Genomic DNA, 72,089 nt, shown 5'->3' with positions numbered 1-72,089 from the left:
ATGTGAATGTTGGAGTTAGCTATACAGGGTTGAGGTTGATTCCAAAATATATATAGTTTGGGTTGTGATCAATACTGAGATACGTATACACTGGGTCGTGGATTGATTCAAGATAATATTTATCGATTTATTTCTGTACATCTAACTGTGGACAACTAGTTGTAGGTTACTAACGAGGACAGCTGACTTAATAAACTTAAAACATCAAAATATATTAAAAGTGTTGTAAATATATTTTGAACATACTTTGATATATATGTATATATTGTTATAGGTTCGTGAATCAACCAGTGGCCAAGTCTTACTTCCCAACGAAGTAAAAATCTGTGAAAGTGAGTTATAGTCCCACTTTTAAAATCTAATATTTTTGGGATGAGAATACATGCAGGTTTTATAAATGATTTACAAAATAGACACAAGTACGTGAAACTACATTCTATGGTTGAATTATCGAAATTGAATATGCCCCTTTTTATTAAGTCTGGTAATCTAAGAATTAGGGAACAGACACCCTAATTGACGCGAATCCTAAAGATAGATCTATCGGGCCCAACAAGCCCCATCCAAAGTACCGGATGCTTTAGTACTTCGAAATTTATATCATATCCGAAGGGTGTCCCGGAATGATGGGGATATTCTTATATATGCATCTTGTTAATGTCGGTTACCAGGTGTTCACCATATGAATGATTTTTATCTCTATGTATGGGATGTGTATTGAAATATGAAATCTTGTGGTCTATTATTATGATTTGATATATATAGGTTAAACCTATAACTCACCAACATTTTTGTTGACGTTTTAAGCATGTTTATTCTCAGGTGATTATTAAGAGCTTCCGCTGTCGCATACTTAAATAAGGACGAGATTTGGAGTCCATGCTTGTATGATATTGTGTAAAAACTGCATTCAAGGAACTTATTTTGTTGTAACATATTTGTATTGTAAACCATTATGTAATGGTCGTGTGTAAACGGGATATTTTAGATTATCATTATTTGATAATCTACGTAAAGCTTTTTAAACCTTTATTGATGAAATAAAGGTTATGGTTTGTTTTAAAATGAATGCAGTCTTTGAAAAACGTCTCATATAGAGGTCAAAACCTCGCAACGAAATCAATTAATATGGAACGTTTTTAATCAATAAGAACGGGACATTTCAGTTGGTATCCGAGCGTTGGTCTTAGAGAACTAGAATTTTGCATTAGTGTATCTTATCGAGTTTGTTAGGATGCATTAGTGAGTCTGGACTTCGACCTTGTTTACTTGAAAAATGATTGCTTAACAAATTTTGTTGGAAACTATATATTTTTAACATGTGAATATTATGTGATATATTAATCTCTTAACGCGTTTGATATTATGTGATAGATGTCTACCTCTAGAACAAGTCTCATTGACTCACCTAATAATAATGAAGAGTCAAATGTAAATTGGAATGATTCGTGGACTGATTCACAAGTTCCCGAAGAGGAACCGGAAGAAGAGTCGGAACCGGAAGAAGAATCGGAACCGGAAGAAGAATCGGAACCGGATGAAGAAATAGAACCGGTGGGGGAAATAATAAAACGGTTAAGTAAAAGAAAATCCTCACCCAACCGACCAAGGTTAATTATGATCAATGGTGTTTCCGCCAAGGAAGCAAAATATTGGGAGGATTACCAATTCTCCGATGAATCGGATTCCGACGAGAATTCCGATGATGTTATAGAAATTACCCCAACTGAATTTAAAAAGGCAAAAGAAAATAATAAGGGAAAGGGCATAAAAATAGAGAAATCTAATTCCAACCCCGATGAACTTTATATGTATCGTCAACCCCCGAAGTCCTTAAGTTGTAACAATGACCCGGGAACCTCTAAACCACCAGGTTTTTCTAAACCAATGTGGATTACGACGGCTCGTATTAGGGGAACATCATATATCCCTAGAAACTTGGCAAAACGAACCAAAACCGAAGAAGAAGAAACAAGCGAGTCGGAATAAGATACTTGTATTCGTGTGGTGTAATATATGTAATATAGTGTGCTTATGCTTTATGATATATGTAAAAATTGCTTGTATTAATAAGTATTTTTTTTTATGAATCTAACTCTTGTCTATTTTACAGTATAAAAACACAAAATGGATAGACAACCCAATATTTTAAGAGACCTACCCGGAGACATGATTGATGAAATCTTGTCTAGAGTCGGTCAGAATTCTTCGGCACAACTATTTAAGGCGAGATCAGTTTGTAAGACATTCGAAGAACGTTCCAAGAATGCCTTGGTTTATAAAAGACTTTCGTTCGAAAGATGGGGGATATCACATTGGGAAATCCATAAGTTACGATGTGTTTACTTTGACGCATATATTGCGGGGAACCAAAATGCTATTTTACGCAATGGGTTAAGAAATTATTTTGACTCAATATATCCGAATATTGGACTTCGTGATTTAGAAAAAGCAGCTAACATGCAACATAAAGAAGCATGTTATGCTTACGGATTAGTAATGTTCGCTTCTCACCAAAGTGAGAACAAGAACATCGGGCTACAACTATTAAACAAAACGTTCCCATAAGTGACGGAGTCGGTAATTGGGGTAAGAAATGAGGTTTTTAGATTGTTACGGGACTGTTGGACATTACGTAACCCTCGCCCCTTTGACGACGTTACAACACGCTGTCTTATCAACGGCCATAACGGTTATGTTCCACAAGACCAAGGATGGGAAGTAATCCTAGTAAAACCAGAATGCATGACTTGTTTCTGGACGTATGAATTACGTGTCTTTATTGCCTTTGCTGAACGACTTGTGTACTAGCTAGAATTATCTTCACAACCATCTTGTATCAAATTTATTGTGTGCTATATTTCATGCTATATGTAAAATAAGCGGTATTGTAAGTTTGTAAAATATTGTGTAAAAGTTTGAACGCGAAATATTATTATAATCAGTTTTTCATATAGAATTGTAGTAGTTGAATTGTATATTAGCTACTAAGTATGAACTTAACGGGTAGGTACTACCCGAATTTAAACTTATAAAACGCTAATATGAAGAAAAAGCTTTTATAAATGAGTTCATATTATGCTACGAAATACTATTAACTACTCTTAATATTCTGTATGATTAACTTGTTCCATTTGACTATTTTGAAGGAAATGGCACCGACTACTCGACACACCGTGAATATGAATGAAGAGGAATTCCGTACTTTTCTAGCTTCAAACATAGCCGCAGTACAGGCTGCGCTACATACCAACAATAACCTTGGATCTAGCAGTACAGGAAATCGTGTAGGATGCACCTACAAAGAATTTACTGCCTGCAGACCTTTGGAATTTGATGGAACCGAAGGACCGATCGGATTGAAACGGTGGACCGAGAAGGTCGAATCGGTGTTTGCCATAAGTAAGTGTACTGAAGAGGACAAAGTGAAGTACGCTACGCATACCTTCACAGGTTCTGCGTTAACATGGTGGAATACCTATCTAGAGCAAGTGGGACAAGACGATGCGTACGCACTACCGTGGTCAGCATTCAAGCACATGATGAACGAGAAGTACCGTCCCAGAACCGAGGTCAATAAGCTCAAGACAGAACTTAGAGGGTTACGAACCCAAGGATTTGATATTACCACGTACGAAAGACGATTCACAAAATTGTGCCTATTGTGTCCGGGGGCATTCGAAGATGAGGAAGAGAAGATCGACGCGTTTGTGAAAGGATTACCGGAAAGAATCCAAGAAGATATAAGTTCACACGAGCCCGCCTCCATACAACAGGCATGTAGAATGGCTCACAAACTAGTGAACCAGATTGAAGAAAGAATTAAAGAACAGACTGCTGAAGAGGCCAATGTGAAGCAAGTCAAAAGAAAGTGGGAGGAAAACGGTGATAAGAATCACCAATACAACAACAACAGCAATTACAACAATAATCGCAACAATTATCCCAACAATCGCAACATCAATCGCAACTACAACAAACGGCCCAACAACAACAACAACAACAACAGCAACTACAACAATCATCCCAACAACAATAATAACCGCAATAACAACAACAATCAGAAGCAGCTATGCCAAAGGTGTGAAAAGTATCACTCGGGGTTCTGCACCAAATTTTGCAACAAGTGTAAAAGAAATGGTCATAGCGCGGCGAAGTGTGAGGTCTACGGACCAGGGGTTAATAGAACGAAAGGAACAAATGGTGTCAGAACGAGTAATGGTGGAGCAAGTAGTGTCGGAGCAAGTTATGCCAATGTAGTATGTTATAAATGTGGAAAACCGGGCCACATTATTAGAAATTGCCCAAACCAGGAGAACACGAATGGACAAGGCCGCGGAAGAGTTTTCAATATTAATGCGATAGAGGCACAAGAAGACCCGGAGCTTGATACGGGTACGTTTCTTATTGACAATAAATCTGCTTACGTTTTATTTGATTCGGGTGCGGATAGAAGCTATATGAGTAGAGATTTTTGTGCTAAATTAAGTTGTCCATTGACGCCTTTGAATAGTAAATTTTTACTCGAATTAGCAAATGGTAAATTAATTTCAGCAGATAATATATGTCGGAATCGAGAAATTAAACTGGTTAGCGAAACATTTAAGATTGATTTGATACCAGTAGAGTTAGGGAGTTTTGATGTGATAATCGGTATGGACTGGTTGAAAGAAGTGAAAGCAGAGATCGTTTGTTACAAAAATGCAATTCGCATTATACGAGAAAAAGGAAAACCCTTAATGGTGTACGGAGAAAAGGGCAACACGAAGCTACATCTTATTAGTAATTTGAAGGCACAAAAACTAATAAGAAAAGGTTGCTATGATGTTCTAGCACACGTCGAGAAAGTACAAACTGAAGAAAAGAGCATCAATGATGTTCCCATTGCAAAAGAATTTCCCGATGTATTTCCGAAAGAATTACCGGGATTACCCCCACATCGATCCGTTGAATTTCAAATAGATCTTGTACCAGGAGCTGCACCAATAGCTCGTGCTCCTTACAGACTCGCACCCAGCGAGATGAAAGAACTGCAAAGCCAATTACAAGAACTTTTAGAGCGTGGTTTCATTCGACCAAGCACATCACCGTGGGGAGCTCCTGTTTTGTTTGTCAAGAAGAAAGATGGTACATTCAGGTTGTGTATCGACTACCGAGAGTTGAACAAACTTACCATCAAGAACCGCTACCCACTACCGAGAATCGACGACTTATTTGATCAACTACAAGGCTCGTCTGTTTATTCAAAGATTGACTTACGTTCCGGGTATCATCAAATACGGGTGAAAGAAGATGATATTCCAAAGACTGCTTTCAGAACACGTTACGGTCATTACGAGTTTATGGTCATGCCATTTGGTTTAACTAATGCACCAGCTGTGTTCATGGACCTTATGAACCGAGTGTGTGGACCATACCTTGACAAGTTTGTCATTGTTTTCATTGATGACATACTTATTTACTCAAAGAATGACCAAGAACACGGTGAACATTTGAGAAAGGTGTTAGAAGTATTGAGGAAGGAAGAATTGTACGCTAAGTTTTCAAAGTGTGCATTTTGGTTGGAAGAAGTTCAATTCCTCGGTCACATAGTGAACAAAGAAGGTATTAAGGTGGATCTGGCAAAGATAGAAACTGTTGAAAAGTGGGAAACCCCGAAAACTCCGAAACACATACGCCAGTTTTTAGGACTAGCTGGTTACTACAGAAGGTTCATCCAAGACTTTTCCAGAATAGCAAAACCCTTGACTGCATTAACGCATAAAGGGAAGAAATTTGAATGGAATGATGAACAAGAGAAAGCGTTTCAGTTATTGAAGAAAAAGCTAACTACGGCACCTATATTGTCATTGCCTGAAGGGAATGATGATTTTGTGATTTATTGTGACGCATCAAAGCAAGGTCTCGGTTGTGTATTAATGCAATGAACGAAGGTGATTGCTTATGCGTCTAGACAATTGAAGATTCACGAACAAAATTATACGACGCATGATTTGGAATTAGGCACGGTTGTTTTTGCATTAAAGACTTGGAGGCACTACTTATATGGGGTCAAAAGTATTATATATACCGACCACAAAAGTCTTCAACACATATTTAATCAGAAACAACTGAATATGAGGCAGCGTAGGTGGATTGAATTATTGAATGATTACGACTTTGAGATTCGTTACCACCCGGGGAAGGCAAATGTGGTAGCCGATGCCTTGAGCAGGAAGGACAGAGAACCCATTCGAGTAAAATCTATGAATATAATGATTCATAATAACCTTACTACTCAAATAAAGGAGGCGCAACAAGGAGTTTTAAAAGAGGGAAATTTAAAGGATGAAATACCCAAAGGATCGGAGAAGCATCTTAATATTCGGGAAGACGGAACCCGGTATAGGGCTGAAAGGATTTGGGTACCAAAATTTGGAGATATGAGAGAAATGGTACTTAGAGAAGCTCATAAAACCAGATACTCAATACATCCTGGAACGGGGAAGATGTACAAGGATCTCAAGAAACATTTTTGGTGGCCGGGTATGAAAGCCGATGTTGCTAAATAAGTAGGAGAATGTTTGACGTGTTCTAAGGTCAAAGATGAGCATCAGAAACCATCAGGTCTACTTCAACAACCCTAAATCCCGGAATGGAAATGGGAAAACATTACCATGGATTTCATCACTAAATTGCCAAGGACTGCAAGTGGTTTTGATACTATTTGGGTAATAGTTGATCGTCTCACCAAATCAGCACACTTCCTGCCAATAAGAGAAGATGACAAGATGGAGAAGTTAGCACGACTGTATTTGAAGGAAGTCGTCTCCAGACATGGAATACCAATCTCTATTATCTCTGATAGGGATGGTAGATTTATTTCAAGATTCTGGCAGACATTACAGCAAGCATTAGGAACTCGTCTAGACATGAGTACTGCCTATCATCCACAAACTGATGGGCAGAGTGAAAGGACAATACAAACGCTTGAAGACATGCTACGAGCATGTGTTATTGATTTCGGAAACAGTTGGGATCGACATCTACCGTTAGCAGAATTTTCCTACAACAACAGCTACCATTCAAGCATTGAGATGGCGCCGTTTGAAGCACTTTATGGTAGAAAGTGCAGGTCTCCAATTTTTTGGAGTGAAGTGGGGGATAGATAGATAACGGGTCCGGAGATTATACAAGAAACTACCGAGAAGATCATCCAAATTCAACAACGGTTGAAAACCGCCCAAAGTCGACAAAAGAGCTACGCTGACATTAAAAGAAAAGATATAGAATTTGAAATTGGAGAGATGGTCATACTTAAAGTTGCACCTTGGAAAGGCGTTGTTCGATTTGGTAAACGAGGGAAATTAAATCCAAGGTATATTGGACCATTCAAGATTATTGATCGTGTCGGACCAGTAGCTTACCGACTTGAGTTACCTCAACAACTCGCGGCTGTACATAACACTTTCCACGTCTCGAATTTGAAGAAATGTTTTGCTAAAGAAGATCTGACTATTCCGTTAGATGAAATCCAAATCAACGAAAAACTTCAATTCATCGAAGAACCCGTCGAAATAATGGATCGTGAGGTTAAAAGACTTAAGCAAAACAAGATACCAATTGTTAAGGTTCGATGGAATGCTCGTAGAGGACCCGAGTTCACCTGGGAGCATGAAGATCAGATGAAGAAGAAATACCCGCATCTATTTCCAGAAGATTCGTCAACACCTTCAACAGCTTAAAATTTCGGGACGAAATTTATTTAACGGGTAGGTACTGTAGTGACCCGAACTTTTCCATGTTTATATATATTAATTGAGATTGATATTTACATGATTAAATGTTTCCAACATGTTAAGCAATCAAATTTGTTAAGACTTGATTAATTGAAATATGTTTCATATAGACAATTGACCACCCAAGTTAACCGGTGATTCACGAACATTAAAACTTGTAAAAACTATATGATGACATATATATGGATATATATATAGTTAACATAATACTATGATAAGTAAACATATCATTAAGTATATTAACAATGAACTACATATGTAAAAACAAGACTACTAACTTAATGATTTTTAAACGAGACATATATGTAACGATTATCGTTGTAAAGACATTTAATGTATATATATCATATTAAGAGATATTCATACATGATAATATCATGATAATATAATAATTTAAAATCTCATTTGATATTATAAACATTGGGTTAACAACATTTAACAAGATCGTTAACCTAAAGGTTTCAAAACAACACTTACATGTAACGACTAACGATGACTTAACGACTCAGTTAAAATGTATATACATGTAGTGTTTTAATATGTATTTATACACTTTTGAAAGACTTCAATACACTTATAAAAATACTTCTACTTAACAAAAATGCTTACAATTACATCCTCGTTCAGTTTCATCAACAATTCTACTCGTATGCACCCGTATTCGTACTCGTACAATACACAGCTTTTAGATGTATGTACTATTGGTATATATACTCCAATGATCAGCTCTTAGCAGCCCATGTGAGTCACCTAACACATGTGGGAACCATCATTTGGAAACTAGCATGAAATATCTCATAAAATTACAAAAATATGAGTAATCATTCATGACTTATTTACATGAAAACAAAATTACATATCCTTTATATCTAATCCATACACCAACGACCAAAAACACCTACAAACACTTTCATTCTTCAATTTTCTTCATCTAATTGATCTCTCTCAAGTTCTATCTTCAAGTTCTAAGTGTTCTTCATATATTCTACAAGTTCTAGTTACATAAAATCAAGAATACTTTCAAGTTTGCTAGCTCACTTCCAATCTTGTAAGGTGATCATCCAACCTCAAGAAATCTTTGTTTCTTACAGTAGGTTATCATTCTAATACAAGGTAATAATCATATTCAAACTTTGGTTCAATTTCTATAACTATAACAATCTTATTTCAAGTGATGATCTTACTTGAACTTGTTTTCGTGTCATGATTCTGCTTCAAGAACTTCGAGCCATCCAAGGATCCATTGAAGCTAGATCCATTTTTCTATTTTCCAGTAGGTTTATCCAAGGAACTTAAGGTAGTAATGATGTTCATAACATCATTCGATTCATACATATAAAGCTATCTTATTCGAAGGTTTAAACTTGTAATCACTAGAACATAGTTTAGTTAATTCTAAACTTGTTCGCAAACAAAAGTTAATCCTTCTAACTTGACTTTTAAAATAAACTAAACACATGTTCTATATCTATATGATATGCTAACTTAATGATTTAAAACCTGGAAACACGAAAAACACCGTAAAACCGGATTTACGCCATCGTAGTAACACCGCGGGCTGTTTTGGGTTAGTTAATTAAAAACTATGATAAAATTTGATTTAAAAGTTGTTATTCTGAGAAAATGATTTTTATTATGAACATGAAACTATATCCAAAAATTATGGTTAAACTCAAAGTGGAAGTATGTTTTCTAAAATGGTCATCTAGACGTCGTTCTTTCGACTGAAATGACTACCTTTACAAAAACGACTTGTAACTTATTTTTCCGACTATAAACCTATACTTTTTCTGTTTGGATTCATAAAATAGGGTTCAATATGAAACCATAGCAATTTGATTCACTCAAAACGGATTTAAAATGAAGAAGTTATAGGTAAAACAAGATTGGATAATTTTTCTCATTTTAGCTACGTGAAAATTGGTAACAAATCTATTCCAACCATAACTTAATCAACTTGTATTGTATATTATGTAATCTTGAGATACCATAGACACGTATACAATGTTTCGACCTATCATGTCGACACATCTATATATATTTCGAAACAACCATAGACACTCTATATGTGAATGTTGGAGTTAGCTATACAGGGTTGAGGTTGATTCCAAAATATATATAGTTTGAGTTGTGATCAATACTGAGATACGTATACACTGGGTCGTGGATTGATTCAAGATAATATTTATCGATTTATTTCTGTACATCTAACTGTGGACAACTAGTTGTAGGTTACTAACGAGGACAGCTGACTTAATAAACTTAAAACATCAAAATATAGTAAAAGTGTTGTAAATATATTTTGAACATACTTTGATATATATGTATATATTGTTATAGGTTCGTGAATCAACCAGTGGCCAAGTCTTACTTCCCGACGAAGTAAAAATCTGTGAAAGTGAGTTATAGTCCCACTTTTAAAATCTAATATTTTTGGGATGAGAATACATGCAGGTTTTATAAATGATTTATAAAATAGACACAAGTACGTGAAACTACATTCTATGGTTGAATTATCGAAATCGAATATGCCCCTTTTTATTAAGTCTGGTAATCTAAGAATTAGGGAACAGACACCCTAATTGACGCGAATCCTAAAGATAGATCTATCGGGCCCAACAAGCCCCATCCAAAGTACCGGATGCTTTAGTACTTCGAAATTTATATCATATCCGAAGGGTGTCCCGGAATGATGGGGATATTCTTATATATGCATCTTGTTAATGTCGGTTACCAGGTGTTCACCATATGAATGATTTTTATCTCTATGTATGGGATGTGTATTGAAATATGAAATCTTGTGGTCTATTATTATGATTTGATATATATAGGTTAAACCTATAACTCACCAACATTTTTGTTGACGTTTTAAGCATGTTTATTCTCAGGTGATTATTAAGAGCTTCCGCTGTCGCATACTTAAATAAGGACGGGATTTGGAGTCCATGCTTGTATGATATTGTGTAAAAATTGCATTCAAGAAACTTATTTTGTTGTAACATATTTGTATTGTAAACCATTATGTAATGGTCGTGTGTAAACGGGATATTTTATATTATCATTATTTGATAATCTACGTAAAGCTTTTTAAACCTTTATTGATGAAATAAAGGTTATGGTTTGTTTTAAAATGAATGCAGTCTTTGAAAAACGTCTCATATAGAGGTCAAAACCTCGCAACGAAATCAATTAATATGGAACGTTTTTAATCAATAAGAACGGGACATTTCACTTGTGGATGCTTTTGGAAGTTTGACCTAATGTTTGGGTAGTTTAACCCCAAACCCATGCTCTAGTGATGTTTGGAACTTAAACTAATCGGTCGAAACTTATATTTTTGGGAATCGTAAAATGGGTCATTGAACCCGAATGTTGATGTATACTTTTAATTAAGATGTATGCGCCTTTTGAACATGAAACAATTAATTAATGATGCGATGGTTCGATGTAATTAACGACTTGATATATTTTTTATAAAAAAAACTATGCACATTTTTCTTAATATAATGGTTTGGGTCATTACAGTACTTTTGGGCTTTTTGCACTTAAATCACGATTTGTGCTAGTTTTGGTCGATTCAATGGTCCACGAATATCATAAAACATACATGGAACATGTTTATGTGCTCAACACGCATTCACAAACACATTCAAATCATGAATCAAGCATCACAAACTCATTTTACAAAAACACACATTAAATACAATTTAATCCATCAAAATTTGAGATGTTTACCTTGTTTGAAAACTAAAATCATAGAGAATTAGATGCACACATTCACTAGCATTGATTTACACTTTTTGATTTTATAGATTTAGAAGCAAAAGGGTGTGTTTAAGTTTATGAGTTTCCAAAACTGGCAAGTAGGAACGAGAAGAGCATATATACACAAATTAGGTTTCTTCATGACTAGGAAATCTAATCCACGTTTCACACGGATATTTACCAGTTATCTGGAACACAATGTACCTCATTAGGCGGCTCTAACGAGGTCCACTTCACAGAAGGAAATATGTAATGTGACCCTTGTCACAAAACGCGCATTATCACATATACAAATACTTATAAAACACATAATTAAATTTCACTACTATTAACGAATTAATTTTAACTAAGGGCAAATGGGTCATTACCACTATGCCTAAATCCAGATTGTTACATATATGTTTCTGATAAGCAAAAAGAATAAATATTTGATCGAGCTAATAAGTAATAAATGAAGATTTGTAAATATGTGATAATTTTTTTGGGTATTTTTGATAAATTTAATAACATTGAACAGATTTGAAGATCAACAATTCTAATCAATACAAAAAGTAATCAAAACGAGCCCTAGCTAAAACTATGATCCTAAAACAAACTGGCTCACCAATATAATGAGACCGCATCTAATAAGGAACAACAAATCAACTAGAAACTAAAATAAAAAAGAACCTTGATACCGGTTATTATACTAACAAACATAAAACAATAAAACGAACAATTTAGGAGTTATTGATATTATACTGTTAAATAGTTAAGTTCTGGAGTGAAAATTCTAAAAGAAAAGACAACTCAAATTTTGATTTTTATATAACTTTGATTCCTAGAAATCATGTGTGACTATTCCAAGGCTTCTGTGACTCTTCAAAGTCCTTTATGACATTTACAAGTCAGAAAATTAGACAAACTTTTAGTATAATGTAACAAACAATTTAAAAAAATAAAACGATTATAACATGCTTTATATTTAGTATAAAAATACGTAAAGAATTTTCAAAATAATGATGTGAAAGTGTTCAACTTTAAAACGATGTATTACTTCCCCAATGTTAATTTATTGATTTATTTTAACAAAAGTTGCTTTAACTATATTGTTACATTTGATAAGTGCTCTTAATGCTCACACTTGCTTTTCAAGTTTCGTTACACCCACCTTCTCTTTGTAGCCCCTTGAAATAATTATTGAACCCCTCCCTCAAACTTTTAGGTAAAGTCACACTACATGGAAGATCTAGTAATTAACTTTCTTATTTTTTTACAACAAAACCTAGTAATTAGTGTCTTTATATCTTCACAAAAATATATCAGGTTAAAACTATATTATAAGCACATATGGGGTAATCAGATAAAAGGTTGAAAACAATCCCTAGATAATTCAATTGGTCATTATAAAAATATTCATCGTCCCAGATAAACTAAACAATATATATCTCATTCGTTTACAAATCTCATTCCTTTAAAGTTCACTACATATAATTTTTTAATTTAAATCTAGTCACTCTAACTTTGTTATGCCACTTATATTTTCACCTGTAAATAAGCTGAAAAATATTATGGTTAAGAGAGTTATAAATAATTTAGTATTATATAATTTAATATATTTCTACGATTTATATGCAGGAATTTTTTTTTTTTTTTTTTTTTTTTTTTGAAAAACATCTTAGTCAGGTAAAGTACACAAGTACACAAATATAAAATACAAGTAGTTTAATTTAATACCCACTTTAGATTTGGGTAAAAAAAGAGTACAAACACTAATTTTGAAATGGTATATATATTAATATTAGAAGAAATAAGTGTTATTTGTTTTTAGTGTATAAATTTTATTATATTTTATATATTCGTGCTCGCAGATATTTTTACTGTCAGACTTTTAATTTTCTGAAAATAAACTGCAAATATACAAACTTAGAAAATAGCTTTTCATAGCTGTAGACCTAATACAAAGACAAATGAAAAGTAAAATGTTCTTAAATACATATTTTATTATTATTACTCATTTTAATAATTGTTATTATTAGTTTCTTTATTAACATTACATGATTATCATGGATGTATTCAAAGGTTATAAAAATGTAAGAATCTTGTATGATAATTTAAGGAAATATGTATAAGTAAAAAGGTTATAAAATTTATGAATGGTTTCATTGATTCTATACATATTCGTATAAAACTTGTACAAATAGTTTTTTAATATTAAATTATTTACAAATATTGTATTGTAACTTTTGTGAATGTACTACTTTTACCAGTTAAAATATATTCTCGTTGGATTTATCTAAAGATTTGGATTTATCTAAAAATAACTCTAAGGTCTATCTTTAAGAAATTATTACAAACAATATTTACTTGTACTTTATTAATAACTAACCACTTTCTAGAAAAAACCACCATAAATCAACCAAATGCACAATATATTTATGCATAGTTTTTTTTCTTAAGGATAGCCCTTAGGGTTAAAAATAGAAAAAATCCTTGTTTTAATACTTGTTTAAAACTTTATGACAAATATTATTATTAATATTATTTATTTTTACGTTGTTGTTATTTTTGCTATTATTTTGAATTAGTAACTAAATTTTATAACATTGTGCGCAAAATCAAAGTTATAAAAATTATTAATCTAGGATGAATAATTTTATTTGAATGATATTTACATTAAATGATTAAAAATGTGGACTATCTAATTACCATTTTGTCTCATATTTATTGTCCATCAAAAAAATCACACAATACTTTTTAAGACTTTTCAGTTTTATTACTTACTTTTTTACGTATATGTGCCGAGTGCCTACTGGTCGTACTTTTGATGAACTGATCAGACTTCAAGATTTAATTGCAGGTTTTGAATTCAGCAATTCATCTGACTTTTGGTCGTGGTCGCTAGCAAACAACGGATTTTTCAGTGTTAAAAAACTTGCTGCTGTCATTGATGATGCTTCACCGTCGGGTACAGTCGCTGCATCTCAAACTATGCGAAACAATCTCGTCCCTAAAAAGCTTGAGGTTTTTTCTTGGAGGGCTACTCAAAAACGTATCCCGACAAGGATTGAACTCGATAAAAGGGGGGGTGGACTTGCATAGTGTTAGATGTCCAATTTGTGATGATAGTGTGGAATTCGTGGAACATGCTTTCATTTTTTGTAAAAAAGCACATGATCTTTGGTCCCGGATTTTTGCTTGGTGGGGCATCGGTAACTTCTCAAACCTTAGTATGAATGAATTACTTTGTGGAAATTGTCCGGTATCATCCTCAAGGCTTGGAAGAAAGATTTGGCAAGCGGTCGAGTGGACTTGTGCGTATTATATTTGGCGTCATAGAAACAAGACGGTTTTTCGTGGTGAAACTTGGAATATTCCGGTTGTCTTCAATGAAATCCAAGTAAAGTCTTTTGATTGGATATCACTTCGTTTGAAGAAAAAGAAATTAGATGGCTCACGTGGCTTAACGATCCTAGTGTATATCTAAAGTTAAATTAGTTTTCTTTCTGTTTTGTAGTCTTTTGTAATCGGGTTTGCTCCCTTTGCAACCCATGTCGTGATTATTCTTTGGTTTGGCCTCCTTATTGGTTGCCACTGTTGTAATATTCTCTTAAGTAATATAGTTTTGCCTTGCTTTTCAAAAAAAATTTTTTTATTTATTTATAAAAGTAAATAATTTTTCTGGAACAGTAAAAAAATAATGAAAAATAAATATGGGAGTAAGAAGTAACATATTCGTTAACAACCCCTTTTAATTCTTTGCATATTGATCGAAATAAAAAATTAAAATACACGTATATCCACTATGCACCGAGAAGCCGCCGGTTCCAAAAATAACAGGAAAAACGGGGCTCCCACCAAAATTAGGTCAACGTAGTAAAGTAATAGAGTCAACAATGGAGATTGCTTCGTTGTCCACCAATCAAATCACACAACTCATTCTCTCATGTACAAATATTTATTTATATTTATATCTAAACTCTTATTACAAGTCTGAAACTTGTTCATATTAACCGTTTCGTATCGTAATTTAAATGAAATTGAAACATAGATCGGCGAAATTGAAGCGTTAATCAGATCGATTTTAGAATTATAGAGATGGAACAGAAGCACATTTTGTTATCGGCATTGAGTGTTGGTGTAGGCGTTGGTGTAGGGCTCGGAGTTAACAAGTGGAGTAGCAGCGGTGTTGACGACGGTGTTACGGCGGCGCAGATTGAGCATGAGCTGCTCCGGCTTATTGTCGACGGTAGAGATGAGAAGGATACATTTAAGGAATTTCCTTATTACATCAGGTGATAATCGTTATGCTACTGGATAATTTGATACATATATTGATACAGTTATCAAACTAATGTGATATTATTGATTATTGTTATTGAATTTAAATCTTCAAATCTTCGCGGTTAAGTTTTTTTTAATATAATTTCGCGTTATTTATCTATTTTCTGACATAATTATTTTTGGATGTGGAAAAAAATGAGCTTAGTTTGATATCATCTGCTTCACAAGTTATTGATTAAATAAATTATAATAAATATTTATTGCTCATTTAGTGTTTAGTATAGGATTTTGTAAAGGTCTTTAAATAACAGATCTATCTTGTTAAACTATGTAACTTATTTTTACAATCTGTATTTAGCATATGGCTTACTCATCTATAATTTGTAAGCCTATTACAGAATTTGCAATTTTGAGAAGCTTTGTGCAATTATAAATTAATGTCATTTATAATTTATAGTGTCCTTGATTTGAATTATATTTTCATAGATTAATATTTCTTTTAGTTGAGGAGGTTTATAGTTTAATCTATTTATTGCTGTTGGTTAGGTTTTGGGTCTAATCTTTTTAAAGTTGTAACACTAACTAATTGATGTTGTTGGTTAGGCTTTTAGTCTAATCTATTTTCTTGCAACCAACAAACTTATTATTAATTGAAATCACAGTGAACGGACACGATGGTTGTTGACAAGTGCAGCATTTGTTCATTTAAAACATGTGGATGTTTCCAAACATACCAGAAATCTTTTGCCTGCAAGTAGGACTATATTGCTCTCAGGACCTGCCGGTAAATAATCAAACTATTCTAACATGTGAAAGTTACAACTCATTTCTAACCCGACTAAATTGAATGTCTTATGTATGTTGTCTTTGATAGAGTTTTATCACCAAGCACTTGCAAAGGCTTTATCACACGAGTTTGAAGCAAAGCTACTAGTGTTAGACATTGTTGACTTTTATGGAAAGGTATTAACAGACTATCGGAATAGTTTTTTTTTTTTCTTCTTCTGTTTCAGATTCTGATATGTAGTGTTTTACTAATGTTTGACATTTACCCTCAGATCCAGAGCAAGTATCGCACATCTAAGAAGGACTCTGTAAGTGCAACATTATTTCTCAAGAAGTGCTCCTCTTACAATTTAGACATAATTACTGAGATAGTCCCTGTGGTTTGCACCAAATTGCTGGTTTGGTCCCTAGTTTTGTATGTGGATAGTCCTTGTGGTTTTCAAATCTTACTGAGATAGTCCCTCGCACTGACAGTCGTTAAAATAGTCCATTAAATAGAGTCATGTGCAAGGCATGTGCGGGTATCTCAGTGGTTATGTCTTTAATATATATCTTGAGATAAACTTGCATATATGTAAAATGTACAGAATTTTTTTCCGTTTGTACATGATCTGATAGTGGTTCTTCCTTTAGACTGTCGCAAGATCCATATCGGACATGGCATTGGAGCGGATGTCAAGTTTACTTGGATCATTCTCCACCGGAAAGGAAGATGGGGGAGGTATGAATAGAATCGAATATTGATACATGATCCTTTTATTCTCATTCGAAATACATTATATGATATCGATGACTGAAAATTTGTAGGAACTTCAAGTAGCAGTGGCACAACTGCCAAATCAAGGTATGGTTTTGATGTCAGCATCATCTAATGACACGAACAATTTTATTTATTTTTTTTTTTTTTTTTTTTGACATCAGTTTATAACATCACTTTTATCGTACATTTTGTAGGAGTACAAAAGTTAATAGTTACACATCAAAGCATCATAAAAATTCCTCTGTTTCTTCCGATTCCCCTGCTTCAAGTATAGGTTAGTGTTTTCATATTCCATTATTTTATTAATTGATAACGATTTCTAATTTTACTAATATTGTGTTGAAAATGTGTTCATATGTTACTGATTTTTCAAACTATGTTTACTTCTCTAGCTTCTCTCAAGCATGTGACCAACTGTCCTCTTGACGAGAGAGTTTTTTTGCAGACATTATACAAGGTAAATTAAATTATCTCATGGTTGCCAATGTCACTCAAGATAATATTTAACAATATCACCACATAATTGCAGGTTTTAGTCTCTTTCTCTGAAACAAACGGCATCATTCTCTATATCAAGGATGTTGAAAGATTTCTTCAATCACATCGCACATTTGAATTATTTGGTAAAATGTTGAAGAGACTATCCGGGTCAACGTTAGTTATTGGTTCACGGATTTTGGACCCACATGCAGAAAGTGTTGTAGATAATGAAAAAATCGCCTGTTTATTTCCTTACAATATTGATATCCGACCACCTGAAGATGAGTATCATCTCAAAGAATGGAAAGCACAGTTAGAAGAACAAACAAAGGACTTTCAGTTTCATGATAACAAGAATCGTATTGCTGAGGTGTTAGCCGAAAACGATCTTGAGTGTGATGATTTAAGTTCAATTTGTCTAGCTGATAGATTGTTTATCAGTGATTACATACAAGAAATTGTGATATCTGCTATTTCTCATCATTTAATGAGTCACAAGGATCCAGAATACCGAAATGGAAAGCTCGTTATATCATCTGCCAGGTAAGCATTGTTATTTTAGTCAACAATAAATCATCAAAATGCTGTCTTTTAACTTCTATTACAATTACAATTACAATGTAACAGTTTGTCACATGGATTGAGCATCTTCCAAGAAGATAATTGTGGTGGAAAAGATACTTTAAAGCTGGAGACAAAAGCTGACTCATCAAAGGTTTGTTCTATCTAACTAACCACATGATGATTTTATTAATAGATGATTGTGCTGAAAGTTCATTCCTTTGCTTACTTTATCTCATTTTTCCTGTAGGGACCAGAAGGGGAGGAAAATGCTGCATCCAAGTCTGACAACAAAAATGAGACCGAAAGAACAGTTCCTCCAAAACCGGTATGTCATGCCTGTTTGGTTGTACGTTTTGAAAGCCCTGTTGTAAAAAGTCGGACGACGCCTCGGTTTGGGGACTCGCCCAAAAAACGCCTTAAAAGTCGGTCAACATTGAAAGTCGGGTCAAAATAGGTCAAAGTCGGGCCGAGTCGCGGGCTGAGTTGGGTTCGAATAAGTCAAAGTTGGTCAAAGTAAAAGGTAGGCCAAAAAATATATATTGATTAAAATTAGATATTTTTCCATATATCTATGTATGAAATACTTATGTTTTATGTGTAATATAGTATATGTTTAATATATTAATTACTAAAAGTCAACGTTTGTCAACGTCCCACTCGTATGCTACTCGCGACTTTTACAATCTTTTTTGAAAGTAATATTGTGATACAGAATAATGGAAATCAGCTAGTGTTTGGGTGTGCTTATGCGGTTTGAATTTGTAATGATCAAATAATCAAACATGTAGGTTTTGACAAGTTGTAATCATTTTAAGAAACTACCTACATAAAGTGCTTGTGGAATTTCACTAAAATTATTTGACTCCTAAACAATCAGATGATCCAAATAAAGCAGAATATTTTTTTTTCAAAGAATAAATTCTCATTATTATGACTTAAAATAGCAATAATCAGTTGCATAACATAGATCAAAGTATCAAACCTCTTGATAATTCTCTAAAAATTAACGTTTCACGCCACATCACCAGGAAGTTCCCGACAACGAATTCGAAAAGCGCATAAGGCCAGAAGTTATCCCGGCCAATGAAATCGGCGTAACGTTTTCCGATATCGGAGCCCTCGATGAAATAAAAGAATCACTACAAGAATTAGTCATGCTTCCTCTTCGACGTCCCGACCTTTTCAACGGCGGACTTTTAAAACCCTGTCGTGGTATATTACTATTTGGCCCTCCAGGTACAGGTAAAACAATGTTAGCAAAAGCAATTGCTAATGAAGCTGGTGCAAGTTTCATTAATGTCTCAATGTCAACCATCACTTCAAAATGGTTCGGTGAGGATGAGAAGAACGTTCGAGCTTTATTCACACTTGCCGCAAAGGTTTCTCCGACTATAATATTTGTAGATGAGGTTGATAGTATGCTTGGGCAACGAACGAGAGTTGGAGAACATGAAGCTATGCGGAAAATTAAAAATGAGTTTATGTCACATTGGGATGGGTTGTTGACTAAACCGGGTGAACGTATACTTGTTCTTGCAGCCACTAATAGACCGTTTGACCTTGATGAAGCCATTATTAGGCGGTTCGAACGCAGGTACACTTTTTTTCTTTTTCAACCATTTTACTGTGGGCCAATTCGCTTTATATGTTATCTCTAGTAGGTTAAATGGGTAAATTCGTGAACTTATGATGAAAATGAAATTATTCAGTTAATCTGTATGGGTCGAAAGTCACATAAGTGAACTTTTTTGCATTACATGTAATTTACTTATTTTTTAGAACATATGTATTATATTTCAAAAATTGTAGTTCTCGTGATCAGTCACGTATATTTGCCATTTCCAAACACAATTTAGCATGTTATGATATGTATTAAGAGTGAAACATTGTTGACCTTCAACTAGTTTGACCCATTTCACACGTTCCCTTTTTATCTACTTTATACAATTTACAGATTTTTGATAAAATGCAACACAGATTATCAAGTTTTAAGTAAATGGTTTGAGATTGCCACTTCTAAATATAGTACTGCCTTATGCACACATGTGTTACTTTTTTTTTTTTTTTTTTGAAATGCAAGCCCCCCCAAAGTGTAGCCCTGTTGGGGATTGAACCTAGGTCCCTTTGGAACTTTCCAAGCATCTTACCACCAAACCACCCCTTGGGGTTACACATGTGTTACTTTAATCTTTACTTTACAAAGTAATAATTTGAAAATAAGAAACAATTTTTAGACGAACCTTATTTATTGTGTACAGAATTATGGTGGGTTTACCATCAGTGGAGAATCGAGAAACGATCTTGAAAACTCTGCTTGCAAAAGAAAAGGTAGAAGGCTTGGATTTTAAGGAGCTTGCAGTAATGACAGAAGGATACAGCGGAAGCGATCTTAAGGTTTGTTATGTATCTTCGAATTCAGTATGAATTATAAGTCTGCAAGGAACGTTGGTATTAACTACTGAAACAGAATTTATGTGTAACAGCAGCTTATCGACCAGTGAGGGAGCTAATGCAACAAGAAAGACAAAAGGATATTGTAAGTTGTTGTTACTTGATGTAATTCCCATTTTGAATTTTGATATACAAATTCATTATATTTGTATATAAATTTATTGATTATTTCATTTAAAAGGACAAGAAAGGACGCGATGAAGCACAAAGTGAGACGAAAGAGGGTGAAAGTGTTATTAAACTGAGACCTTTAAACATGGAAGACATGAAACAGGCAAAGAATCAAGTAAGAAGATAGTTTAAGTTTTTTAGTAGATCACTTTAAATTAAATGTTTGCCTGTTAGTCAAGTTTCTGACAATTTTGGGCATTGGTTTTGGTGACAGGTGGCAGCTAGTTTTGCTGGTGAAGGGAGTGTAATGGGTGAGCTGAAACAATGGAACGAGTTGTATGGGGAAGGTGGTTCAAGAAAGAAAGAACAACTAAGTTATTTTCTTTAAATGAAAATCAGGTAAACGGAACCACCAACACTGTTTATTTTAGGAATCGGAGAGTGAAATGTAACATAATTATTTCCTGATAATTGGTTTGTACATTTAATAACGGAATAATCATTGTGTGGTTGGAGATTGAAGTGTAGAAGAAACAAACAGGATCATGTGAATTACGGTGTAAATTCGTGATTGGGAATTGGAAATTGTAGAATAATAGTTTATTGTAAATTGTAAATGTAAATTATATGGATTGATGGTTGATTATTGTTAGGAAAAGATTTCCTATTATTAGAAAAATATTTTCTATTTATTAGAATTGATTGGATAAAATCGGTAGTTTGTATAAATCCCTTAATTAGTGAAATTTGCATTTATTTAGGGGATTTAGTTTTCTAATTCTTATCCCCCAGACTCTATAAATAAAGAGGTTTTGGGGTGAGATTAGTTGTCTTTGCCTGCAGCAAGAACCGATCTTATAACTTTGAGATCGTCTATCATATGTTTTTCATTGTTTATGTTCTTCATTTATTCAATAAAATGTTAAACTTTGAGAAACTTCTTTTGTTCTTCGTTTCTGCACTAAGCTAATGTTTAATTCTTTTGCTTGATCGACGTTATGGGGTCTATCAATTGGTATCAGAGCAGGATCAACATATCTTGTTGATGATCCGGTCATTTTCGAGCAAAAGATGTCTTATTGAAGATATAAAGAAAAATCGTTTTCAGATTCGTCATGCTATGCGCAGTCTATGTAAAACGATTGTTTTAGATTCCTTGGCCGTTGGATCGTCATGATTTTTGGATATGAGGTTAACGGCATATAGATCTATCTCGTGTAAAAATTTTAGCTTGATCTGATAATTATATTAAAAGATATGTATTTTTAGTTCTGCTGTAATTCTGAGTCTGGAAACTCAGACTCAAGACTCTGATTGAGATATGAGTCTGGATTTCGGACTTAACAGTTTGACTCAAATGCAGACTCAAGATCAGACTCAAGCACAGATTATAAAGATCAGATTCAGACTTCAGTTTCGCGTGAACTTATACTTAGTAGAAGTCAGACTTACACGAGGTCAGACTCAAAATACTTCAGACTCTAGGACTCCAGACTCAAATCAGGTCAGACCCATTTGAGTTCATCTCTTTTGAACTCATATTTTGAAGTGGTTATTCCTCAATAAGAAGACCGGATGTTAGCTCAACATAATCAACATTTATGAAGATGAAGATTCAACAAATATGTTCAACATTTATACGCAAGTGGTTAAGCGGTGGTGAACGCGGTTTTTCATGCATATTTTCAAATGCAGTTTTGTCATGATTATGTTCATGTTAGTTGATGATTTGTCTTCGGAATACATAAGTGCTGATGAGATGTTGAGGCTATGTGTACAACAATGATAAATAAAGAGGAGGAGAATCAAGATTAAAGAAAGATCAGTTTATCAAGAGTTATGAAGATCATACAAGATGGTTAAAGCTTTGAAGACAAAGATTAGATTTATTTTTAGTCTATATTTCTCATACCCCGTCCAAAATCTTCATGAACGAATACAATAACATCTGGTACCATCGCGATGAACTGACGTCTATATGTCATGAATGACTCCATGTAATGTCTCTAGAGTGAGTAAATGCACAGCGGAAGATTTCTTTCATACCTGAGAATAAACATGCTTTAAAGTGTCAACCAAAAGGTTGGTGAGTTCATAGGTTTATCATAAAACAATAAAATTCATCATTTTGACAGACCACAAGATTTAAATGCTGCATGGTACAAATGGGCCCGAATCCTATACCCACCTGTAATGTACATGCGATATCTTTTAAATACAGTACACCTTTCTCGTGTACGAAATCCTTTTTCATAAAATCTTAGTAACCGTACACATATCTCGTGTACAAAATATAATACACATAACCTGTGTATAAAAATCATTCTCTCGATATATAACATTCACATCAATTGGAGGCAATTATCATGTCCACATAATTCAATGGTGGCAATTATCATGTTCACATAATTCAATAATAATCCGCAGAACTTATGTCTGCATAATAATTCATTCGAGGAATGTTTTGCTTGTGTCTATCTCGTCAAACATTTATAAAAGCATTTCATGTATTCGCAGTTCAAAATATATTTCAAAAGCATTTAATAAAGCAGTTGTAAAAACAGCGCATGTATTCTCAGTCCCAAAAGTAAAGAGTAAAAGGGAATCAAATGAACTCACATCCAATATTTTGTAGTAAAAATATGCATACGACTGAACTGAACAATGCAGGATTGGCCTCGGATTCACGAACCTATATTAATTATATATATATATTAACACGTATAATTGTAATCGAATGAATTTATATATTATTAGTGATATACTTGTTATTGTGTGTTTCATTAGTAACTTAATTAAAGTATTTATTTTATATTCTTTAAATAAATAAAAATGTTTATATAGTTTAGTTAAGTATATTTATATATGACTAATTTTTATTGTAGTAATGATAATAATATTAGTAGTAATATTGATATTAATGGTAATATGATTTTTATAAAAATATTAACGATACTAGTAATATTAAAAATGATAATAATAATAATAATAATAATAATAATAATAATAATAATAATAATAATAATAATAATAATAATAATAATAATAATAATAATAATAATAATAATAATAATAACTACTTTACTATTAATGATAATAATAATAATAATAATAATAATAATAATAATAATAATAATAATAATAATAATAATAATAATAATAATAATAATAATAATAATAATAATAATAATAATAATAAGTAAACTACCTCAAAGAAGTAATCCTAAAAAAAATGCTCAAGTCCGGATTTGAACCCGCGACGTCCCGCTAACCCGTAAACATCCTTAACCATCCAAGCTAATCCATTTTTCTGATTTATTTCCTTATTAATTCTATATAACCATATTTTTTTCTGTTTTCCCTCTTCTCCTTCTTTTTCTAAAAAGAAATGTCACAACCCAGACTCGAACTTGAGATCTCTCACTTAGAAACTACACTACACCAACCATTCAGCCATTTCAATCTTTCTGTTATTATTTGAAAACTAATTTTATTTAACTCGTTATTAACAGCTCCTTCTCCCTCTTCATATCATCTTCATTCAAATTTTATCATCATTTCACTTAATCATCATCATAATGTATTCGTATATGCTCATCTATAACATACACCCTCATCATTATCATCTCACTTTCGTTATTATCGTGTTCAATTTGAAACAGAAAATACGAATATCGTTTTTCATCACCATCTTAATTTAACTATCATCATTATCACTTCATTAACACGATTTATCATCTAATAACTACTTCATCAACATATCATCATTTTAACATCATTGTCACTCGCCACTATATCTTGATTATAATCAACCTCATCCTTCATATAACCTCATCACGATAGTTCTTTTCATCTCGCCTTCGTTGTCGTCATTCATCCTAACCGTAACCATTCCTAATCTAACATCATTCTTAATTGTGCTCACCATAGTTATTGTATTTGTATCATCAAAGATCATTATCTAATCACCATCATCAACCTTGCTATTTCAGTCTAACACGAACTATTAGCACAGTCTTGGCCCAATACCTAAACAAGGACACGGTCCACCAAACAGAATCATGTCAGCCCAAATTTCCTCACTCAGTCTAATAGCAAGGAATGCAATTCGGCCCATGTAGAACAATTATATAGGTCTGACCGAATCTTTATCCAGCTCAAATTTTAAACACAAGTGAGTTTGTTTGATTAATATTGATCGGCCAAAACACTATATTAGCAGTATAATGTTTCCTTTATCTTTCTTCATAATTCATTATGGCCATCTTTAATTATATATAAAAAAGATTACACGATGATTCTCATGACCCATGTTGGTCAGCCAAATGAAAAAAAATAAACGCGTGCAGGTTCCACTTACTTGCTTTACACAGTATGTTTCCACTTTCCTCAATACTTTATAGCTTTTCTTTGATGTTACCCATATCCCTTTATTATATATTATCAACTTATATATGATAATTAGGAGGTATTTGTTCCAACAATCAATCGTTGCAACAAAAGAAAATATATATTGCAAGTGGGTTTCGCAGAAGCATAAAAAGTGAAGTGGTGTATGGTGTTCGGGTGAAAACAGGAACAGTAATATTTGTTTTTGTCACAATAGGAGAGGGAGATATGGTGACGGGTTGAAAGTGGTGTCAAGGTGGTGGTGGTTTAAGGTGGCTCGAGGTTGTAGGCGATGGTGGCAGCTGGGATGTAGCCATCGGTACCATATGAAGAGAAGAAGAAAAGAAAGAAAGAAAAATATGGCGTAGGTGGTCGATGAGCGAACAAGGATGGTGTTTGGTTTTTATGAGGAAGGTGGTGATCGTTGGTTGTTGCCCAAACGAAAAAGGAACAGGAGAATTATTTAACAAGAGAAATTGTAGATTGGTTGTGCTTGGATCAAGTTTAATTGTGGTGATTGTCAAAGTTTTATGGTGATGGTGTTCATTAATAAAAATATTGTAGAAAGGTGGCTCGAAGATTTTACGAAGAATGGTGATCAAGATTCGTTTAAACAACATTAAGGAGAAGCGAAAATTTGGTGCTTGAGAAGGTGTGGTTCTCGATTAGGCTAATGTGGTGAATATCTATAATGCGATAAAGGTGATGGTTTTCTCTAACTCATGTAAGTGTATATGTACTTATATAATTAGATAGAGAGCAAGAGAATAAGAATCACACTAAGTGATTTGTGGTATCGACAGAGTTATTCGAGCTAGGAAGAAGAAAACAAAAATGTAAAAATCAGAAAGTGAAGTGTAACAGGTTCGTACACTTATTTACAGCACAAGATTCGATTACAGATTGTTTGATATCGATAGGTAACAAAATTTTTGTTTTGTAATGTGAATTGATCTCTACGTGTAACAAATTTCAATTATCTATCTTTGTGATTCTTGCCATTGACACTTATATTGAATGTATACGAGATATTATTACAGTACTAGATTCGTTGGAATTTGTTTTGTAGCAACAATTGATTTGTACTTAATTTGTTTGTTAATGAGCATAATTGGAATCGTTTGTACCTGATTGCAAACAGAAAACAAATTATGATACAGTATGATTGATACGTGCAACATATTCTGTAATTAGCAGAAGTAAAAGACAGAGGGAAAAGAAGAAGAAAATATAAAAAAAATGGTGACAGGAAACTAGTTCAGAAGAAGAAAAAGAATAATATTAAAGATGTAGAAAGTAGAGAATGATAGGCAACTGATTCGTACGATTTTGATCTTAATATCTAACAAGAAACAAAAATTAGAAAGGTTGAAAGCAATTGAATTTAAATATGTCTGAATGATATCTATATGTATAATTACTATAAACATATAATAATAATAATAATAATTCTTTTAATATTAATAATAATAAGGATATTAATAATTACTAATAATAATGTTAATGATAATATTATTAATAATAACTTTAAGGATAATAATAATAAGTTGTATATTTATAAAAATAACAATACTTAAATAGAAATAATAATTTTATTAATTATAATAATGACAATAATAATAATGAAAATAATAAATATATCATTTATATTTTTCTTTTAATTAAATTTATTATATTAATATTACATATTATTAATTATGTAATATCTAATACACATATAATAACGCATATTGAATATTTAATATTTACATATTTTATATGTATTATATTAAATATATATAGAATTCATATATATATATATATATATATATATATATATATATATATATATATATATATATATATATATATATATATATATTCATTTTAAATCAAATGATTAAATTGTATTTCTATCATTATATACTTTTATTTATATATAGGTATATGTTTTAAATAATAGTTATTATAATATCATATTTTCATTTTATTTTACATAATTAATAACATTAAATTATATTTCAAATTAATATATATATATATATATATATATATATATATATATATATATATATATATATATATATATATATATATATATATATCTGTTTACAAATAGATGTTCGTGAATCGTCGGAAATAGTCAAAGGGCAAATGCATTCATGTAAATTGTTCCAAAATTTTGAGAATCAGCTTTACAGACTTTACTTATCGTGTCGAAACCATATAAGAATTAAGTTTAAATTTGGTCGGAAATTTCCGGGTCGTCACAGTACCTACCCGTTAAAGAAATTTCGTCCCGAAATTTGATCGAGGTGGTCATGGCCAACAATAAAAAAAATTTCCTGACGAATAGGAGTTGATAAATAGAGTTTCATCATTATTGATTAATATAGATAAAACGATTTGATTATGTAAAGCGTACGAGTGAAGCTGTCACAAAAGAGTGAAATGAGATAATAGAGATCCTCTTAACTTTTGACGTAGTTACAATTGTTTTCTGGGATTCAAGGAATATCAAGAAAATGTTTTATGCATAAAGGAAATATAATAGCACGATTAATTAGCAAACTGTTAGAACTATAGTAAAGATAGAACTATCAAGAAAATAATCTCTCGATACGTTTAGAGGTTAAGTAGAATGAAAGAGTTATGTAACATGACACATGATGATGGTATGATTTACTGTGAACCATTATCACGTTTTATTATAAACTCAGCATGACTTACTGTAATATAATCACGTTGGCCAAGCATCATTATATTATACTAACTCATGCTTCAATTCTCAACACTTCTCCAGCAATCATTCATAATTTAAACTCAAATTTATAGAAGGATAGAAACTAAAAATAGTTTCTTTTATGATGTAACATAGATAGCACGAGGAGATAGATAATTTCGGATGAAAATATTTATGAAAATATCTTCAGAAATATCGAAGATATTTATGATGATATTTTGGGAATTTCTAAGTTGAAGGTTGATGAAGAAAGATTTTCTGCAAGATTCTAATATGACTTCGGAGCAAGGTATTCGTTGAAGGTTTCATCGGATCCGAAATTACCTGGATTCTTTGTATATATGGTATGGTCCTTGTATTTGTCCTTGGTCTCCTTTCATGGTTAGCTCAATTCGTTTTTCAGTACCAAATTTTCTATCGAGTGTTCCCAACACTCCATTCTTTTATCATCACTTTTGGCCATGAAGACCATTTACTACATGCTGCTTCGTCAGCATTTTCAAAGTTAACGAATCTGGATCATTGGTTATCAAACCAAGGGGTTTCAAGAGAATTGTGTTTTTAGATGATTAAACGCTGATTTCTGGTAATTAGTATGGCAATTCTCGTTACAAGGTGCGGATGAGTTCATGATAGGACTTCAATAGATAAATATAGTGATTTGTCGGCGAGATTTAAGCTAAGGAGCAACGAAGTTGCTGGTACGTCTGCTGGTGATGTGGTGGAATATAAATGGTTCTCCGATAACAATAAAAGAGCACTCATATATATCAAGGTTACAATAAGGTTGCTTCGAATGAAAAGTCGAAGTTGACTTGCTGGAGCTGTGACAAAATTGGCTAATTTGAAAAGGGATTGCAAAGTTATTTTTGGTAATAACAACTCCCAAAGGGTTAACACAGATACGTTTTAAACATTTACTCAGGTTTCGAGTGTTTTCAGGTGCATAACTATATGCATCAATCTTTTCTTCCGTAGATGAAGTGCGGTTGGTTCATCCTCTCGATTGAAGTGTTTTCAAGAATTATGAAATGTTTGAACGCAGATTGGAATCGTCAAGATACAAATGAGGTTTATGATGAAATCAAGTGGCAGACTTGAAGAATTGTTTAGTTTCATATGTTATAATCAATATTTTAATTCATTTTAATTGTCCAAATTATATGTTATAATCAATAACATTAAATTATATTTCAAATTAATATATATATTGTTATAATTCAGTAGGCTTATAACTACCTTTAATGGTTATAAGAACAAAGAGAGAAAAAGAGAGAAGAAGGAGAGAAGAAATATTGATATTGATATTTCAAGAGAAATGGTGCACCTTAAATGGTTACCATACATGTCTATTTATAGTATAAAATATTACTATGCAAGAAATATAATAATAATAAAATTAACATCCAATCTAGATATTTTATAACACAATCTTGATATTTTATAACACTCCCCCTTGGATGACAATTTTATTAGAGAATAACTATTACTGCCTCGTTAAAAACCTTGCTAAAGAAAACCCATTGGGATAAAACTTTAGCTAAGGGAAAAAGAGTGCAGCATAGAGTTGACTCCCCCTCAAATAGGCAACGCCTGAGTTGTTACATCTTCTGAACATGTCTCATGCCAATATTATGAACGTGTGTTCTGAAAATAGCAGTTGGCAGTGCTTTGGTATAAAGATCAGCAGAGTTATTGATTGAACGTATCTCATTTTAATCTGGTTGTCTTTTACGAGATCTTGAGTATATGAGAAGAATCTGAGGTTTTCATCTGAAACTGTATCATCTAAATCTTTTATGTACAAGTTTAGCCCTTGTGATTTGTCTACAGTCTCCTTCATGGTTTGCTCAAACCCTTGTTTCAATTCCTATTCCTTTGTAGTCTTTTCTGAGCCTTACCAACATACCATTCTTTTTCATCAAACTTATGACCGTTAAGACCGTCTATGGCTTTGGCGCCTCGTCAGTATTTATATTTTGTTCAGTCACTTTTGATACTCTTCTTTCATTTGTATTATGCAAGCTGCATTATCTTCATATATAGTTGTTGGTGAAGATAGTTGTTAGTCTTTTATAGCGTTCTAGTCCACAAGAATCAATAATGATTTGTGTCATTGATCTCAACCAAACACATTTTCGAGTAGTTTCATATAATGCAATCACTTCGTCATGATTTGATGATGATGTTGCAACAAGTGTTTGTTTTAAGAACGCCATGATTTTGTGGTATCTCCATTTAGGAATACATATCGAGTTTGAGATTTATCTTTATGAGGATTTGATGAATGACCTGCATATATATAATCAACCAAATCTTGTTTTGAAACGTTAAAATAATTTTAAATCAGCAGTTTCTCAAGGGTATCAAAATATGTGTTTGATCCCGCTCCATTGTCATTTGAGCTGAATCTTGCCAACAAATTAACTGCAAGAGAAATGTCAGGTCTTGTACAATCTATAAGATACATAAGAACCTCAATTGCACTAAAATATGGAACTTCCGATCTGTTAAGATTTTCATGATCTTTCATTTCAAAATAATTCTTTAGAAGTTGAATGATTTCATAGATCTCTTTATTCGTTCATATGATGTTAAGAACATTGACATAAACAACTACGATCACATATCCGAACATTATTTTTATAAAACATACGTGCAAAATAAGTTTATATGTATACCCCTTTTTTTCAAGTAGTCATTTAATCGGTTATACTATTGTATCAATCCATATAAAAATCTTTGTGATTCAATGGAATACATTTATTTGAGTTTTGCATTAGATACTTATGATACCTTAAACCCTTCAGATATATTCATATATATATCACTATCAAGTGATTCACATAGATAAGTAGTAACAACATCCATGAGATGCATTTAAGTAACTACCAGGTTGATTAAGTATCTAATAAGTAATTGTATTCACTACATAAGGATAAGTTTTCTTCATAATTCATTTCTGGTCTTTGTGGGAAATATTGAGTTACAAGTCTAGTTTTGCCTTGTAACTTCATTTGCACATTTCTTTTCGGATAAAAATTCATTTGTATCCCATACGTTTCACATCTTTAAAAGTGATAACGATTGATCCGGAAACTTTTCTTTTATCGAGCGATTCTAATTCAGCTCTTATTGCTCCTTTCCATTGAGCTCAATCATGTCCATTTTGTATATTCAATGACAGATTTTAGTTCCAGATCATCATCTTTATTCATGATGTCATTGTAACATTATATGAAAATATCTCATAGAGATTTTAGTTTCATTTCGGTTCCATAATATTGCATAATTTATCGCAATTTTAGTATTTACATTTATCAATATCCTCTGCAGAAGGAATATTGATTTGTGGTTCTTCTTGAACACTTTCTCTTACCTCATTATCAGCTGATTTTCTTTTTCGAGGATTTTTATCTTCGGAACCAATTGATCTTCCACGTTTGATGCGTGGCAAAGACTCAACAGTGACATTATTGCCAGCTTTTGGAATTTCAGTTCGAGCTGGAGCATTTATAGCTGGTATATATGATTTGGTCACTTTTTTTTTTATCTGTAAATGCATAAAGTAATTAATTTGCAAGTTCTTGCATATGCATTATTTTTGAACTTTCGTTTCACATTCTTTTGTGCGAGTTCAATATACCTTAATTGATGTTCACATCATGAAGCATCATTTTATTTTTTATTTTTATTTCTCCCCCTAATCTAGGGAACAATGTTTTATTAAAATGACAATCAGCAAAACGTGCTGTAAAAACATCACCCATCATGGGTTCAATATATCTTATGATTGAAGATGTTTTATATCCAAAATATATTATCATCTTTCTTTGAAGAACCATTTTATTGTGTTGTGGTGATACAATTGGAACATACACTGCACAACCAATGTTTTAAGGTAGAAAATATTTGGCTCTTGGCCAAAATCAAGTATTAAGTGAAAATATTTACGACTTCCACATGGTATAATGCGAATTAATGTCGCAGCATGTAAATTTACATGTCCACATATAAATATTGAGAGATTTGTACTCATTATCAATTGTCTAGTTATTAGCTGTAAGCGTTTATCTATTGATTCAGCTAAACCAATTTTGTGTATGCACATGAGCAACTGGATGTTCAACAACAATCCCTGTAGATATATAATGATCATTAAATGCTTGAGATGTTAACTCACCAGCATTATCAAGTCTCATCCTTTTAATGGTGTAATCAGAATAATGTGTTCTCAATTTAATAATTTGTGCAAGAAACTTTGCAAATGCCATATTACGGCTTGATAACATACAAATATGAGACCATCCGCTAGATGCGTCTATTAGAACCATGAAATATCAAAATGGTTCACATGATGGATGAATTGGTTCATATATCTTACCTTGAATTCTTTCAAGAAACATTTGTGATTCTTTTTCACAATATACTTTTCATTAATCATCATATGTGCTTTCCATTAATCACCATATGTGTTTTTTTTTTTATAAATCACCATATGTGTTTTTTTTTATCATATATCCTTTTCACCATATACGCTTTTAATCATATGCGCTGTGTTTTTCACCATATGCGCTTTTAATCATATGCGATTTTCATCATATGCGTTGTGCTTTTCATCATATTCGCTTTTTATCATATGCGCTTATCATATGCGATGCGCTTTTTATCATATGCGCTTTTTTATGTGAATAGTAAATTAATTAATTTCGTTTTACTATTCATATGAATTAATTTAGATTTACTATTTTGTTAATTGAGTAATATATATATACATCATATATTTGTGACTCCGAAGGCTCAAATGAATTTGACCATATAGTTATACGTTGTACCTTGCACATTAATTTTCAGTAGAAGCTTTAGATGCATATTATTTTCAGTAGAAGCTTTAGATGCACTTTTTTTTTAATCACCAAATACCACAAACACTTTGTTTGCGTTTGTTCATAGTCATCAATGAAAACCATTTTCTTTAATTTTATTTTATACAATAAAATTAACGCATCATTATTCTTTTCAAAAACAATAATCTATTGTTATTGTTCACTTGTGCCATGTTTAACAACAAAAGTCAACAACCTCTGTCTTGTTTGTTGTGGCAACCAAAAACAACCTTTGCTTTTGTTACCGAGAATCCAAGACCAAAAAAACAATTAATTTTTAATTAATCTTTTATCAAAACCATAAATGATTTTATTGATCTACGTTGATATGGCCATAAAGAATTGACGGCTGACCTACTTTTGTAAGTGTATTTCGGCTATCATCCCGAAAACGCACAACGACCTTTTTTTTTTATGAACTATTTGTTTCATATCTAGCTTAGGCAATTATTGTGAACATTTGGTCCCTATAAGAGCATTTATTTTTTAGACTTTTAGTTGATTTGTACTTGTCACAATTAGGGATAGCACCCGCGGGTCGTGGATGCGGATCCATTGGATCCATCACCCGTACCCGCGGATTTTTTTTAAGAGACATCCAATTGAACCCTTGTTCGTTGAAACAATTTGACTATATTTTTACTCCCCATTATTAAACGGGCCATTTTGATGCACACTCTTAAAAAAATAATTTGTTTTTTAAGTTTTATTATTCAACCTCCTTTTTTCAACGGTCACGTTTTTAACAAAACATTTGACAAGTTTGGAAAAAAGTTTTTTATTGATTATCATCAAAAGTTTTCTATTGTCACTCTACTGGATGGAATTATGGCATACAACCAAAATTGCAACCCAACACTACATAAGAACAAAAAAGGTTGTTTTTAATTAACATATGTATATGTGTTAAACTCGGAATAATAATAACTTATTTTAGAAAATTAACATAAGACATGTTGAAACATTTTTGTCACATTTAGCTCATCAAGTCTAATACTTATCATTGATAGATTTTATCACGTCTAGGAGATGTTTACTTTTTTCTTGTATTAAGTCCTACTTTCATTTACCTTTGTTTGGAAAAAAAAAAAAATTTTTACTTTGCTTTCCCCCTTTCTGTAAAACTCATTTAAACACTTTCTTTGTTTTTTTTTTAAAAAAAAAACTTTCTTTTTTTTACGTTACCCGTAAATTATAAATATATAAAAAAAACTTTTTGTTTAATTTTTTTTTCTAGTTTTTAAAATGCCACTTGACCAATTTTTTAATTCTTTCACAACACCTGATATCGTGATCGTGACCTTTCACCAAAGCAAGAGATATTCTTGATAAACTAAACACGGACTCGTGTTTGAAATTGTCGGCCACAAAAAAATTCATTTGATAAAAGTATATATATATTTTTTTAGTTATAGAAGGAGACCACTTCATTTTCAATACTTCATTTTTGACAAAAAACTATTCCATTTTACCATCCCCTTTTTTTTCTTACTTTAACTTTTAAGATATACTTTTAATAAAAATACAAACTACTTTTTCTTATTTTAACTTTTAAGATTTACTTTTAATAAAAATACAAACTACTTTTTTGTATTTTAACTTTTAAGATTTACTTTTAATAAAAGTACAAACTACTTTTTCTTATTTTAACTTTTAAGATTTACTTTTAATAAAAATACAAACTATTTTTTTTATTTTAACTTTTAAAATTATAAATTTAAGAATAAACATTAGTATGCATGAAATAAATAATGATTAATTGCATAAGTAATCATAAATGTTAGATAACATATAAAGACCCCGTCGTATTCGTATTGATCGGAATTAATCTCGACCCATGGTACCGTGTTGTCAAATGACGTGTTGCGTACATAAAGTACCGTGTTGTCAAATGGCGTGTTGCGTACAATCATGAGGTCTTATTAACATAAATATAAATGTTAGTGAAGTTAATAAGAGTTAGATTCAGAAAATATAATTCAGGTGGTATAACCGACCATATATAACTTAAATAACATAAATATAAATGTTAGTGAAGTTAGTAAAAGTTAGATTACAGAAATATAATTCAGGTGGTATAACCGACCATATATAACTTAAATAACATAAATATAAATGTTAGTGAAGTTAGTAAAAGTTAGATTACAGAAAATATAATTCAGGTGGTGTAACCGACCATATATAACTTAAATAACATAAATATAAATGTTAGTGAAGTTAGTAAAAGTTAGATTACAGAAATATAATTCAGGTGGTATAACCGACCATATATAACTTAAATAACATAAATATAAATGTTAGTAGTCCAAAATTTGATATATTCGAGTCTGAAAATTATTAATAATTTCATACCTTGATTAGTGATTCGTGATCGTTTGAGATATCTTTTAATTACACTAAGCTTTTCGTGCTGATAACGTGCTATAATTCAGTAGGCTTATAACTACCTTTAATGGTTATAAGAACAAAGAGAGAAAAAGAGAGAAGAAATATTGATATTGATATTTCAAGAGAAATGGTGTACCTTAAATGGTTACCATACATGTCTATTTATAGTATAAAATATTACTATGCAAGAAATATAATAATAATAAAATTAACATCCAATCTAGATATTTTATAACACAATCTTGATATTTATAACATATATATATATATATATATATATATATATATATACATATATATATATATACATATATATATATATATATATATACAAATAGATGTTCGTGAATCGTCGGAAATAGTCAAAGGGCAAATGCATTCATGTAAACTGTTCCAAAATTTTGAGAATCAGCTTTACAGACTTTGCTTATCGTGTCGAAACCATGTAAGAATTAAGTTTAAATTTGGTCGGAAATTTCCGGGTCGTCACAATATTTACATCTTGTAACCGATTGTTTTATCCTAATCAATTAGGGGAAGATTGTTAGGAAAAGATTTCCTATTGTTAGGAAAATATTTCCTATTTATTAGAATTGATTGGATAAAATCGGTAGTTTGTATAAATCCCTTAATTAGTGGGATTTGCATTTATCTAGGGGATTTAGTTTCCTAATTCTTATCCCCAAGACTCTATAAATAAAGAGGTCTTGGGGTGAGGTTAGTTGTCTTTGCCTACAGCAAGAACCGATCTCATAATTTTGAGATCGTCTATCCTCTGTTTTTCATTGTTTATGTTATTCATTTATTCAATAAAATGTTAAACTTTGAGAAACTTCTTTTGTTCTTCGTTTCCGCACTAAGCTAATGTTTAATTCTTTTGCTTGATCGATGTTATGGGGTCTATCAATTATTGATTATTGAAGCTCATCGATTTCTTCTTGATACTGCTGAACATCTTAATGTATGGGAGTGGTTTCAGTTATCAAATAGTCATGATCATCTTAATGTCAGAGTGATACTCATCCACTCTCACAATTAGTTAAGCTTCAATGAAAATGTGACTCTCACAAGCGTAATCATCTCCTAACGATCTAGTTTAACAAGGGGTGTGAATCTGTGTCAGTTTTTACTCATTGGAACAGCAACATCCAAACAAGGAAAGATGTGGCCTATTCATTCAGGTTACCAATTCACTTATTATTATTTACAATTGGCATACTTATGATCCACGATTTGTTAACAATTCCACATCGGCCTCCTTAGGGTTGAGATCCGTACTCATCATCTTTCAATTCAAGGCTTTCAAGCTTCAATCCTATGGCATCATCTTTAGAAACACAAATGTGAGATCAATCTCTAGATTTTCACTGCATTAAGGAGTCCTTAGCATTTAAACAAGTCCAATGGGTAGTCAACTCCGTAAGTGCCTCATATGTGACCACCATTGCTTCTTAGGTGGGGAGAGAAAGGGAAAAGTAACACCCCTTGCGGGCGTCATGTTGGGGCTTCAGACTGAAGAAAGAAAAAGAAAAAAAAAAACATTCGCATCAACCATTAATATATTATTATTCTACCCATTTTTCACTCAATTACCAATCATATTTTCACATCACTCAAGATCTTCCCAAAACCTCCAAATGACCCTCACCGTTACACCTCATTAAGAATATAACACGGCCACGTCAATGTCATGGTAACGCATTGTCTTACCAAGTTTTTCCTTACATAACCAAACAAAATATGACAAATTGATGTTTTAGAAGATTGGTATCCAGAACTGAAAACTATTTGTATTATCATTTCTTTTTAAGATAATACTCCGTAGCATAATAACATAATATTGGTCTTTGTGTAAGAAAATATATATATCAACGTATTATATCAACATATAAATAGAAATAGATAAAGTGAACTTAATTAGACTGGATGAGTAACAGAATACAAAATTATATCCCCTTCCATTCATAGGCTTCAAAAACTAACAACTTAGAAAAGAAAGAACCATCCATAGACCATAGTATCTGTTCATTGTTGCTGCATAAAAGGGGACCTGAACGTCTAGAACTTCATTACATGATTACTGAATATGTTTAAATTATCATAAATCGCCCAAATGGATCAGGAAATCAATGAATAAAACGGTTTCTAGTTTATATAATATCACAACAAACAAGTTGAAAGACATAGGCCAGTCACCTGAGACTAGTGGTTCTACTAAATCATCTTACGCAAACTTAGCCTTCAAAGCCCCTACAGGAACCTTGCTTAAAACCTTGACCCTGAACACTGCATATTGCTTCTTGATCTCGTGCTCTGCTTTCTCACCAAAGGCATCAACTTTATCCTCATATCTATCGTAAAGGTATGGCACCGTGTGCAACAGAATGAAGCCTGTTAATAGTTAAAAAAGTTATAAAACAATTACTAAAAAACAACGGAACAGTTCCAAATGGGAATGAATTTGAACATTGGCAGTGGATAAATTATAGTGATTCTCTTCTTACATGTGTAAAACAAAGTCAAGAAGTTACAGTAGCTTCCAAGAATTGATAGGCCCCACAACCCAGCAACCACCTGGTTCAAAAGAAAAAGATAACATTTTTTTTAAACGAATACTGTTTATTACTTGTATACATAAACAAACACGATCAGATGAGTTGTAAGGGTCGCTACATACACCAAGAAATGTCTTCAAGTCTTTCCCTGAAGCAATGCTCTTTAAAACAGCTAGTGCTCTGTTGATTTCAAGCCTGAAAGCATTTGCGACACCAAGAACGATATCTTCTGGAAGAGCAACATCTGGGAATTTGGGTGGAGACCTAAAGTAAAAATTGCAGAGGTCAAATTGATTTAGACAAAAATTAGATTTACCAAATAAAGAACAAAACAAAAAAGCAAAAAAATATTACTTGTTGATGAAGCTGGCAGCATTAGACCACAAGAAGAGGACAGCAAGAGCTAATATAAGAGTATGGCATACTAGTGTAAGCAAGTGATACTCAACCAATTCGAAAAGCACCCAAATCAAGGTAGCAAAAGCAACGACACCAGCAGTAACTTTCTTGTCCTTCCACAGAAATATATCCGCAGCTGTCAAAAATTCAAAACTATAAGAACTATAAAGGGTAAAATCGCTCACCTCTGATATAATCTCTAACTAGTTTCAACAACTGAATGTAGGTTAAGCAAACACAAATTATAAGTTGAGCATTGCAATTTGAATAGTGAGCCACAATAAAGTGCCAGAAAAGAAAAAACCACTGACATATGCACCAGCTTGATCATACAAGTGAGACATTGAGAACTTAAAGTAAATTATCAACTCCATATTAAACCAAATCCAAAACAAAAAAAAAATCCACCAGTTAAAATTTGAGATTTCAAACATAATACAATTTATAAACGAATCAAACTGAGCTAATCTACTGAACTATCATGCTTATCACTGTTAAAAAAAAAAAAAAAAAGATACTCCCTCAGCAACAAATCCATTTTATATTATTTTTCAGTGGCATGTGATCCCACTCAATCCATCATTAATTAAAAAGTTATGATTATTAACCGTTAAATTGATTGATGATTTAATAAACATTAATCTCATACTACCAGTCCAAATAGAGAGTTTACCAGAACTCTAGATCTACATCACTTACAAGTTAACTTTATAAATTGCAAATTTAAAACTAAATCACATAAATACTATCGCTACTTCTTTCGATGTCCGATCTACTTTATCAAACATCTAAACTTTAACAAGTATAAAAAATCAGACGGAAATAATTACAGATCTAGCTCAATTCATCATGTTTAACTAAACTTAAACTTGTACGCAGCTTAACAAATCGATTAATCAACACCTGAATTTCCTAAAATCACGGATCTACTATCGATAGTGAAATCGAACAAATCACAAAGCAGAAACTGTAATTATATGCTAAAATACATACATAAATTTGAATATATTAAGAGTGCACACACCTTTACCGCCTCCTAAGAGCTTGTGAACTGGCTTCTCTCTACCGAACAATCGGTAAATTTTATCCTTAACATCAGACACCGGAGAGCTTTTCTTCGCATCATTATCAGAATCTGATGATGCTGAATCATCTTTGTGAAACGTTTCAGTAATTTTTTCCTTCACGGAATCAAGGAACGATTCTTCATGTTCACCGGCGTTGTTATCGGCCATTTCAATGTTATCGGTTGACAGATACAAGGCAGATTCGGCGCCTGATATCAAGAGAGGAAATGTGTGTGAATTTTGATGTAGTGTGTGTTCAACTGTGAACAGGAATGAATAAAAAAGTGATGAAAATATGGAGGTTTGGATCCGAGCCTTTAGGTTCGGGTAAAACCGAAGCTTGGTATCTTTTTCACGGGAACCAATGAGAAGCAGGTATGTCAAAAAGTAACGAGCGGAAAATCCGTTTAAATTGACGGCGTTAGGGTTGACAGATAGTTCGGGGCTTTAAAAGCCCACAAAGGATTGGGCCTAGTACAAATACCCTAGTCCAGTGGGGAGTAAGCGGACGATACGAACAACGAAAAAAATGTCTTGATCATGGGATTGTAACTGTCAGCCTTTTTCTTATTTTGACAATTTTATGTTTCTAAGACCATGATATCAGTCTTTTTCTTCTTTGTGAGGAATAAATGATGTAATAATGTAGAGTATGGAGGAGAGAATTATGAAAACTTAACGATCGAATATTTTTTAGCGTATTCGAATAATTTTGGGCTTGTCGGACCAAAGAAGTGTAGAACAAAAAATTGTTCTAACATGAAATTGTACCAATTCTATATGTTTTTGTTCTCATTCACATTTTTTTTATTCGAATCAAGCTTTTTTTCTAAATTTAGCTCGATTTAGAGTTAGAGATTAGTGTTTCGGGTTTAGATAATTAGATCCCTAAACTCTAAACCATTCGTGTTAAATGCTAAATCTATACCATAAACCCTAACTCTAAACCGGACTGAATTTAGAAAAAAACTGAATTAGAACAAAAAAAGGTAAACTATAATAATTCTGTGTGTTAGAACATTTTTTTGTTGTAAAACGAAAATTGTTCTAACACGGCCCAAAATGTTCGATTGTCCCCTTTTTTGTTCTACCCAACGAGTTCCCAAAGTTCTCTCTCCCAAAAAGTTCTCATTAAATCCCTTGACTAGCTATATATATATATATATATATATATATATATATATATATATATATATATATATATATATATATATATAGTTCACAGTGCTCGTTCTATCGATACAGGGGAAAAAAGAATAATGTTTACACTCAATTTTCACTCCGAAAGAATTTCGTGAAGAAGTCGATTCGAATGTTCTTAGGATATGATTGCAATGCTTCAGTTGGCATTGATCAAGAAGGAAATCAAAAATGAAGTCGATTTTTTGGTACGATTGTCGGGGTATGTGTGTGTGTGTAATCTAAGCAGACATGAGAGAGGACAAAGGAGGTATTACCTTTAGATGGCAACTTCGTTTCATCATATATCGCCAACAGATCATGAGCTCAAACTCGAGTCATAACTCTCATTATTTTATGAAAATGTCACAAATAATGCCTTGAAAGCTAAACTTCTTCAAAGATTTTAGACTTTTGGATGTATAACGAAAAGGAGAGGATGATGCATTAATTTATAATCAATAATCTTATTTTGCTCAAAAGAAACTTAGAATGGTGATAAATTGGATTTCTTGAACAAACGTACTTGAAATTCTTTATGCTTTGGCATATCCATTCCATTTTTCTGTTGGAACTTAATAATTTAATAATTCAAATTTAATTTAAATTTAAAAAATTATTAAATGGGGAAGTAAATTCTGAAAGAATATACTTTTTTGTTGTTGTTGAAAGAATATACTTTTGTTCCTAACCGGCCACTTTAATGGAGAAATATTGATTTTCAGTTTGATTTTTGGTTTTTGTTCAAGATGCATATCATAAAACTCTGTTTAAGAATTAATCTGTCCACATATGTGGTTTAATTCAAATTGAAGATGGTAAAATCATATCTTAGGGTGTTTGAATTCACATTTTGTAAGGAGATTATGCATATTCTATAGTTAGCGGTATCGAGAAACTCCTCAAACTAAATATTGTGGGTTCAAGTCCAAAAATAGACATTTGTAGAAATTCGTGTATGATGTGTTGGTATCGAGAAACCCCTCAAACTAAATATTGTAGGTTCGATTCCAAAGATATGATATGGGTATAACGGTAATTTGTTGGCCAAAACTCTACTCATGCAAAATCACATTTTGAAACAACCCAACCCGTATTCCATACGATAATTTTTTTTTAATATAATACACATTTACGCGCCAATTAAATATGTAAACCATTCCACACGTTTCGTTAGAACATACAACAAGTTTAGTGTTTACAAAAAGACACGAAGGCCATTAATTAAGTTTAATACAAGTTCGACCCACTACAAATGATAGTTTATAATCCAAACAACACTTCGAGCATGGTTTGGGACTAAACTACCCAAAACGTTAGGCCAACTTCCAAAAGCTCCAACGAAACATCATCAAAGGACACCTAGTGCCCAACAACCCCTTTCCCCTTATCAGCACCTGCATCTAAAAAGATAAACAACGAGAGGGGTAAGCTAATTGCTTAGTGAATACAATAATTATACATGTTCATATATAATCTACTTACTTGCAATCACTTACGCAATACCGCATACAGGCTAACAATTCGATAACCATGCAAACATCATGCATAAACTACTATCCACAATTCAAAAAAGCTAGCAACAACAATAGCATATAGTTCACAATTTAATATGCTAGATACAAATTCACACAACCATGGTTAACCAATCGAATAAAGGAACGGTACTCGTAAAAGACCGTCGGAGTTCATAACGTCCATTAGTGTTACTTAAACACCGCGTAATCACTGATCCCCCCGGGTGATGTCTTGAACACCGCGACTAACTCACCCCCATGACAATGTGACGTCTTGAACACCGCGACGATTTCACATGTCAATCAAGACCACGAGTGGTGCCTTGAACACCGCGGCATCCACTCCCATGACAATGTGGTGTCTTAAACACCGCGACAAATACCACATGTCAATCAAACAATGAGTAGTGTCTTGAACACCGCGACAATACTACTCGTTACATAGAATGTGGTGTCTTGAACACCGCGACAATACCACATTCATACTACACAAATAAATACATTATATACGTACACGCATAATTATTCCACTCACCTTAATACAAGGATGATGATTATGCACTTCCGAACTTCAAAGCAATGTACCTAATACATTAAGTACACTTTCAATACACAACTAGTGGAGCTAACCACATTACTTACTCTTGAGCATTTAATGACCCAATTCGCATTAAATAATCCAACTACACAACAACCGCCCATAAATGGCCAAGACACATATTAAATCACTAAAGCTAGTGATTTAAAGTCTACTAACTTTAACTAACGCAAACTTAGGGTAATCCATACCCATTTCGCCCAAACTAGGTCAACATTACTCTTTTGACCCATTTTAATACTTAACTTACAATTTTAGTCAAACATGACCCATTTACAATTCTTCCTTCAATTACAAGTGTATTAGTGACTAAAAACACCATTTAACACTTTCAATCTCAAATCATAAGACCAAACCCTAGATTATAGCCATTTAGGATTTTCTTTCATCAACATAACCCAAATCCACCCATATTACCCCCAAATGGGTCTTACAAGTTCCAAATGAACCAAACCCTAGCATAAACTAATTAAAACTCAAAACATGGAGTTAAGACTTACCAACACTATCCTCTTTAGCTAAGAACAAGGAGAACAACTTTAATTCTTGCTCCAAGGTTTGATTCACAAATCTCCACTCTCAAATCTCACTTGAAATCAAATGGGTTTTTAAGTTTTGAGAGAAATTAGAGAAAGAAAATGAAAAAGAAATGAATAATAGAGGATAAGTGACCGAGACTTAAAGTCTCCATCCGATCTATACGCGAAAAGACGATTTTACCCTTGAACCACTTATTTTAAAAACAAAATCCGGAACCAGTTCACCCAGTGGGTCGCGGCGCGACCCCAATTATCGCGGCGCGACAATTAACGTATGTTACTTCCTTTCTTAAATCATTCCTGACTCAGATTCTAGTTATTGGTCGCGGCGCGGCCTTCTTCTCCGCGGCGCGACATATAAAGGAAAACTCGACCCTTCTTATCATACCTCCTGACTCTGGTTTGAGTTCAATGTCGTGGCGCGACAAAGGCTTCCGCGGCGTGACAATTGCCTTCAACTGAGCCATTCAACAACTTACACAACTTAACGATTTATTCAACTTGTACACTTTGTTCACGCTTCCTATGCACGTCTAAACTTCATCTTTTAGTCTCACAAGACTTAACATCAACAAGGACTCATGCATATACCCATACATGCATATATTCTAAACACACACACACACACACACACACACACACACACACACACACACACACACACACACACACATATATATATATATATATATATATATATATATATATATATATATATATATATATATATACACATACATATTCGTATATATATATTTACACAATAACTAACACTTAGGTCTTTTAATCATATAAATGCACAAGTTATAAGCGTACTAATAATTAAGTTTGTACCTTTAAATATGTACGGGAAAAACGGGATGTTACAACTCTCCCCCACTTGAATCGGAGCGCGTCCTCGCGATCCAAGCCGCATGACAAGCCGGAAGATAAACCAAGACAAACTCTTCGGATTCCCACGTAAACTCGGAACCTTTTCGATGTCGCCATTGCACCTTGTAAGTTCTAACTTCTTTGTTACGTAACAATTTAACCTTTTCATTAAGAATGGCTATCGGCTCTTCAACGTATTCTAGCTTATTATTCAATGCAATCTCATCTAACGGCACCCAAGTCGAGTCATCCGCAAGACACCTACGGAGATGGGAAACATGAAACGTGTTATGGATCCCCGCAAGCTCTTCGGGCAACTTTAGTCTATAAGCAACTTCACCAACACGTTCCAAAAACTTGAAAGGACCAATAAATCGAGGAGCTAACTTTCCTCGCTTTTCAAACCGAATAACACCTTTCCATGGAGAAACCTTAAGCATCACCATGTCACCTTCTTGAAATTCAATCGTTTGTCTACCTTTATCGGCATAAGATTTTTGTCTATCTTGTGCCGCCTTAAGTCGAGCCCGAATCATCTCAATCTTACTATTCGTCTCTAGGACCAAATGGGTACTCCCGATCTCTCATTGTCCCACTTCACCCCAACAAATAGGAGTTCGACATCTACGCCCGTAAAGCATCTCATAAGGTGGCATTCCAATACTAGTGTGGTAACTATTATTGTACGAGAATTCCACCAATGGTAAGTGCTCATCCCAACTACCACCAAAATCAATAATACACGCCCTTAACATATCCTCCAACGTTTGGTTCGTACGCTCGGTTTGACCGTCCGTTTGAGGATGATACGCTGTGCTCATTTTCAATTGAGTACCCATATCTTCATGAAACTTATTCCAAAATCGAGACGTGAAACGAGTATCTCGATCCAAAACAATAGATATAGGAACCCCATGTCTAGATATCACCTCCTTGATAAACAACTTGGACAAAGTCTCCGACGATATCGTTTCCCGAATGGGAAGAAACAAAGCACTCTTCGTCAATCGATCAACTATCACCCAAATCGTATCATATTGGGTTCTCGCCATCTTTGGCAACTTGGTAATGAAGTCCATGGTAATGTGCTCCCATTTCCATTTCGGGACTTCCAATGGTTGCAACTTACCGTACGGCTTTTGGTGTTCGGCTTTAACTTACAAACGCGTGACGCATTGTTCAACATACTTAACAACATCACATTTTATGCCCGGTCATCAATACTCCTTCTTTAAATCAAGGTACATTTTCGTCGCACCCGGATGAATGGAATATTTTGACTTATGTGCTTCATCAAGGAGCACTTGTCGGTAACCACCCATTTTAGGCACCCACACTCTCCCTTGAAAAGATAACAAACCGTGCGGGCCTAAAGTAATAGACTCAGTTTGTCTCACAATCCGTTCTTCATGTTTGTTGTTAACAAAAGCTTCAATTTGAGTCTTGCCAAGCTTAACAAGAAAATCGTTAGTAATAATCATGCGTAACGATCCTACTCGTATTGCCGGATGTTGACTCTTTAGACTTAACGCATCCGCTACCACGTTCGCCTTACCTGGATGATAAAGTATCTCACAATCATAATCTTTTACTACATCCATCCACCTACGTTGACGATAATTCAAATCTCGTTGATTAAAGAGATGTTTCAAACTCTTGTGATCTGAATAAATCGTACACTTGACACCATACAAGTAGTGGCACCAAATTTTCAACGCATGAACCACCGCCGCCAATTCAAGATCATGAGTCGGGTATCTCTTTTCGTGTTCCTTTAATTGTCGAGAGGCGTAAGAGATGACTTTACCTCTTTGCATTAAAACATACCCGATTCCATTTAATGAGGCATCTCAATAAACCATCATATCTTCGATCCCTTTCGGCAATACCAACACCGGAGCTTGACACAATTTCTCCTTCAATAATTGGAAAGCAATTTCTTGCTCGTTTTCCCAATTAAACCTCACGTTCTTCCGTGTTAACTTCGTCAAAGGAGAAGCAATCTTAGAAAAGTCTTGGATAAACCGACGATAATAACCGGCCAATCCGAGAAAACTTCGGATTTCCATAGGCGTAGTCAGTTTCCCCCAACTCTTCACCGTCTCAATCTTTCCCGGATCTACTTGGATACCTTCTTTATTCACGATTTGGCCAAGGAATTGAACTTCCTTTAGCCAGAATTCACATTTGGAGAATTTAGCATACAATTTCTCCTTCCGCAATGTCTTCAACACTTCACGCAAATGGTGTTCATGTTCCTTCATACTCTTACAATAAACAAGTATGTCGTCAATGAACACAATTACCGACTTGTCCAACATAGGTTGGCACACTCGGTTCATAAGATCCATGAATGCCGCTGGTGCATTCGTAAGACCAAAAGGCATAACTACAAACTCAAAATGCCCATAACGCGTTCGAAAAGCCGTTTTCTCTATGTCTTCCTCACGGACCCGTACTTGATGATAGCCGGACAGTAAGTCAATCTTAGAAAAATATGTTGCACCTTGGAGTTGGTCAAACAAATTGTCAATCCGAGGAAATGGATAACGATTCTTGATCGTCACTTTGTTCAACTCCCGATAATCGATGCACATCCGCATACTACCATCTTTCTTCTTCACAAATAAAACCGGAGCACCCTATGGCGAGGAACTCGGTTGAATAAAACCCTTTTCAAGCAATTCTTGGGTTTAATTTAACAATTCTTGCATTTTCTTTGGCGCTAAACGATAAGGAGTTTTAGCAATGGGGGTAGCCCCCTGAATCAACTCAATGCGAAATTCAACTTGTCTTTTCGCCGGAACACCCGGTAATTCATCCGAAAAAATGTCTTCAAATTCATTTACCACCAGAATTTCACGAATGGGTGGTGGCTCATCACGAGTATCAACAACATGGGCAAGGAAAGCCATGCCACCACTAACAAGGAAACGACGTGCCCGTGCAAAAGTGCATATCGGCACAAGTCTTCTTCGCTTATCGCCATGAATGATTAACTCTCCCCCACTCGGGGTCTTCACCTGAATGAATTTATCATGGCATGCAATATCGGCTCTATTACGATCGAGCGAATCTATACCAACAACAATATCAAAATCACCCAAAGTTATCGGAATGAGATCGATTTCAAAAGTTTCGGTACCAAACACAACATTACAATTTTTACAAACATCAACCCCTAGCACCGTTTTACCATCCACTATTTCGACTTCTACCGGATGACTTAACTTAGCTAGCGGTTTATTCAACTTAGGCATAAATCTTGGAGACACAAACAACAAGTTAGCACTACTATCAAAAAGTATACATGCCGGACTAGAGTTAACCATGAAAGTACCTAAGACGACTTCATTTGATTGTTTGGCTTCTTCATTCGTCATCAAGTAGTTGCGACCCCTAGCCATACCCGCCGCTTTCTCCAATTTCTTAACATGATCATTGTTCAAATTGGGACATTCCGGCCTCTTATGCCTTTCTTTACCACAATTATAACAAGTGAGTTTGGTTGTAGAATGAGGGTTGGTGCAATCACGGGCCAGATGTCCCTTTCGTCCACAATTGTGACAAGAATAACGGAACTCTCCGGGAACACTTTTCTTCACACTACCGACACTCTCGGTTGCACCCTTACCTTTCTTGTTCGAATGACTTGTAGCCTCGAACTTCCTCTTGCCAAAAGTAAAGCCACTCTTTCTTAGCACGAGCGCCTCAAAATCTTTGGCCATATTGAACAACTCATCGAAGCTTTTCACCACGTTTACACTAATGTTTTCTTTATAACTATCATTCAAGATTCGATAGAAATCTTCTTTCAACATTTTATCATTCCCGACATACTCCGGGAAAAATTGGGTCTTGGACAAAAACATGGATTTGAGAGTGTTCAAATCCATCGACCCTTGCCTCAAGGAACGTAACTCGTCCTTAAGCCTAGTAAGATCTGCCGGAGTTCGGTATTCATCGAAAAACTCCGCCTTGAACTCTTCCCGAGTAAAATCCATGCATTGTTCTTCACCATAGACTTGGATTTTCGCGTCCCACCATAATTTAGCATCGGCTCTTAACATGCTACAACCATATCTCGTCTTTTTATCGAGAGTGAAATGTCCCATTCATATTGATTATAAATGTTCCATATTAATTGATTTCGTTGCGAGGTTTTGACCTCTATATGAGACATTTTTCAAAGACTGCATTCGTTTTTAAAATAAACCATAACCTTTATTTTATCGACAAGATTAACAAGACACCACTTAGATTTTTCAGAAATGATAATCTAACAAATATCACACTTATACACTACCAATACATATTGGTTTACAAATATTAATATGTTACAACAAAATAAATCTCGAATGCAGTTTTAAACAATATTATACAAGCATGCTGACACCAAATCTTGTCCATATAATAGCATGCAACAGCGAAAGCTCTTAATAATCACCTGAGAATAAACATGCTTTAAACATCAGCAAAAATGTTGGTGAGTTATAGGTTTAACGTATATTTATCAAATCGTAATAATAGACCACAAGATTTCATATTTCAATATACATCCCATACATAGAAATAAAAATCATTCATATGGTGAACACCTGGTAACCGACCCTAATAATATGCATATAGAATATCCCCTATCATTCCGAGACTCCCTTCGGACATGATGAATTCGAAGTACTAAAGCATCCGATAGTTTGGATGGGGCTCGTTGGGCCCAATAGATCTATCTTTAGGATTCGCGTCAATTAGAGTGTCTGTTCCCTAATTCTTAGATTACCAGACTAAAAAGGGGCATATTCGGTTTAATAATCCAGCCATAGAATGTAGTTTCATTTACTTGTGTCTATTTTGTAAAACATTTATAAAACTGCATGTATTTTCATCCCAAAATATTAGATTTTAAAAGTGGGACTATAACTTACTTTCACAGATTTTTACTTCGTCGGGAAGTAAGACTTGGCCACTGGTCGATTCACGAACCTATAACAAGTATGTACATATATATCAAAGTATGTTCAAAATATATTTACAATATTTTTAATACGTTTTGCTGTTTTAAGTTTATTAAGTCAGCTGTCCTCGTTAGTAACCTACAACTAGTTGTCCACAGTTAGATGTACAGAAAATAAAGCAATATATATTATCTTGAATCAATCCACGACCTCGTGTATACAAGCCTCAGGCTAGATCACAACTCAAAGTACATATAATATTTTGGAATCAACCTCAACCCTGTATAGCTAACTTCAACATTACTGCATATAGAGTATTTATGGTTGTTCCGAAATATATATATTGATGGGTCGATATGATATGTCAAAACATTGTATTCGTGTCTATGATATCCCAAGATTACATAATATATTAGAATACATGTATAATACAATATGAGTTAGCTAGGATATGATTAATATAGATTTGTTACCAATTTTCACGTAGCTACAACAAGAAAAATTATCCAATCTTGTTTTACCCATAACTTCTTCGTTTTAAATCCGTTTTGAGTGTTTCAAGTTGCTATGGTTTCATATTGAACTTAAGTTTATGAATCTAAACAGAAAAAGTATAAGTTTATAGTCAGAAATACAGGTTACAAGTCATTTTTGTAAAGGTAGTCATTTCAGTCGAAAGAACGACGTCTAGATGACCATTTTGGAAAACATACTTCCACTTTGAGTTTAACCATGATTTTTGGATATAGTTTCATGCTCATAAGAAAAATTATTTTTCCAGAAGAAAAACTTTTAAATTAAATTTTATCATAGTTTTTAATTAACTAACCCAAAACAGCCCGCGGTGTTACTACGACGGCGTATATCCGGTTTTACGGTGTTTTTCGCGTTTCCTGGTTTTAAATCATTAAGTTAGCATATCATATAGATATAGAGCATGTGTTTAGTTGATTTTAAAAGTCAAGTTATAAGGATTAACTTTATTTGCGAACAAATTTAGAATTAACTAAACTATGTTCTAGTGATTACAAGTTTAAATCTTCGAATAAGATAGTTTTATATTTATGAATCGAATGATGTTATGAACATCATTACTACCTTAATTTTAGTAGGTAAACCTACTGGAAATGAGAAAAATAGATCTAGCTTCAAAGGATCCTTGGATGGCTTGAAAGTTCTTGAAGCAGAATCATGACACGAAAACAAGTTCAAGTAAGATTTCCACTCGAAATAAGATTGTTATAGTTATAGAAATTGAATCAAAGTTTGAATATGAGTATTACCTTGTATTAGAAAGATATCTTACTGTAAATAAGAAAGATTTCTTGAGGTTGGATGGTCACTTTACAAGATTGGAAGTAAGCTAGCAAACTTGGAAGTATTCTTGATTTTATGAAACTAGAACTTGTAGAATTTATGAAGAACACTTAGAACTTGAAGATAGAACTTAAGAGAGATCAATTAGATGAAGAAAATTGAAGAATGAAAGTGTTTATAGGTGTTTTTGGTCGTTGGTATATGGATTAGATATAAAGGATGTGTAATTTTGTTTACTTGTAAATAAGTCATGAATGATTACTAATATTTTTGTAATTTTATGAGATATTTCATGCTAGTTGCCAAATGATGGTTTCCACATGTGTTAGGTGACTCACAAGGGCTGCTAAAAGCTGATCATTGGAGTGTATATACCAATAGTAAATACATTTAGAAGCTGGGTATTGTACGAGTACGAATACGAGTGCATACGAGTAGAATTGTTGATGAAAATGAATGAGGATGTAATTGTAAGAATTTTTGTTAAGTAGAAGTACTTTGATAAGTATCTTGAAGTCTTTCAAAAGTGTGAATATATATTAAAACACTACATGTATATACATTTTAACTGAGTCGTTAAGTCATCGTTAGTCGTTACATGTAAGTGTTGTTTTGAAACCTTTAGGTTAACGATCTTGTTAAATGTTGTTAACCCATTGTTTATTATATCTAAAGAGATGTTAAATTATTACATTATCATGATATTATGATGTATTAATATATCTTAATATGATATATATATATATAATTAAATGTCGTTACAACGATAATCGTTACATATATGCCTCGTTTCGAAATCCTTAAGTTACTAGTCTTGTTTTTACATATGTAGTTCATTGTTAATATACTTAATGATATGTTTACTTATCATAATACCATGTTAACTATATATATATATATATATATATATATATATATATATATATATATATATATATATATATATATATATATATATGTATGACATCATATAGTTTTTACAAGTTTTAACGTTCGTGAATCACCGGTCAACTTGGGTGGTCAATTGTCTATATGAAACCTATTTCAATTAATCAAGTCTTAACAAGTTTGATTGCTTAACATGTTGGAAACACTTAATCATGTAAATAACAATTTCATTTAATATATATAAACATGGAAAAGTTCGGGTCACTACAGTACCTATCTGTTAAATAAATTTCGTCCCGAAATTTTAAGCAGTTGGAGGTGTTGACGTATCTTCTGGAAATAAGTGTGGGTATTTCTTCTTCATCTGATCTTCTCATTTCCAGGTGAACTCGGGTCCTCTACGAACATTCCATCGAACCTTAACAATTGGTATCTTGTTTTGCTTTAGTCTTTTAACCTCACGGTCCATTATTTCGACGGGTTCTTCGATGAATTGAAGTTTTTTGTTGATTTGGATTTCGTCTAACGGAATAGTGAGATCTTCTTTAGCAAAACATTTCTTCAAATTCGAGACGTGAAAAGTGTTATGTACAGCCGCGAGTTGTTGAGGTAACTCAAGTCGGTAAGCTACTGGTCCGACACGATCAATAATCTTGAATGGTCCAATATACCTTGGATTTAATTTTCCTCTTTTACCAAATCGAACAACTCCTTTCCAAGGTGCAACTTTAAGCATGACCATCTCTTCAATTTCAAATTCTATATCTTTTCTTTTAATGTCAGCGTAGCTCTCTTGTCGACTTTGGGCGGTTTTCAACCGTTGTTGAATTTGGATGATCTTCTCGGTAGTTTCTTTATTATCTCCGGACCCGTAATCTGTCTATCCTCCACTTCACTCCAACAAATCAGAGACCTGCACTTTCTACCATAAAGTGCTTCAAACGGTGCCATCTCAATGCTTGAATGGTAGTTGTTGTTGTAGGAAAATTCTGCTAACGGTAGATGTCGATCCCAACTGTTTTCAAAATCAATAACACATGCTCGTAGCATGTCTTCAAGCATTTGTATCGTTCTTTCGCTCTGCCCATCAGTTTGTGGATGATAGGCAGTACTCATGTCTAGACGAGTTCCTAATGCTTGCTGTAATGTCTGCCAGAATCTTGAAATAAATCTTCCATCCCTATCAGAGATAATAGAGATTGGTATTCCATGACTGGAGACAACTTCCTTCAAATACAGTCGTGCTAAGTTCTCCATCTTGTCATCTTCTCTTATTGGCAGGAAGTGTGCTGATTTTGTGAGACGATCAACTATTACCCAAATAGTATCAAAACCACTTGCAGTCCTTGGCAATTTAGTGATGAAATCCATGGTAATGTTTTCCCATTTCCATTCCGGGATTTCGGGTTGTTGAAGTAGACCTGATGGTTTCTGATGCTCAGCTTTGACCTTAGAATACGTCAAACATTCTTCTACATATTTAACAACATCGGCTTTCATACCCGACCACCAAAAATGTTTCTTGAGATCCTTGTACATCTTCCCTGTTCCAGGATGTATTGAGTATCTGGTTTTATGAGCTTCTCTAAGTACCATTTCTCTCATATCTCCAAATTTTGGTACCCAAATTCTTTCAACCCTATATCGGGTTCCGTCTTCCCGAATATTAAGATGCTTCTCCTATCCTTTGGGTATTTCATCCTTTAAATTTCCTTCTTTTAAAACTCCTTGTTGCGCCTCCTTTATTTGAGTAGTAAGGTTATTGTGAATCATTATATTCATAGCTTTTACTCGAATGGGTTCTCTGTCCTTTCTGCTCAAGGCGTCGGCTACCACATTTGCCTTCCCCGGGTGATAACGAATCTCAAAGTCATAATCATTCAACAATTCAATCCACATGCGCTGCCTCATGTTCAGTTGTTTCTGATTAAATATGTGTTGAAGACTTTTGTGGTCGGTATATATAATACTTTTGACCCCATATAAGTAGTGCCTCCAAGTCTTTAATGCAAAAACAACCGCGCCTAATTCCAAATTATGCGTCATATAATTCTGCTCGTGAATCTTCAATTGTCTAGACACATAAGCAATTACTTTCGTTCGTTGCATTAATACACAACCGAGACCTTGCTTTGATGCATCACAATATATCACAAAATCATCATTCCCTTCAGGTAATGACAATATAGGTGTCGTAGTTAACTTTTTCTTTAACAATTGAAACACTTTTTCTTGTTCATCTTTCCATTCAAATTTCTTCCCTTTATGCGTTAATGCAGTCAAGGGTTTTGCTATTCTGGAAAAGTCTTGGATGAACCTTCGGTAGTAACCAGCCAGTCCTAAAAATTGGCGTATATGCTTCGGAGTTTTCGGAGTTTCCCACTTTTCAACGGTTTCAATCTTTGCTGGATCCACCTGAATACCTTCTTTGTTCATTATGTGACCGAGAAATTGAACTTCTTCCAACCAAAATGCACACTTTGAAAACTTAGCGTACAGTTTTTCCTTCCTTAACAACTCTAGCACTTTTCTCAAATGTTCTTCATGCTCTTGGTCATTCTTTAAGTAAATAAGTATGTCATCGATTAAAACAATGACAAACTTGTCAAGGTATGGTCCACACACTCGGTTCATGAGGTCCATGAACACAGCTGGTGCGTTGGTCAAGCCAAACGACATAACCATAAACTCGTAATAACCGTAACGCATCCTAAAAGCAGTCTTTGAAATATCATCCTCCTTCACCCGCATTTGATGATACCCAGAATGTAAATCAATCTTCGAATAAATCGACGAGCCTTGTAGTTGATCAAATAAGTCGTGATTCTCGGTAGTGGGTAGCGGTTCTTGATGGTAAGTTTGTTCAACTCTCGGTAGTCGATACACAGCCTAAATGTTCCATCCTTCTTCTTGACAAACAAAACAGGAGCTCCCCATGGTGATGTACTTGGTCGAATGAAACCACGCTCTAAAAGTTCTTGTAACTGACTTTGTAATTCTTTCATTTTGTAGGGTGCGAGTCTGTATGGAGCACGAACTATTGGTGCAGCTCCTGGTACAAGATCTATTTGAAATTCAACGGATCGATGTGGGGGTAATCCCGGTAATTCTTTCGGAAATACATCGGGAAATTCTTTTGCGACGGGAACATCACTGATGTTCTTTTCTTCAGGTTTAACTTCCTTGATGTGTGCTAGAATGACGTAACAACCTTTTCTTATTAGTTTTTACGCCTTCAAACTACTAATAAGATTTAATTTCGCATTGTTCTTTTCTCCGTACACCATTAAAGGTTTTCCCTTTTCACGCATAATGCGAATCGCATTTTTATAACAAACGACCTCTGCTCTCATCTTTTTCAACCAGTCCATGCCAATTATTACATCAAAACTCCCTAACTCGACTGGTATTAAATCAATTTTAAACATTTCATCCCCCAGTTTAATTTCTCTATCCCGACATATATTATCTGCTGAAATTAATTTACCGTTTGCTAATTCGAGTAAAAATTTACTATCCAAAGGTGTCAATGGGCAACTTAATTTAGCACAAAAATCTCTACTCACATAGCTTCTATCTGCACCCGAATCAAATAAAACATAAGCAGATGTATTGTCAATAAGAAACGTACCCGTAACAAGCTCCGGGTCTTCCTGCGCTTCTGCCGCATTAATATTGAAAACTCTTCTGTGGCCTTGCCCATTAGTATTCCCTTGGTTTGGGCAATTTCTAATAATGTGGCCCGATTTTCCACATTTATAACAAACTACGTCGGCATTATTTGTTCCGACCTTATTTGTTTCTTTATTTTTTTTGTTCTTTGGTCCGTAAATCTCACATTTTGCCGTGCCATGACCACTTCTCTTACACTTGGTGCAAACTGTTGTGCAAAACACATTCGGATGGTACTCTGCACACCTGAAGCATGGTTGTTTCTGTTGTTTGTTGTTATTGAGGTTGTTATTGGGATTGTTATTGTTGTTGAAACGGTTATTGTAGTTGTTGTTGTTGTTGTTGTTGTTGTTGGGACATTTGTTGTAGTTATTGTTAGGATTGCGGTTATTGTTGCGATTGTTGTTGCGGTTGTGGTTGTAATTGTTATTGTTGTTGTACGGGTGACTCTTGTCACCGTTTTCCTCCCACTTCCTCTTGAGTTGTTTCGTGTTGGCTTCTTCGACCGCCTGTTCTTTAATTCTCCCCTCAATCTGATTTATGAGTTTATGAGCCATTCGACTTGCCTTCTGTATGGAAGCGGGCTCGTGTGAACTCACATCTTCTTGAATCCTTACTGGTAACCCTTTTACAAACGCGTCGATCTTCTCTTCTTCATCTTCGAACGCTCCCGGACACAGTAGGCACAACTCTGTGAATCGTCGTTCATATATGGTAATGTCGAATCCTTGTGTTCATAACTCTCTAAGTTCTACCTTGAGCTTATTGACTTCATTTCTAGTACGGTACAGCTCATTCAACAATTGCTTGAATGCCGACCACGGTAGTGCGTAAGCAGCATTTTGTCCTACCTGTTCAAGATAGGTGTTCCACCACGTTAACGTAGTACCTGTGAAGGTATGCGTAGCGTACTTAACTTTGTCCTCTTCAGTACACTTACTTATGGCAAACACCGATTCGACCTTCTCGGTCCACCGTTTCAATCCAATTGGTCCTTCGGTTCCATCAAATTCCAAAAGTTTGCAGGTAGTGAATTCTTTGTAGGAGCATCCTACACGATTTCTTGTGGAATTAGTTCCACTGCTAGATCCATAGTTATTGTTATTTTGCATCGCAGCCTGTACTGAGGCTATGTTTGCTGCAAGGAAAGCACGGAAGTCTTCCTCGCTCATGTTCAAATTCTGACGAGTCGCCGGTGCCATTTCCTTCAAAAATAGCCCAAAAGAATTGAGTTAATCATATAGAATTTAAGAGTAGTCAATAGTATTTTGTAGCATAATATGAACTTATTTATAAAAGCTTTTTCTTCATATTAGCATTTTATAGTTTTAATTCGGGTAGTACCTACCCGTTAAGTTCATACTTAGTAGCTATTATACAATTCAACTACTACGATTCTATATGAAAAACTTATTACAATAATATTTCGCGTTCAAACTTTTATACAATATTTTACAAACATACAATACCACTATTATACATATAGGATGAAATATAGCACATAATAACTTGCTACACGGTAGCTATAAAGGTAATTCTAATTAATACGCAAGTTGTTCAGCAAAGGCAATAAAGACACGTAATTCATAAGTCCAGAAACAGGTCATGCATTCTGGTTTTACTAAAACGACTTCCCATCCTTGATCTTGTGGAAAGTAACCGTTATGACCATTGGCTAGGCAGCATGTTGTAATGTCGTCAAAAGGACGAGGGTTTCGTAATGCCCAACAGCCTCGTAGCAATCTAAAAACCTTGTTTCTTACCCCAACTACTGAGTCCGTCACTTGTGGGAATGTTTCATTAAAAAGCTGCAATCCGATGTTCTTTTTCTCACTTTGGTGAGAAGCGAACATCACTAACCCGTAAGCATAACATGCTTCTTTATGTTGCATGTTAGAAGCTCTTTCTAATTCACGAAATCCTATGTTGGGATATGTTGAGTCAAAATAGGTTCTTAACCCGTAGCAAAAAATTGCATTTGGGTTCCCCGCATTTAACGCTTTAAAGAAAACACGGCGTAACTTACGGTCTTCCCAATGTGATATACCCCACCTATCAAAGGAAAGCCTTTTATAAACTAAGGCATTTCTGAAAAGTATTTTAAATGTTTGACAAGTTAATTTCGCCATAACTAATTGTGCTGATGAATTCTGACCGACTCTAGAAAGAATTTCATCAATCATATCCTCTGGTAGGTCTTCTAAAATATTCGGTTGTTTACCCTTAACGTCCATTTTGTGTTTTTATACTGTAAAAATAGACGAGGGTTAGATTCATAAAAGATAATTAACAAATAATACAAGCAATTTTACATTTATCAAAAAAAGCACAAGCACACTATATTACATATATTACACAACATGATTACAACTCTTTAATCCGACTCACTCGTTTCTTCTTCTTCGGACTTGGTTCGTTTTGCTAATTTCCTAGGGATATATGATGCTCCCCTAATACGAGCTGTCGTTTTCCACAATGGTTTAGAAAAACCTGGTGGTTTAGAGGTTTCCGGGTTATTGTTACATTTTAGGAAATACGGACGTTGCCGATACATATAGAGTTCATCGGGGTTGGAATCAGGTTTCTCTATTTTTATACCTTTTCCCTTATTATTTTCTTTTGCTTTATTAAATTGGGTCGAGGTAATTTCTATAACATCATCGAAATCCTCATCGGGATCCGATTCATCGGAAAATTGGTAATCTTCCCAATATTTTGCTTCCTCGACGGAAACACCATTGACCATTATTGACTTTGGTCCGTTGATTGAGGATTTTCTTTTATTTAACCGATTTACTGTAAGTATCAATATTTCTTCCTCAAGAACCTCTTCTTCTTCTTCCGGTTCTTCCTCTTCCGGTTAGGGGTGGTCAGTATTTGGTTTGAAACTTTGGAACCCGAAAACCAAACCGAAACCAAACCGGAAAAAACCAAACCGAATTTGAAAAACGGTTTTCGGATCGAGTCAAACTGAAACCGAATTTGAATTCGGTTTTTGGTTCGGTTTTTGGTTTTGAATATTCTGAATTTGGTTTAACCGAAAACCGAATTCAAAATTTTTATATAATTCATTCGTATATTTATGTTTTAATGTCATTATAATTTGGGATCCAATCAATAAAATATGTTCTCACCCATATGACGATTTGGTAGCTCACATTATAATTATATTATTCAAATTATTATGTTCTTTTTTCTTAATAACTGAAGCAGTAACATCATAATTAAGCCGTAAATATTAATAAATCATCAAATTCTTGATAATTTAATAGTTTGTCATTGTTTTAGGATATAAATAACTAAGACATCAGTAATGCTACAAATAAACTACCATCGTTCTCATTTTATTTCATAATATTCGGTTTTAACCGAAAACCGAACCGAATCCGAATTCAAATTCGGTTTTCGGTTCGGTTTTAACTTTGAATTCGGTTTTCGGTTCGGTTTTGCCCAAAAAAATTCCAAAACCGAATACACCGGACCGAATAAACCGAACAAACCAAAAACCGAACCGATGAACACCCCTACTTCCGGTTCCTCCTCTTCCGGTTCCTCTTCTTCCAGTTCCTCCTCTTCCGGTTCCTCTTCTTCCGGTTCCTCTTCGGGAATTTGTGAATCTTCTCACAGTATATTCGACTCTTCATTATTATTAGGTGAGTCGATGTGATTTGTACTAGAGGTAGACATCTATCACACAATATCAAACACGTTAAGAGATTAATATATCACATAATATTTACATGTTAATAATATATAGTTTCCAACAAAAAAGTTAAGCAATCGTTTTTTGAAGAAAAACACGGTCGAAGTCCAGACTCACTAATGCATCCTAACAAACTCGGTAAGACACACTAATGCAAAAATTCTGGTTCTCTAAGACCAACGCTCGGATACCAACTGAAATGTCCCGTTCATATTGATTATAAACGTTCTATATTAATTGATTTCATTGCGAGGTTTTGACCTCTATATGAGACGTTTTTCAAAGACTACATTCGTTTTTAAAACAAACCATAACCTTTATTTTATCGACAAGGTTAACAAGACACCACTTAGATTATCCAGAAATGATAATCTAGCAAATATCACACTTACACACTACCAATACATATTGGTTTACAAATATTAATATGTTACAATAAAATAAATCTCGAATGCAGTTTTAAACAATATTATACAATCATCCTGACACCAAATCTTGTCCATATAATAGCATACAACAGCGGAAGCTCTTAATAATCACTTGAGAATAAACATGCTTTAAACGTCAACAAAAATGTTGGTGAGTTATAGGTTTAACCTATATTTATCAAATCGTAATAATAGACCACAAGATTTCATGTTTCAATATACATCCCATACATAGAGATAAAAATCATTCATATGGTGAACACCTAGTAACCGACCTTAACAAGATGCATATAGAATATCCCCTATCATTTCGGGACTCCCTTCGGACATGATGAATTCGAAGTACTAAAGCATCCGGTACTTTGGATGGGGATCGTTGGGCCCAATAGATCTATCTTTAGGATTCGCGTCAATTAGGGGGTCTGTTCCCTAATTCTTAGATTACCAGACTAAAAAGGGGTATATTCAGTTTAATAATCCAGCCATAGAATGTAGTTTCATTTACTTGTGTCTATTTTGTAAAACATTTATAAAACTGCATGTATTCTCATCCCAAAATATTAGATTTTAAAATTGGGACTATAACTCACTTTCACAGATTTTTACTTCGTCGGGAAGTAAGACTTGGCCACTGGTCGATTCACGAACCTATAAAAAATATGTACATATATATCAAATTATGTTCAAAATATATTTACAACATATTTAATACGTTTTGCTGTTTTAAGTTTATTAAGTCAGATGTCCTCGTTAGTAACCTACAACTAGTTGTCCACAGTTAGATGTACAGAAAATAAAGTAATATATATTATCTTGAATCAATCCACGACCTCGTGTATACAAGTCTCAGGCTAGATCACAACTCAAAGTATATATAATATTTTGGAATCAATCTCAACCCTGTATAGCTAACTCCAACATTACTGCATATAGAGTGTATATGGTTGTTCCGAAATATATATATATATATATATATATATATATATATATATATATATATATATATATATATATATATATATGGGTCGATATGATATGTCAAAACATTGTATTCGTGTCTATGGTATCCCAAGATTATATAATATATTAGAATACATGTATAATACAATATGAGTTAGCTAGGATATGATTAATATAGATTTGTTACCAATTTTCACGTAGCTACAACAATAAAAATTATCCAATCTTGTTTTACCCATAACTTCTTCGTTTTAAATCCGTTTTGAGTGTTTCAAGTGTAGTGACCCGAACTTTTCCATGTTTATATATATTAATTGAGATTGATATTTACATGATTAAATGTTTCCAACATGTTAAGCAATCAAACTTGTTAAGACTTGATTAATTGAAATATGTTTCATATAGACAATTGACCACCCAAGTTGACCGGTGATTCACGAACGTTAAAACTTGTAAAAACTATATGATGACATATATATGGATATATATATATAGTTAACATGATACTATGATAAGTAAACATATCATTAAGTATATTAACAATGAACTACATATGTAAAAACAAGACTACTAACTTAATGATTTTTAAACGAGACATATATGTAACGATTATCGTTGTAAAGACATTTAATGTATATATATCATATTAAGAGATATTCATACATGATAATATCATGATAATATAATAATTTAAAATCTCATTTGATATTATAAACATTGGGTTAACAACATTTAACAAGATCGTTAACCTAAAGGTTTCAAAACAACACTTACATGTAACGACTAACGATGACTTAACGACTCAGTTAAAATGTATATAAATGTAGTGTTTTAATATGTATTTATACACTTTTGAAAGACTTCAATAGACTTATCAAAATACTTCTACTTAACAAAAATGCTTACAATTACATCCTCGTTCAGTTTCATCAACAATTCTACTCGTATGCACCCGTATTCGTACTCGTACAATACACAGCTTTTAGATGTATGTACTATTGGTATATACACTCCAATGATCAGCTCTTAGCAGCCCATGTGAGTCACCTAACACATGTGGGAACCATCATTTGGCAACTAGCATGAAATATCTCATAAAATTACAAAAATATGAGTAATCATTCATGACTTATTTACATGAAAACAAAATTACATATCCTTTATATCTAATCCATACACCAACGACCAAAAACACCTACAAACACTTTCATTCTTCAATTTTATTCATCTAATTGATCTCTCTCAAGTTCTATCTTCGAGTTCTGAGTGTTCTTCATATATTCTACAAGTTCTAGTTACATAAAATCAAGAATACTTTCAAGTTTGCTAGCTCACTTCCAATCTTGTAAGGTGATCATCCAACCTCAAGAAATCTTTGTTTCTTACAGTAAGTTATAATTCTAATACAAGGTAATAATAATATTCAAACTTTGGTTCAATTTCTATAACTATAACAATCTTATTTCAAGTGATGATCTTACTTGAACTTGTTTTCGTGTCATGATTCTGCTTCAAGAACTTCGAGCCATCCAAGGATCCGTTGAAGCTAGATCCATTTTTCTCTTTTCCAGTAAGTTTATCCAAGGAAATTAAGGTAGTAATGATGTTCATAACATCATTCGATTCATACATATAAAGCTATCTTATTCGAAGGTTTAAACTTGTAATCACTAGAACATAGTTTAGTTAATTCTAAACTTGTTCGCAAACAAAAGTTAATCCTTCTAACTTGACTTTTAAAATCAACTAAACACATGTTCTATATCTATATGATATGCTAACTTAATGATTTAAAACCTGGAAACACGAAAAACACCGTAAAACCGGATTTACGCCGTCGTAGTAACACCGCGGGCTGTTTTGGGTTAGTTAATTAAAAACTATGATAAACTTTGATTTAAAAGTTGTTATTCTGAGAAAATGATTTTTATTATGAACATGAAACTATATCCAAAAATTATGGTTAAACTCAAAGTGGAAGTATGTTTTCTAAAATGGTCATCTAGACGTCGTTCTTTCGACTGAAATGACTACCTTTACAAAAATGACTTGTAACTTATTTTTCCGACTATAAACCTATACTTTTTCTATTTAGATTCATAAAATAGAGTTCAATATGAAACCATAGCAATTTGATTCACTCAAAACGGATTTAAAATGAAGAAGTTATGGGTAAAACAAGATTGGATAATTTTTCTCATTTTAGCTACGTGAAAATTGGTAACAAATCTATTCCAACCATAACTTAATCAACTTGTATTCTATATTATGTAATCTTGAGATACCATAGACACGTATACAATGTTTCGACCTATCATGTCGACACATCTATATATATTTCGGAACAACCATAGACACTCTATATGTGAATGTTGGAGTTAGCTATACAGGGTTGAGGTTGATTCCAAAATATATATAGTTTGAGTTGTGATCAATACTGAGATACGTATACACTGGGTCGTGGATTGATTCAAGATAATATTTATCGATTTATTTCTGTACATCTAACTGTGGACAACTAGTTGTAGGTTACTAACGAGGACAGCTGACTTAATAAACTTAAAACATTAAAATATATTAAAAGTGTTGTAAATATATTTTGAACATACTTTGATATATATGTATATATTGTTATAGGTTCGCGAATCAACCAGTGGCCAAGTCTTACTTCCCGACGAAGTAAAAATCTGTGAAAGTGAGTTATAGTCCCACTTTTAAAATCTAATATTTTTGGGATGAGAATACATGCAGGTTTTATAAATGATTTACAAAATAGACACAAGTACGTGAAACTACATTCTATGGTTGAATTATCGAAATCGAATATGCCCTTTTTTATTAAGTCTGGTAATCTAAGAATTAGGGAACAGACACCCTAATTGACGCGAATCCTAAAGATAGATCTATTGGGCCTAACAAACCCCATCCAAAGTACCGGATGCTTTAGTACTTCGAAATTTATATCATATCCGAAGGGTGTCCCGGAATGATGGGGATATTCTTATATATGCATCTTGTTAATGTCGGTTACCAGGTGTTCACCATATGAATGATTTTTATCTCTATGTATGGGATGTGTATTGAAATATGAAATCTTGTGGTCTATTATTATGATTTGATATATATAGGTTAAACCTATAACTCACCAACATTTTTGTTGACATTTTAAGCATGTTTATTCTCAGGTGATTATTAAGAGCTTCCGCTGTCGCATACTTAAATAAGGACGAGATTTGGAGTCCATGCTTGTATGATATTGTGTAAAAACTGCATTCAAGAAACTTATTTTGTTTTAACATATTTGTATTGTAAACCATTATGTAATGGTCGTGTGTAAACAGGATATTTTAGATTATCATTATTTGATAATCTACGTAAAGCTTTTTAAAACCTTTATCTATGAAATAAAGGTTATGGTTTGTTTTAAAAATGAATGCAGTCTTTGAAAAACGTCTCATATAGAGGTCAAAACCTCGCAACGAAATCAATTAATATGGAACGTTTTTAATCAATAAGAACGGGACATTTCATCAAGTTGCTATGGTTTCTTATTGAACTTAAGTTTATGAATATAAACAGAAAAAGTATAAGTTTATAGTCGGAAATACAGGTTACAAGTCGTTTTTGTAAAGGTAGTCATTTCAGTCGAAAGAACGACGTCTAGATGACCATTTTGGAAAACATACTTCCACTTTGAGTTTAACCATGATTTTTGGATATAGTTTCATGCTCATAAGAAAAATTATTTTTCCAGAAGAACAACTTTTAAATCAAATTTTATCATAGTTTTTAATTAACTAACCCAAAACAGCCCGCGGTGTTACTACGACGGCGTATATCCGGTTTTACGGTGTTTTTCGTGTTTCCAGGTTTTAAATCATTAAGTTAGCATATCATATAGATATAGAACATGTGTTTAGTTGATTTTAAAAGTTAATTTAGAAGGATTAACTTTATTTGCGGACAAATTTAGAATTAACTAAACTATGTTCTAGTGATTACAAGTTTAAATCTTCGAATAAGATAGTTTTATATTTATGAATCGAATGATGTTATGAAAATCATTACTACCTTAATTTTAGTAGGTAAACCTACTGTAAATGAGAAAAATAGATCTAGCTTCAAAGGATCCTTGGATGGCTTGAAAGTTCTTGAAGCAGAATCATGACACGAAAACAAGTTCAAGTAAGATTTTCACTCGAAATAAGATTGTTATAGTTATAGAAATTGAATCAAAGTTTGAATATGAGTATTACCTTGTATTAGAAAGATATCTTATTGTAAATAATAAATATTTCTTAAGGTTGGATGGTCACTTTACAAGATTGGAAGTAAGCTAGCAAACTTGTAAGTATTCTTGATTTTATGAAACTAGAACTTATAGAATTTATGAAGAACACTTAGAACTTGAAGATAGAACTTGAGAGAGATCAATTAAATGAATAAAATTGAAGAATGAAAGTGTTTGTAGGTGTTTTTGGTCGTTAGTATATGGATTAGATATAAAGGATGTGTAATTTTGTTTACTTGTAAATAAGTCATGAATGATTACTAATATTTTTGTAATTTTATGAGATATTTCATGCTAGTTACCAAATGATGGTTCCCACAGGTGTTAGGGGACTCACAAGGGCTGCTAAGAGCTGATCATTGGAGTGTATATACCAATAGTAAATACATTTAGAAGCTGGGTATTGTACGAGTACGAATACGAGTGCATACGAGTAGAATTGTTGATGAAAATGAATGAGGATGTAATTGTAAGCATTTTTGTTAAGTAGAAGTACTTTGATAAGTTTCTTGAAGTCTTTAAAAAGTGTATGAATACATATTAAAACACTACATGTATATACATTTTAACTGAGTCGTTAAGTCATCGTTAGTCGTTACATGTAAGTGTTGTTTTGAAACCTTTAGGTTAACGATCTTGTTAAATGTTGTTAACCCATTATTTATTATATCTAAAGAGATGTTAAATTATTATATTATCATGATATTATGATGTATTAATATATCTTAATATGATATATATACAATTAAATGTCGTTACAACGATAATGGTTACATATATGCCTCGTTTCGAAATCCTTAAGTTACTAGTCTTGTTTTTACATATGTAGTTCATTGTTAATATACTTAATGATATGTTTACTTATCATAATACCATGTTAACTATATATATATATATATATATATATATATATATATATATATATATATATATATATATATATATATATCCATATATATGACATCATATAGTTTTTACAAGTTTTAACGTTCGTGAATCACCGGTCAACTTGGGTGGTCAATTGTCTATATGAAACCTATTTCAATTAATCAAGTCTTAACAAGTTTGATTGCTTAACATGTTGGAAACACTTAATCATGTAAATAACAATTTCATTTAATATATATAAACATGGAAAAGTTCGGGTCACTACAGAGAGGGCATTCACATGTACGAAAGGCCCCCTCCATATCGGAGATCCAACGGGCACTCTTAAGTGGGTCCTATTCACCATTGAAGGTGGGAGGTTGAGAGTCCTTGAAATTCTTATAAAAGAAGTCCTGTCTCCCCACATTATCCCCTTGTAGAACAAGCTTAACTTGTTCCCTAACCACATTAACTAGTTGCTCGTCAATCGTATCTAGAAACATCTTCTTAACGTCTTCGAGAAACTCCGCTTTTTGACATTTAAAGATGGCCTCAACTTTGGCCGTGAACTCGGGGTCCTCGCTCGTTCCCCCATTATAGGTGTTGTGTCCATTTCTCATCTTCATTCTATAAAACGAAAGAGGTTAAACAACGAATGATAAGACATGACACGCCTATATACACATATACACCTTACCGCCCCACCTTGCTCAACAATCATCGTACATCACTTGTTTGACACGATTTGAACCCGTAACAATGGTAGCTAGTCATTGTTACGCGAGCATCTCGCATTAAATTACTAGTACAACGTCTATCTCGCTTGATGGATTTCAGATACATCACAAAACAAATAGCGCAAGGTTAGTTCACATAAACTTATGCACTAACAATTCTCGATCCGACCAGAAGTCCTACAAGTCCCGCATAAAAGCGCATACACAATAAAGGCTAAGTCTAGGCACCTATCTCAAGTCGTCTAAATCCCTTAGACCATACTCTGATACCACTTGAAATAACCCAACCGGTATTCCATACGATAATTTTTTTTTTAATATAATACACATTTACGCGCCAATTAAATATGTAAACCATTCCACACGTTTCGTTAGAACATACAACAAGTTTAGTGTTTACAAAAAGGCACGAAGGCCATTAATTAAGTTTAATACAAGTTCGACCCACTACAAATGATAGTTTATAATCCAAACAACACTTCGAGCATGGTTTGGGACTAAACTACCCAAAACGTTAGGCCAACTTCCAAAAGCTCCAACGAAACATCATCAAAGGACACCTAGTGCCCAACAACCCCTTTCCCCTTATCCGCACCTGCATCTAAAAAGATAAACAACGAGAGGGGTAAGCTAATTGCTTAGTGAATGCAATAATTATACATGTTCATATATAATCTACTTACTTGCAATCACTTACGCAATACCGCATACATGCTAGCAATTCGATAACCATGCAAACATCATGCATAAATTACTATCCACAATTCACAAAAGCTAGCAACAACAATAGCATATAGTTCACAATTTAATATGCTAGATACAAATTCACACAACCATGGTTAACCAATCGAATAAAGGAACGGTACTCGTAAAAGACCGTCGGAGTTCATAACATCCATTAGTGTTACTTAAACACCGCGTAATCACTGATCCCCCCGGGTGATGTCATGAACACCGCGACTAACTCACCCCCATGACAATGTGGCATCTTGAACACCGCGGCGATTTCACATGTCAATCAAGACCATGAGTGATGCCTTGAACACCGCGGCATCTGTAACATCCCGCATTTTTCCGTTAAATTTATTTTTAACACTATCTTTTTTTTTAATAATATCTTTTGTTATTTAAATTCCTAGTTTCCGTTGACTAGCATTCATAATATTTCTGTTATTTAATTATAACATCACTCGTTTACTCAAGCGTTTTTAAAATATTCGTTTGGTGAGTTCACGCACCCGCTTGGAAACTTGAGGGACCGAGGTTGCCAAGTAGGCAAACTAGTTGACTAGGTCAACTAGTCAACCCACCTCATCTACCCATTCATCTCCACCCACCTTCTCATCTCTTTCTCCTCTTCCTCTCTTCAAACTTTCATTTTTGGAACTTAAACAACCAACTCACAAAATCATCATCTAAATCTGGATCAAGAAGCAAACATCAAAACAAATTACATTTTCGTGATCCTCTCTTCATCCTCTACATTTTGGTACCAATTTCATCTCGTTTGGGTAACTTTCTAAAAACTCTAGATTTCTCTAAATTCATTTTATATACTTGAAATGGTGTTAGTTAGTGTCTATGGCTCAAGTATAACATGAATATATGTTTTGTTTGCTCGATTTGTTGTTTTGGAGTAACTAGCATGAACTTGAAAATGGGTGTGCTTCATCTTTGATTTTGGATGAGTTAATGTTGTCAAATTGTTAAAGTTCATGTTTTAATTGTGTTACTAGTATCACTAGCTTCGTTTTGATGCGTAGGTTGATTAAGAAAACTTCAAACACATGATTATTGATTTTTGTGAATTTTGGTTAGGGTTTGATAGACTTTGAAATGAACTTTTGATGCGTTGAATGCTTGTTAATGTTGTTAGTAAGTGTTTAGATGCAATGTATGCTTAATTACCTTCGAAATGGCATATCGTATGTGTAAATTGGATTCCCGAATCATAAAATACGTTTTACGAACTTGAGACTTTGAAAATAAACCTTTCTTGATCAATTGACGAGTTTTCGGTTATTGTAATTGATGTTTTTGCTTGTGAAAGGTAGTTAATTGTATTCCTTGTCAAAAGAGCTTTCCAATGATATAAGATGCGTATTCTAAGTGTTTACGGTTTGCGTTTTGTGCTAAATTGAATTTTGGATCAAGACTTGAACTTTTGAAACTGACCAGGTACCAGGCCACGCCTAATGTCGCGGCGCGACACCTCTGGCCGCGGCGCGGCAATAGCCGTGTTTGGGTTCTAACCTACTTTGTCAAATTTCGAAAAATGTTTGCTATGCTACGCACCTCTGATTCACATGTAACTTATTCTAACATGCTTATATATGAATAAAAACCTCAGAAAAATAGTTCGGGACCCGACCCGACCCCGTTGACTTTGACTTTGACCGAGTTTGACTTTTAGTCAAACTTAACCAAACGTTTATGCAATCGTTCTAACGTGCTTTTATACTTGATTCTTGCATAAAACTTGACAACGTGATTCACATGCTATACTATTCGAGTCATAACGAGCCATAGGACTAATTGAACACATTTCGCCCGACCTTGTTTCGTAACTAGTTAATTGATACAACTTACTTGTTTAGGTCAAGGCTAAGCAACATTCATACACACGTTACTTTGTGAAGTACTTTTATACTCGTGCACTCGAGGTGAGATCATAGTCCCACCTTTTCAACAACTTTTTATACTTTTAAATTGTGGGCTGAGAAACATATACTTTGTTACATTTTGTACTACTTACTATTATACTTTGAACACAAGTACAAGGAAAACAAACATTCCACAGCGAGTTAGAACAAAAATCCTCAATTCGATTATCATTAGTTACACTTGCAGGGTGTAAGCGAGAACTTATATTGTGTGGCCATACAGGTTTGACAAACCCTCATTTCGGACGGTTCGCTACCGTCTACGGATGAAATATATTTTCGAGAAACAGTGTATGTTCTAACACTATTGTGATGGGGTTCTATGGAAGGAAATGTTAAGTCTTGATAATTGGGTGCTCGCGAACAATACTTTTGGAATGCAAACGATTAAGATAATCAACGTTATGGGAATACTAAATCTTGTGGTTCAAAAACAACATTTATTACAAACACCTATGATTTCACCAACGTTTTTCGTTGACAGTTTTCTATATGTTTCTCAGGTTCATACTTGGCTATTTGATACATGTTTCCGCGTACACTCATACTTTCTTGGAGTCGAGCATACATGCATACACTCTGATTTCTTGCTTGGGGTCAAGCATACATACATGCATACGCTAGTGATAGCACCTTTGGATTCAAACATGTTGTTTACATACTTACGCTATTTATAGCAAACCGTGACTTTCAACTTATATTATGTCGCAAGTTATTTCATTTATACTTTACAACTTTTGTAAACTTAAACTTGTTGTCGAACCGTTTGGTAAACTAAACTTTGTAAGTTTTGTACATTTCAAATGAATGCGACATAATTTTGGTCAAACGAGTCTCATATAGGGACTACGACCACGTAACGGGACCTAATTTAGCGGCGCCATCAATGATGATTTTGTCGGGTCGCTACAGATGGTATCAGAGCGTTGGTTGTAGGGAACTAGGATGTGAATTAGTGTGTCTGACAGAGTCGTTAGGACGCATTAGTGAATCTAGACTACAACCGGATAGTTAATCATTGCATCCTGACTTGCATTTGCTATAGATAGCACTTACTTGACTATTTGTGCATATATACTTGAATCTTTCTTAGGTGAACTCCATAATGGTACCAAACTTTCATCATACGAATCCGTATTCTGCCACTTCCTGGTAACACACGTAAATTCGAGATTCATGCGCGTAAGGATGACAACGACTTCATTGGTCACACTTGTCCGGGAACCCTGTCTCCCAGATTATGATTCGCCACCGTTTCAACTTACTATCGGTGTCACACCGGTGTTCCTTACTATCTACCACTTCTTGTTACTACCATCACTACTCTAGGTGAGTATCGTCATCGCTAATTATCACTACGGTTGCGTACTTTTTGTTATCATGATTCGTTACTCTTTTCGTGCCTAAGGGCATTATCGCTTGACTTGAACCGCAATGACGTGAACAATCATTTATACACTTCCCTCGGGGAACGCTTCTTTATAGTTGCACTAATTCTTTCGATTCAATACGAGTCACATTAGAGACGTCGTTACACTTTGTTTATTTTAAACTTCACGATTACACAAACTTGAATCTATAGAGTGATGTGGGAATGGAGGTATGAGTTAGTGTAATATAGCGACACTCGATCAACGTGGTTATATTACGGTAAGTCATACCAAAGTTCTAATGACACATGATGGTGGTTGGACTCGATCAATCTAATCACCACCATGTGCCATGTACATGACTTTATTTTTCTTGTTTGAACATCCGAAAACTCCGAGAATACTGATAACAACCATACCCGGGACACATCTTCGATTATTGTCGAACCATATTGATGCTTCCGAATGAATGACAAATTCTTTCGACTTCAAACATATGTTACACGTGTGTACTATCTCGTTTTCTTATAGTTTTTATAGACGAACTACAAAATGCTTGGTATGCTCACATCGAGGCGAAAACTTCTCTCGCCTTACACTCGTACTTCCGTTTAAGGAAATATTTTATCTAAATTCTCAATGGAGAGAGAGACTCTTCACACTATACTAGTATTCGCCTCGAGGGTGAATAGTCCTATCGAACATTTTCGGAAACCGATAAATCTTCCGCGGCGCGAAATTCTTGAGAAATAGAAACTTGTTCCAACAAACGTTTTCACGTCCTAACAAACTCTTTCAAATATACCTTAAAGAGATGTACCTCGTTTCGGATCGAGATCCTCGTTTCACTTCTAGATTTTGGAGTGCCTCACAAAAAGTCTCGGGACCACGTTTAGACATGAGTACCGCACATCAACCACAACCCGACGGACCGAGCAAACATACGATTCAAACCTTGGAAACCGTAATACGAATTTGTGTTATCAACTTCAAATTTACTTGAGAAAAGTTTTTGCCTTTAACCAAATTCTCTTACAACGATGGTTATCATTCAAGTCTTAACGTCACACTTTCGAGGACCTGTATAGCCGTAATTGTCGTTTTCTTAAATTGTTGAACCGAAGTAGGTGACAAGCGAACCACCGGACCCGAAATCATTCATGAAACAACCGGAAAATTTTTTAATTCCAAGAAAGGCTCAAGGCGGATCGTAGTCGCCAAAAGAACTATGCCGATGTTAGACGTGAACCTCTCGAATTCCAAGTGGGTAACCGCGTAACGTTAAAGTCGCACCTTGAAAAGGTGTAATCCGTTTCGGGAAACGTAGATAGCTAAATCCGCGATATTTTTAGTCCTTTTTAAATCTTGGGGCGTGTTGTGCTCGTTGCTTACCGCTTCAAACTTCCGACTCAAACAAATTCCGTTCATCCTACATTCTGTGTATCAAACATAAGGGCGTGTCTTGTGAAACAACAACTTGTTATCCTCTTCGATGAGCTTACTATCAACGATAAACTTCACTTCCTAGGAGGACCTGTTGAAACTATAAATCGTGAAGCCAAACTTTAAACCAACGTAAAATCCTGACCGTCAAAGTCCGTTGAAATTCCCAAAGACGTACCTTCACTTATTCGTAGAACCGGCAACACAACATCTCGAGGAAGAACCAACAACTACTACTTCCAACTAAATTTCGGGGCGAAATTTCTTTTAAGGTGTAGGTAATGTAACATCCCGCGTTTTTCCGTTAAATTTATTTTTAACACTATCTTTTTTTTTTAATAATATCTTTTGTTATTTAAATTCCTAGTTTCCGTTGACTAGCATTCATAATATTTCTGTTATTTAATTATAACATCACTCGTTTACTCTAGCGTTTTTAAAATATTCGTTTGGTGAGTTCACGCACCCGCTTGGAAACTTGAGGGACCGAGGTTGCCAAGTGGGCAAACTAGTTGACTAGGTCAACTAGTCAACCCACCTCATCTACCCATTCATCTCCACCCACCTTCTCATCTCTTTCTCCTCTTCCTCTCTTCATACTTTCATTTTTGGAACTTAAACAACCAACTCACAAAATCATCATCTAAATCCGGATCAAGAAGCAAACATCAAAACAAATTACATTTTCGTGATCCTCTCTTCATCCTCTACATTTTGGTACCAAT

At 33.7% G+C, this 72,089-nt stretch overlaps 2 protein-coding genes across 3 annotated transcripts; one reads left to right on the top strand and one right to left on the bottom strand.

Moving 5' to 3' along the window:
- The first annotated feature begins 15,507 nt into the window (after positions 1 to 15,507).
- LOC139892994 (uncharacterized) lies at positions 15,508 to 21,652 on the top strand. 2 transcript variants are annotated; one of them, XM_071876124.1, is made up of 16 exons: positions 15,508 to 15,817; positions 16,469 to 16,590; positions 16,681 to 16,769; positions 16,871 to 16,900; positions 17,226 to 17,313; positions 17,400 to 17,436; positions 17,547 to 17,626; positions 17,745 to 17,809; positions 17,882 to 18,375; positions 18,460 to 18,547; positions 18,644 to 18,721; positions 19,425 to 19,990; positions 20,655 to 20,790; positions 20,864 to 20,932; positions 21,029 to 21,133; positions 21,233 to 21,652. In XM_071876124.1, the coding sequence occupies exons 1-16, from the start codon at positions 15,621 to 15,623 to the stop codon at positions 21,344 to 21,346; spliced, it is 2,358 nt and encodes a 785-aa protein (XP_071732225.1). In that variant the 5' UTR covers positions 15,508 to 15,620; the 3' UTR covers positions 21,347 to 21,652. The 2 variants fall into 2 exon arrangements, with proteins under 2 accessions (XP_071732225.1, XP_071732224.1); XM_071876123.1 differs by having other exon boundaries at positions 16,865 to 16,900.
- A 15,590-nt stretch (positions 21,653 to 37,242) lies between these two features.
- Positions 37,243 to 39,613, bottom strand: LOC139892993 (reticulon-like protein B5). Its single transcript, XM_071876122.1, has 5 exons — positions 39,322 to 39,613; positions 38,253 to 38,433; positions 38,021 to 38,162; positions 37,848 to 37,917; positions 37,243 to 37,734 (listed from the first exon to the last, which is right to left on the bottom strand). Exons 1-5 carry the CDS (start codon positions 39,530 to 39,532, stop codon positions 37,568 to 37,570), a joined length of 771 nt encoding a protein of 256 aa, XP_071732223.1. The 5' UTR covers positions 39,533 to 39,613; the 3' UTR covers positions 37,243 to 37,567.
- Positions 39,614 to 72,089: the final 32,476 nt, after the last annotated feature.

This window comes from Rutidosis leptorrhynchoides, chromosome 2 (assembly GCF_046630445.1).
Source record: "Rutidosis leptorrhynchoides isolate AG116_Rl617_1_P2 chromosome 2, CSIRO_AGI_Rlap_v1, whole genome shotgun sequence".
Taxonomy (NCBI): domain Eukaryota; kingdom Viridiplantae; phylum Streptophyta; class Magnoliopsida; order Asterales; family Asteraceae; genus Rutidosis; species Rutidosis leptorrhynchoides.
The sequence above is the reverse complement of the archived record's forward strand: the minus strand, read 5'-3'. Positions and strand labels throughout refer to the sequence as shown.

Excerpts from the sequence above, each read along its gene's own strand:
- LOC139892994 (XM_071876123.1), top strand. The coding sequence starts at position 15,621 with ATGGAACAGAAGCACATTTTGTTATCGGCATTGAGTGTTGGTGTAGGC. Across the intron at positions 18,376-18,459 it reads CTCGTTATATCATCTGCCAG|TTTGTCACATGGATTGAGCA; the intron begins GTAAGCATTGTT and ends ACAATGTAACAG. Across the intron at positions 18,722-19,424 it reads GAACAGTTCCTCCAAAACCG|GAAGTTCCCGACAACGAATT; the intron begins GTATGTCATGCC and ends CCACATCACCAG.
- LOC139892993 (XM_071876122.1), bottom strand. The coding sequence starts at position 39,532 with ATGGCCGATAACAACGCCGGTGAACATGAAGAATCGTTCCTTGATTCC. Across the intron at positions 38,434-39,321 it reads GCTCTTAGGAGGCGGTAAAG|CTGCGGATATATTTCTGTGG; the intron begins GTGTGTGCACTC and ends AATTTTTGACAG. Across the intron at positions 38,163-38,252 it reads GCTGCCAGCTTCATCAACAA|GTCTCCACCCAAATTCCCAG; the intron begins GTAATATTTTTT and ends TTTTTACTTTAG.